This window comes from Ipomoea nil, unplaced genomic scaffold, assembly GCF_001879475.1.
Source record: "Ipomoea nil cultivar Tokyo-kokei standard unplaced genomic scaffold, Asagao_1.1 scaffold1421, whole genome shotgun sequence".
NCBI lineage: Eukaryota > Viridiplantae > Streptophyta > Magnoliopsida > Solanales > Convolvulaceae > Ipomoea > Ipomoea nil.
Window position 1 is genome coordinate 4,270,001 of NW_017617849.1, and position 52,010 is coordinate 4,322,010.

Here is a 52,010-nt window from a genome sequence, read left to right on the forward strand (position 1 = left end):
TTTCAATTGAGTGAGTCAAACAATTAACTTAAAGAATATAAAACATAAAATATAAATTTAATTCCTTATAAAGTTATTTATTGGTATTTTCGATTTGAGTCGATTAATTATGAACAATAAATAATAATGAAATTATTTTAGTTGTATACAAAATTGTATATTTTTCATTCACTAGACTAATATCTTGGGATAAGTTTTTTCTTTATTTGTGTGTTGTTATTGATCATTCTCTACTATTTATATAGACTTTGAGTTATCAATAATATTTTTACTTTAAAAAATGATGAAATATATACTCGTAGTTAATAGTTGAATAGCAATTGATTTTCAAAATACACTTTTAAAGTTGGAAAACATTTGAAAGGTTACGTTGCTTTGTCCTATCCATAAAAATATGAGTGTGTACTAGTATTTAAATGTTTACATTTTTTTTTTTTAATAAATGTGAATTGTACTGTTAAAATGCTGTCTCTTAATGGATGCAAATATTAGAGTGAAACTTACACGATTAAAACTATTTACAGATTGCGGGGAGTGGTTTGACTCCCCTCCTGTTTTTCTTGTTGATGTACTTTCTTCTGATTCAATGAATTAAGCATTTTTCTTTCAAAAAAAAAAAAAATTATTTGCAGATTATGATCATATACAGTTATACACCCTTCAACTTTATATAAGAAGTTAATTAGGATCTCAAATTTTTAAAAGTTACAATTAGATACATTAACACATTAATTTAGTATATTAAGCTCAAAATTCTAATAGTGACCTGCAATAGCATGTCAATAATGCATCGGCAGAGCTCCGATGACATTCTGACGAGGCGTGACTAGCAAGTCGTCGGAAAAGGCGACCAAATTTTTCCGGCGATCTGCTGGTCACGCCTTTACTGCAATGTCGCTGGAGCTCCGCCGGTGTATTATTGACCTGTTATTTTAAGTCATTATTAGAGTTTTGGATCTTGATGCACTAAATTAATATGTTAATGTATCTAATTATAATTTTCAAAAGTGTTAGGGCCTAGTTGCCTTCTCATATAAAGTTGGAGGGTGTATTTAACTTTTTTTAATTTCCCTTTAATATATCGTAAATTATATTATAAACCATGGTCCACTATGCGTCATATTGACTCCGATTCAAATTATGTACACAACCATTCTAACTAGTAGCATATGTATAACTTTATTTTCTTATACTTGCGTAGCAGCAAATGTCATAATAGTATATTTGACTTGATCTTCTAAACTTCTACCCAACAATATATCCGATATTATTACAAATCAGTACAAAAGAATTTTTCATATATTAAATTCATCGTCAAAACTTGATACTCATAGTATTGTTCTTTTCTCTCAAAATAAGGAACACACGTATTTCACAATAATATACATTATTTTTTTTTTATTATACTGCCCAAAGAATATATGAATTTCGAGCATAGACAGGATTTGTGAAAATTAAAAGAGGTAATGATTGATTATATATATGACGACATGGTGTGGGAATATCTCAGATTTATATTGACTGACTAATTTCTTCAACACACATATATATAGGGGCGTGACAATGAATGCCTAAAAAAGAATTGAGAATCGTTTATGGGTCCAGATTTAATTGATCAGATGTAATTATTAAAAAAAAAAAAAAAGACGTAGTGATATTTTTGTAAATAATTTAAATTTTGGTGCAAGTAACATGTGTTAAAAGTGTAAATAAAATCACTTAAAAGTGCAACCATTTTCACTTATTACTGCAAATGATTTACCTTTTTAACATTGGTGCACCTAATGATAACATCTTTCACATTGGTGCACTTAATGATAACGTTTAGTGTAACTAATGATAATGTTATGTGCACTTAATATTGGTGCTCAGTATACCTTATTTGTTACATTTTAATACATTTTACTTACACTTAAGTGCAATATCTGAAACTGTTACTTGCACTTTTAACACAACTTACTTGCACTTCAAAGTTCAATTATTTACGGAAATGTCATCGCGTTTAAAAAAAAACAATGTTTCTGAACTGTTAGATCTAGAAACGTGGACGACTGTAATTGATTCTCAATTCTCTTCGAGACAGTTGATTCTTACCTGATCCGTCTCCTATATATATATACAATTAAAAAAAAAAAAAAAAAAAAAAGTGGCTGAAAGACGACTAAGGTAGAATGTTGTCGGTTAAAGCATGAGACAAAATTTTTGCAATGGAAAATCTTAGATATGTGGGCGTTATAAATTGTGGTGGGAGATATATAAATATGTGTATGTGATTTTGTGTGGATCAAAACATACACTACAGCGTCAGTTTTTCTCATGCATTAGTTAGGGTTTATTATTTGATGTGGACTACATATCTACATATACCTATACATGCATGGACTCCCCAATAATAATGTTGTCACTTTTTACATTAATTGCCCTATGCATTTATATACTGCGGCTGAACCATGACGTGCTGATTTTTGTAGAGAAAAAAAATCCCTTAAATTAATTAAATAGTGCAGCTGAGTTTCAAAAAAAAAAAAAAAAAATCATTAAGATCCCTTAAACTAGTAAAAAATTGTAATTAAGCCTTGATTATTGCATGGTGTACATGGAATATACAATGTGGTGCTGACTGTTGTTCAAGTATACAAAAATAAAGTTGAACCTTCGCTAGTAGTTATAACTTTTAGCGTAATCGTATGTATTTGATTCTGACAATTGGTATCAGAGCAGGTCACGTGTTTAAATCCTATTGAAAGTTGCGCTACACCCGTCAATCTGGGAAGATCTAAGACTTTAAAACAATGAGGGAATTGAAAGAAAAAACACATTAGAATTTTCATAAATAACTTAACATTATTACTAGTTGCACTTTAAAATTTGAGTTATTTAAAAAATATCATTGAATTTTTCAATATATATGCACTCTCTAAGTTTGCATAGTTGCATTCTATAGTGTTAAAATTACATATTATAATTTTACTAATTGCACTTCAAAGTTTGAGGTATTTACAAAATCGTCATTGTGTTTTTTTTTTCCTCTAATTATTGCTTCAGATCCGTTAGATCTTTCTAAATGGATGACTTTAATGGTTCGGGGCTCACAGAAACAATACGTGTAATAACTTTTGTGCATTTGCGAAAGGTCTCACGGGGCTCACAGAAACAAGTGAAAGCAGCACTTGAACATTAGCATATATATATATATATATATATATATATATATATATATATAATTACATTGTAGTATGTGTTCAAACATACTTTTTCAACCTAATGAAGCCCAAACAGTCAACAACACTTCCATTGAGGCTCGATCCCATGTCCTCCCATATGGAAGAGGTCACTACATGTCATCTGAGCACAAGGTGCTTAGCCTTAATTTGTATCTTTAAATATACCCAAGTAATTGTGCATCAAGCCTTTTTCCATATTTCCTTGGGACAAATAGTCATGTAAATGTGAAAATTAAACAAGTACTCCCTCCGTCCCGAATTGGTTGTCTCATTTGCTTTTTGCACGCTTTTTAAGGAATTAAAGTAAATGTTATGTATTTTCCAATTATGCCCTTCACTTTTTCACTTTTGGTAATAAAAGCAAAAGTCATAAGGGTAATTTGAGAAAAAGTAGAATGATGGTGATGTTCAATTTTGGAAAGAGGACAACATTTTGGGACAAACTAAAAAGGAAAGTAAGACATTCAAAATGGGACAGAGGGAGTAATTCCCTTCTTCACACAATCGAAAATGACATGATAATATTAAGAAAAGGACAAAAGAAATAGAAAGGGACGGATGTGGATGCCTTATAAGTTGATCACGACCGTGGAATTTAACATTGGAATCTTAAGCCTCATAAATATATACTCCAAATCATGTTTAGTACTTGAAAAAAACACAGTAGTTTTCTTATAAAATTCAATTGTTCTGTTAATTGAAAAATTGCAAATAAAAATATCAAACAATTTTTTTTAAAAAAAAAATTTCCATCAATACACGAAAATTATTTTTCAAGAATGTTCTAAACATAAAAACGACTTCCACCGTTGCATAATGCATTGTTTTCTAATCATTCGAAAAGCAATTAATTAGACAATTAAATAATTTATAATTTTTAATATATAATGCAATGTGAATTAATCTCGAAATCCTGTTTGCGTCACTAAATAAGGTTTTTGGCAATCTAATTTGTTGAAATTTTGCGCTCAAGACGGAATTATTTTAATACCAATCCGGAATACTATGCTTGTTACCTTGTTATGAATGAATGAATCTTATAACTTTTTTTTTTTTTTTTTTTTTTGTGACGATATTGATGATGTGTATTGAATAAATCTTATTTCTATGTAAGTAGTCCGCAAACTTATATATAAGAGGAAAATCACATTAGGAAGACCTTGTGCAACGGACTTGAATCTGTGACTTGTTTTGACACCAAATGTCAAAACGAATTTTTTTTAACCCAAAAAAAAAAGGTCATAATATGCTTTGATACCAATAGTCAGAATCATGTGTTTACCATTTGACCAACAGTTATAGCCAATAGTAAATGCATAATTTTATTTTCTTATACTGTATTTAATAGCAACCAACATCAAATTTCAATGGAAGAATGTTAAATTTGACTGTCCTAACTTATACCCAACAATTAAGTTTATGTAGCTAATTAATTTTTATGGAAAAAATTGCTCTGAACAACCCTTTTTGAATTTTAGCATTTTGGAGTTACCAAAAGCTAATTAGTCAAACACTTATATTGTTTTTTAACCCAGTCAAACAATTAATAGTGGTCGAATAAGTCAAAACTAACCTATAAACTAACTATTTTACCAGATAGGACATATATATCAATAAACTCATGCAACATCAATTGCAAATAGGAAGCAAACACATTACATTAAACGACCGATTTATCATACACATGCAACTTCAAAAGTGGTGATATATATATAAACAATGTCATCCAAACTGCACCCTTGTTAGCTGCAATTGACACAACATTATTGTTAGCTATAAGAATTAGTTGTACTTGGTTGGTTCTTAATTCTACCTTTTTTTTTAATTTTTATTTTATATGTTACATAAGGAAATAGGGTTTCCAAAATTAGAATTAGTAGGATTAAGATTGCGCATGATGATAACATCCCTTTCCTTTTACTGTACCAAGCTACATATATCAATTCTGTTCCCAGTCGAGACAACGTCAACTTGCACAGTTGCACCTACATATTAAAAAAAAAATTGATTTAAAAAAAATATAATAATAACAATAATAAAGAAAACAGGTCACGAGAAGTGGTAAAAGATTTTTTGAAACTTCAAAAAAAGGGCATCCACAAGCCCCAGTAATATTGTGAAATATTTTATAGAATAAGCCAAACCAAATGGAAAAATACAAATCTGAGAGACGCGTCAATACACAAGTTGTGGTGCTCGTCAATCCCCTCTCTCTCTCTTCTCTCTCTCTTCCCTCTCTCTCTCCACACTCCAGCAGAACCAAACAACGACTGTTTTCAGCACCCTTCTGGCTTCTGTTATATATTGTTCAGTCCTTTTTATTTCATCAAAAAAAGAAAGAAAGAAATAATTGCTGGAAAATTTGTTGCTTAATTGCCTGACACAATTTCTGCATGCAAATAAGGAATAACGATTAGTTATTATAAGCTTGTGTTGTGAAGGAGATAGAGATCGTGGACAGTCATATCTATACTACGTCGAGGCGTTTAAGGATTTTTTTTTTTTTTTTTTTTTTTTGAAGTGTTTTTCGATCTGTTTTTTGGAATGCTAGCTGTGTCGCCTTTGAGGAGCACGACGACGAGCGGAAAAGATGAGATGGAGGGTTTTCCGATGGGATGCCACGACGATTTCCCGGACTTTACCGGCGGGAACTTGCTGGACAGCATCGACTTCGACGACCTGTTCGTGGGGATCCACGACGGCGACGTGCTGCCGGATTTGGAGATGGACCCGGAGGTTCTTGCGGAGTTCTCAATCAGCGGCGGCGAGGAATATTCCGACACCACCACCGCCACCGCTACTTCCGTGTTATTAAGCAGCGAGAAGGTGGCATGCGCAGAAGATAAAGAAGCTGAGAACTTGGGCTCGTCGTCTAATTCGGGTTCGGACCTTGGGTCCGGCCTCACAAGCTTGAATCAAGGGGGGGAAGAAATTTTGAGCAAACGGGACGAAAATACGAATCCGTCACCTAAAGAGAATTATGATAATAATAAAGGGAAGAAATCCTCCGCGCAATCCAAGAATAATCCGCAAGGAAAACGGAAGGTTAAGGTAATAATATAATCTTTAGTTTCAATTCTTTCTTAAAACATTCTTAAATTAGACAAGCTAAGTACAGTGTTGGTTTTAAGTAATTAGGTTTTAGGTTTTGTAATTAAGTTTGAATAATAATCTTGAACTGCGTGAAGGTGGATTGGACTCCAGAGCTTCACAGAAGGTTTGTACAAGCAGTTGAGCAATTGGGTGTGGATAAGGCAGTCCCTTCAAGGATTTTGGAGCTTATGGGAATTGATTGTCTCACTCGTCATAACATTGCCAGTCATCTTCAAGTAATTAAGCATTAATTTCACCTTTTTTAAATTAATAATATTCTTTCATTCATGGAGTTACCATGCTAGCTAGCTTTAATTTAATTTGTTTCTTTCTTTTGTTGTCACTCCCATTTGGTATATTCTTCTTTCTTTAAAGAGAAAAGTGGATCCACTCAATTTTTTTTGCCTAGTACAGCATGGGAATGATTTTGGCCGGGACTTAATTGTATATATGTGATGTGCAGAAATATAGATCCCACCGGAAACATTTACTGGCGAGGGAAGCGGAGGCGGCCAACTGGAGCCAGAGGCGGCAAATGTACGGCGGGGCTGCGGCGGGGGGCGGTGGAGGGGGAGGGAAGAGAGAGATGAGCCCTTGGCTGGCACCCACCATGGGGTTCCCTCCTCCTCCCATGCCACATTTCAGACCTTTACACGTGTGGGGGCATCCATCTGTCGACCAATCCTTGATGCACAACATGTGGCCTAAGCATCATCAGCTAGCTGCTTCAACATCTCCGCCGCCGCCGGCATGGCCGGCGGCGGCCGCTCCTCCTCCGCCGTTAACTGACCCTTCTTTTTGGCATTCCCACCATCAACGTGTAAGTAATAGCACTGCACGACATTATTATGTACTGTACATACTTCAAATTTACGTGACTAATTAAAACATGTTCTTTATTTTTAACGTTGTAGGTTGCAACTCCTTGCTTTCCGGCACCGATAGCACCAGCGGTAACTAAACTAATCCACCATTATTCTATTTAATTAACGTTTTTATCCATCCTTGTATTGCATGTATAGTATTCCTCATTTAATTTGTTAGTGCCACGTTGTTACGTAGTTCCTGTTATAGAATTTTGGCTTATTTGTGTATATCATAATTGATGTTGCAGAGATTTCCAGCTCCTCCGGTACCCGGAATCCCACCTCCGGCCATGTATAAACTTGACCCCGGCATCGGTGTCCCGACCGCCCCGGCCGCCGCTGCCCAACCTCTCCCTAGACCTCCTTTCGATTTCCACCCGGTAAGCAGAAACCCACTACCTAATAGTGTACACGGCACCCTAACAGACACTTAAACATATTCTTTTCACTTATAACTATAAAGTCACGAGTTAGAATTCTAGCCATCTTGATTTAAATTGGTCAGTGGACAACTTAGGCTGGTTTACCTTAACCGTCCAAAAAGAATCTAATTGAGACTTGACTATGTTGAACATATAATCATTAATGTGCAATCCAACTATCAGCTTAGCCTTTTAGTTGAGATGCAGTACATCCTTCAATTTGGTATCAGAGCCAGACCAAGCGGCTACAGTCCACATGTTGCTTAGAACCCACAACACACGTGAGGGAGCGTGTTGAGCATATAACCAATGTGCAATCCAACTATCAACTTAGACTTTTAGTTGAGATGGAGTACATCCTTCAATTTACTATATTAGATTCAGTTACATTTGTTATGACAAGTAATTAACTTTAATTTGTATCAGTCAAAGGAGAGTATAGACGCGGCTATTGGAGATGTTTTATCGAAGCCATGGCTGCCACTTCCGCTAGGGCTGAAACCGCCGTCCACGGACACCGTCATGGTGGAGTTGCAGCGTCAAGGGATATCCAAAGTGCCGCCGAGTTGCGCTTAATTAACCGGCCGGAGCACGGTGCTGGAGGCTGTTTTTTTTAAGGGTTTTCCGGCCAGAGAATCGTAAAAGCCCTTTCAATTTGACGACATTTCGTGCACTTTAATTAGATGAAAACGTAGGATTCGACATCTATATATGTATCGATCCAATTCATCGTATCTGCATGAGCTGCTGCAGTGTTTTTTTTTTCTCCAGATTTTTGCCTTGTTCTTGTTTATGCATGCATGTGCAAGAACATTGTTCATCCATGGGGGTTGTATATGGACTATATAATCTTATTATATATGCATCTCTTCGTCCATGTGAGAATATATAATCTAGCAATGATTACAGCTTTTCCACCCCCTCCTGTTGTCAATTACAAATTATTATACTATAGACACTTATCATAAGTCACGTCAATATATAAATATACACATTTTTTTTTCTTTATTACAATTTCAATGAAATGTTGTATCAAACAGCATATTGTACTGTAAACATTATCGTTACCAGAAAACAACATCTAACATTGGCCTGATAAAGCTGGTGACATCATGATTATGGTTACCAAACTGGAAAGAAATATGATATTGTCGCACGTATGTATTTTATTAGATAGAGAAAATGAATAAAAAAGGCCCACTCTGTCTTAGATTAATCTGAACATGTTCAATAAATGCGAACTAAGAACGGAAAAAGGTTTTTTTTTTTTTTTTTTTTTTTTTTTTGCAATATAAAAACTTGCACCCGTTATCCAATGGTAGGTACCCGTTAAATCAGGTACCCGTTAAATCTCACTTTTATGTAATAGTTTGTAAACAGATTACAATCATTCAATTAATAATAATAGTTATAGTATATTTTCTTCTTCTTTTTTTTTTTTTTTTTTAAAAAAAAAAAAAAAAACTTATTTTTTACCCTGTGTAGTGGCACAACTGCACAAGTTGATTAATTAGCTAAAAAAAAATGAGTTATATTATCTTTTTTCCTGTAATAAAATAAACATGCGATAAAAGTAATCCTCATTGAAATACATAATTTCATATTAAAGGGTCACACGTACTGTGTGTGACCATCTCACGGATCCTTATCCGTGAGACGAGTCAGGTCAATATGCGAATGTAATACTTATACTAGCAAATGTAATACTAAATCAAGAATAAAATATTTGTTACTTATAAGGGAAAACATAATACTTTTGAGAACAAATGTAATACTTTTATATTTTGATGTAAAAGTATTACTTATTTCATAAAAAGTACTCCGTATTATATTTTCCCTTATAAGTAATGTTATACTTATAAAGAAAAATGTAATACTTTTGATGAAAAATGGAATACTTTTACATCAAAATGTAAAAATATTACATTTTTCCATATAAACAATAAACATTTTATTCTTGATTTAGTATTACATTTGATAGTATAAGTATTTGATGGATATATTACAAATTTTCCCTGAGCAAATCAACCCGGTGGAGCAGACCCAACCAAACTTGGGCCCAAGGCCGAGTCCTGAGCTTGGCATCTCAGAGGTCCCATGCCAAATGCACCTCGAAGGTCGTCTCACGCCGATCTCCGAGCTTGGGACCTTGAGGAGGTCCAAGGCCGAGCTCCGAGCTCAGCGCCTTGAGGAGCAATCATTATGCCATGGAACCGTGTTCACCATCCATGGTGAACACGGTCCCAACGGTGTTAGTACACCGTTATCTTTTTTTTTTTCTTTTCCCTTAATTAATCGCGTGATTTTTCTTCTTCATTTTTACATTTTGCGGTTTCACATTAATTTGAGGTGAGCAATGATTTCAGACATTCATAAATTATGAATCCATGCTTGCACATTCACTTTGGAACCATGCCTACACATTCCCGTCCGAAACCATGGCTGTTCCTCTGTAGCGCAAGCTTCTTCAACATTCATAAATTATGAATTTTCTGTTATGAGATTATGAATTTACAGTAAATTCATAATCTCATAACAGAAAATTCATAATTTAATAAATGTTTTTCTTTTATGCGATTATGAATTTTCTGTTATGAGATTATGAATTTACAGTATATTCATAATCTCATAACAGAAAATTCATAATCTGACCAAACGCGCGTTGTTAACACCACATTAGCGATTTTTTTTTTTTTACGTAAAAACGGCGTCGTTTGGACCCGTGTTCACCATTCAGGTTTCTATGGCATAATTTACCCTTGAGGAAGTCTAAGGCCGAGCTCTTGGGCTCGGCCTGTGGCTTCATGGATGGTTGTAGCGCGTATAGTGGAGGCATTAGACCCGGTCAAGGAGGTACAAACTACCCACCATTTTTTCGCGGGAACAATTGGGGCGCGACCTAGTATAAAAACACTCCTCTTTGTCTTATTAGGGCATCATCACTCTATACATTATCCTTTATTTATTGAGTTATTTAAATTGGACTACTCAATCAATATAATCCATCAATATTACATTTTATCTTGACCCGACCACACAAAATTTTGAATTTTTGCCTATATTAAAACTTCTAAATTTTACCAAATGGACAACGTCTTCGTCACCACGAGAGTTTCCAAGTAGAAGAAAATTGTGAGCCGCAGAAGTGGCACTAAATTGTACTTTTGCGGACTAAATTGGGGAATCTTTTTGGAGGTATTTTGAAATATCTCAATCTTTAGATACATACTACTTTTTTTTAATCTATGTTATTATTTTGATATAACAATAAACTTAAATTATTTTATTTACAAAAACTTCACCCGTAGCTTTTAATTTCTCAAATATTGAATTACAACAAAGTATTTTATTTAATTTAACTTCTTAATGGGCATTTAGTTCATAGAAAAGGTAAGATTACAAAAGGTAATAAGATTACTTATTGAGAGATAGTGTGAGATAGGATTACTTTGTATGTTTAGTTGAGATTGTAGAGACGTGACAATAACATGTTTAGTTAATTAGTGTTATATTTTAGGTTATGTTATAATTAGTGTCATATTGTTTGAATTATAAATTTATAATATATATATATGAAATAGGAATTAATATTATCTATTGAATCATTAAGCTAAGTCCGTGCGTGCAATTCAAATATTTACTGAAAGAAGTGTGGGAAGTATGATAAGTCCAGTAGGGATTGCGCCCACTGAAAATGATGGAAGGGGCCTACTGAGAAAACACAAGAACGTGGGGTGAGGACTGTGACCAATTTCATTGCCAAATGCCAACTGATAAATGATAACAAAATCTAATGAAAATCATCAAACAACAAAATCATTTATCACCCTTCTTATCCAATCACATCCATCACTAACTAAAGTACCCTTTATCATTTAGGTGTGTCCTAAGTCATAAGAGCAAAATTATTGGTTGGAGTTTTTGTTAGGTTAAGAGTAAAAATAAAATAAACAAAACAAAAAATTAAAAAAATAATAAAAAAAAGGTAATCGTTAGTAGTCATGCTCACGGTTCGGTTCCAGTTCGAATCGGATTTTTTTTTTTGTTTTTGTTTTTGTTTTAAATTCCATGTTGTATTTTTAATTCAACATTTTTTTTTTGAAATTTTCCATTCTAAAATGATTTTAAAATGTTTATATGAAATATTTAAACTTGAAAGTTAAATTATAAAAAAAAATTGTTATAATTAAACTTTAAAATGTTATTTAAAGTTTAAACGTTAATAAAATAATAGTTAAACTTTAATCTAATAATAAATAATAATTGATTTTTCTTTGAATTTTATGTAGTTTGAAACCGGAACCGGCGGTTCCAATTCTAACAGTGCACGGTTCAGCTCAACAACCACCTAAAACTCCTAATGTAAACTCTGTTGAACTGTACTAATGCATGCAACGCACACCTTGTTCAATTTTTTTAGCAATAGATTCTCCCCTCCCCCTCTCTATCTCCTTCACCTAAGAAATTATTTTTTTAAAAAACAATACTGAAACTCTAAAACAAAACCAAATAAATAATAATAATAATAATAATAATAATAATAATAATAATAATAATAATAACAAACAACAAATTGGAGTTGTTTTAAATAATATTAATCTTGTAGTTTTAAGCTTTACGTTTGGATACAGACTGATGTCTGAACGTGACAATAGCACTCTTAGAAAATGTGTTAAAAGAAAGTTTGAAGTTTTGAAAATGGTGAAGAATTAATGTTGCTCTCATCTAACTATATATAGTTTATAATAATTAAATAATAATTAATTTTTTAAATTATAACATTGACATATAAGGGTCACGCGGAGGGTACCTTGTCAAAATTCAATCACTATTTACTAAGATACTTGACTTTAGCCATTCATGACTAAGGCACGGTGCAGGTATCTATCAAAAACTCAACTGTTGCCTCCTATTGTATAGTTGCATTGAAATTTTAAAGTTCTAACTCTTTTGAGATATTTTTTGGAGATTGTTAATTTAGAAAATCAATTTTGGTTGAAGGAAGCGCAGATTATTTAAAAAAAAAAAAAATGTGAGTCAAAAATTATGTTGATACACTACGATCCAAGATTTTAGACCATTTTTGAAATTTTGAATTGAAAATTCCTTTTGAAGTCATTTGAGACAGTATGTAGGACCAATCATCTATCATTTTTACCCCTTCACTAGCAAAATCTTTACTTTTGAAACCAATAAACCTTGAACCCTCCAAGTTTGAAATACCAAAAAATCATAATTTTTTTGTTATCGGCAAATCCGTCAAAGTTTGACGAATTTGATCAAATTAAAATGTTGAAACAAGTGTTTGGTAATCAACGGTTTGGAATTACATTTTTTGTTCTAAACTGTTGAAATCTTAAATGCTGCTTTTAGCAGCACTTGAATTGGTATTTTAAGAAGAACTTTTCTATTATAATTCACAAGTTACGTTAATCTATGATTATTAATTTTATCAAATTAAGTGTCTAGCCATTCAATTTTTACTCAATATAATCATCAACTTTTCAATTCTGACTCGATAAGGTACTCAAAAGACAAGATTATTGAATAAAAACTAAATATATAATTGATGACTTAATTGATAATTGATGATAATTTATAAATTATGAAATAATTGAAGGACGATTTTGGTTATTAACTCATAAATAAATTTAAATGTCATTATTTCTAGAGTCTAAAGGAGCCGTAATGAGGCTCCACTTCCTTGCCATCGAATGGGCAAATTATGTTGTGCATCCAACGACGTCGTTTTGATTAAAAACGCGCGTCCCACTTTAAAAAAAAAAAATCAATTTTGATTCCCGGCAACAGCATTATATTATGCATAATTTGAAATATATATAATGAATGAACTAAATATCCATAATGCATGAACTAAATATCTAGAATGCATGAACTAAATATCCAGAATGAATGAACTAAAAATTCAAAATGAATGAACTAAAAATTCAAAATGAATGAACTAAATATCCAGCATGAATGAAAAAAAATCAGTTTCGATTTCCGTCTAAATATCCAAAATGAATGAACTAAAAATCTAGAATGAATGAACTAAAAATCCATAATGAATGAACAACATAATGCTGTTCACGAGAATCGAAACTAATTATTTTTTTTAAATGGAATGCGTATTTTTAGTTAAAACGACATCGTTTTTGCAATCGTATACACCATGCATAGTGCACACGATTGCACAGCATAACGATCTCATCGGATGAGAATGATCAATTGAGACTTGAGAGGGAGGCATAAAAAGGAGCTCAAGAGTCAAGACCTTCTTCTTTCTTTTTTTTTTTTTTTTTTTTCATTTTTATTATTATTATTATTACTTTTATTTTTTATTTTTATATAATACTAATTATTATTATTATTATTATTATTATTTTTTAATACTTAGGCGATCCTAGTTTCACTAAACTATACACTTATAAGATCTCACCTTTAGAGCTATTGTAGAAGTAAATCTTGATTCGTGCAATCAACATATCGATCAGATTTTAATTTTTGTGCGCATATAAGGGATCTAATTTATCATTTTCATCAGTCCATCGGTTAAATCATAGTTTTTATGCATGTACGAATAATTTAATTCACACTTTCATCATCTTATACTGGTTTTCTATTCATATTTTTCAGTGGGAGGTTGTTTTTTTTTTTTTTTTTTTTTTTTGCCACAATAGTATAAATGTCTTTATTACATATTTTTTAAAAATATGTAAACTGTGATAAACAATTAACTATACCAAATATTTTTTACAAAATGTTAATATTATTTACTAATTAAATCACTAACATAGTCCTAACTACTAATTAACCCGCTTTCAAAAAAAAAAAAACTACTAATTAACCCAATAATTGCCAAACAATGCCATAACAAAGTAACTTCTCAAAAATCCGAAGTTTCAAACTATTCAATTGTAAGTTTAACTAATCGATGCAAAACAAAAATGTCAAATGTACTTTTATTATATACTCTTAATTTTTATTCTCACATACAAAATTGTAGGTACGTGTATTGAGATTCATATAAAAAAAAAAAATAAAAAATAGTAACTTATCAAATTCTGTCACACGGAGTAAGGTTGGCCACATCAACGGCAAGAAATAAAATTGTGGAATTAAGATTTGGAAGGACTAAACTTGAAAATCCTCCGCAAACCCTAAAACCCTCCACTGTCTACTGACATAGCCTCGCAGTGAGAACAAGTTATCGAATTACTTAAAATGGCAATAGCAGCTGCTGCCAGAGTGGTTTTCCGATCTCCGGCTGTCCGTAACGCTGCCTCCAGAGGAGCATCTGAAGCCAAAGCTGCTTGCTCCCCTTTCCGCATCGCTTCCAGAAGTCCTCTGGCTCCTCGCATTTTCAGGTACGTACCGTATGTATATTTATCCATACTTAGAATCATAGCGTGCCACGTGTGGCTAAGCACTTATTGTGTGTATGTGAACTGTGAAGGTGTCCGGTTGAGTTGATCGCGTGTGTGGAGTCAATGCAACCGTACCACACTGCCACAGCTTCGGCTTTAATGACTTCAATGCTTACGGTCTCTCCCCGCAGCTTCGGTTGGCTTGCCAAAGGTACCCTAACTAATGAATTGTGATTTTGGGTTTTAAATGCCATGTTTTTTGACCAATTCGATGGAATGTGATTGATTATTAGTTTGTGATATCTGCTTATGATTCAATTAAGGTTGCCAGGTTGGGAGTTGATCAGTTGATGTGCTTTTATACTGGGATTATCTTTTGTTTAAACCTTATGGTTATTTCTTAATTTTGCATATGCCAGTAAAATTGGATTCTCATAGTAGAAGTGTGCCCTTCTGATATGTGGATGAACTTTTGTGTATTTATTTATTTTTAATTTATGGCTTGACAAAGGCTTCATTTCATGGTTTGTCTAAGTAACTTCTGACTTGCTAGTGAGTTAATACATTAGCTGATTTTGGTCATTTAGACTTCTAGGAGTTTTAGTTTTCATCCCTAGTTTGTGCAGAGCTCTGCATTTTGCTTGATTAAATGTCCAAAACTCTGCAAAGAGTTAAAGGCCTCTTCAACTTTGGTCATATGCATATGCCTTACTGAGTGTTATAAGTTGTCTTAATATTTATTATCCCATTTGACAGACCTCTATTTGACTCCATACTACGTATAAGCCTTCTGACGCTTCCAGAAGGAACAAGTAAACTTTTGCCCCTTCGTACTTTGCAATATTATAGCCTAATCTAACTTGGAGTACTTTTTCTTTCATCAATCATCCATGATCCATAGCAGCTTCTGCCCCTTTCTCCTTTCACTTATACCTTGAACTTGAATATTTGTCTTCCTATCTTGCTTAGTTGTGCACCTTCCTTGTATCTGTTTATTTCCAAGTAGGTTCTCTAACCAGAGGGCTTTTCATTCTTGATTTAGGTGTCTAGCAAAACATATAGGATCCTCCTTTTCGTCTAATAATATGGTGAGTTCCTGCTGGATTTTTCTTAAATCTAATTTCAAGTACAGGAGTTATTTCCATACAGCATTTTTGGATTTGGATTGCATTCTACTTAGTACTGTTTTGCCTCTACCATCAATTGGGTTAGCCAGGGTATTTATAAGTTATAACGCAACCCAAGTAGGCTTCAGTCACTGGTAGCTGAGCAATTCTTGATTTTGCTTTTTATAGAATTTCCTTCTTGTATCATCAAACCATATCATGATATAAATCTCTTTATTTCAAATTTAGAGCAATGATGATTGTACAATCTTCGAATTCTAGCAATTCCCTTTCCATTACTTCATAAAGACTGAATATGAGCAATGCCATTGTCTACTTGAAGTACAGTACCGGGATGGAGATAGGCATTGCATTAAAGATTTTGACTTTCTTCATTCTTCTTGTTGTAGACGTTGAAAAGACTAAATGAAGGACAAGCAAAGTGGATTAAAATGAATTTCTTACCATATAGTAGAAAGTCTGCTTATTGATAAGACTCGATTAAGAATTTCAAATTTACTTGAAAAGATTATTTGCGCAAGGGTTAAAGTTGAGGAGAACTTTAAAACTTTTGCAGATTCCATTAGAAGCATTTTTAGAAGTTATTTCTATTCATTTGTCTCCTGTATTCCTGTCCTGCCTTAGGGCTTGTGGTATTTGTGTGGGGGTCTCATTTGACATATATGTTGAATATAAGGACTAGCATTTGTGGGGGTCTCATTTGACGTATTTGTGGGGGTCTCATTTGACATATATGTCGAATATAAGGACTAGCATTTGTGGGGGTCTCATTTGACGAATAAAAAGGACTAGCATTGTCTGTTATCTAATTATAGGTTCTCTCTACCCTCAGTAAGTCAGAGGTTTTAATATTTAGGAATAACTGACATGCAATATATATTTCTTAAAACTTAAACCAATGAGCTAGCACTTATATTTGTTTTATTTTTGTTACTTATCAGCAATCAATGATGATGCGTGATTGTATTATGGAGGTTGTGAATGAACTGCCGAAGGATTGTTCTGGGTATGCTTAGCTTGCAAAAACATAGGGAAATTTCATCATTTGTATTATCATATCTTTTCAGATCAATTTTGCTACTAATATCAAGTAGTTCAGTATCTTACTGATTTCTTGTATATATTAAACCAGCCTGCAGTGACGGTGTTTGATCAACCATGGTTCAGTTAAGTTTCCAGCCAGCTGTCATTGCAAATCCAGATAACTCCAACAAGATGAAGGGGGTGTTTGGTAAATAGTTGTTAGCTGATTGGGGATTAGTGGGTTTGACTAGTTGATAACATTAGCTGATTGTAGAAAGATGTTTGGTAAATTGGCTGTTAGCTATAGCTGATTACATGCAAAATGACTTTCTCAAAAACTTAATTAAAAAAGCTACTTTGATAAGCTTTTTGAATTTTAGCGTTTTGGAGCAATAAGTTGTTACAAAAAGCTAATTAATCAAACACTTATATTGGTTGTTTAACAATCAAATAGCTAATGCCTAATAGTGGTCAAATAAGTTAAAATTGATTGATAAGCTAACTATGTTATCAAACATGGCCGAAATCTTTCAGAGGTTCAGGTCCTTCCAGTGTGAAGTTTCTTCCTTGGAACTTCAATTTCATATACTGGGTAGAAGGGAAAAATTGATGTTTGGTCTATGTTGGAGATAAATTCTTATAGGCACGAGTGTCAAATAGATCCATCTACTACTGCAAAGTGCTCAATTCTCACCACGAAATAGGCCCATCTACCAGCTAAATTTGTTTAATTGGCATTTTTTACAGGTTGCTAGCAAGTTGACTATGAAATTATTAAAAATAAATAAATAAATAGAATAAAAAATTAAAAAAATTAATAATAATTAAAAAAGAATATCAGCCACCGGCTGTCCTCGCTGGACAGGCGGTGGCTGATATTCTTTTTAAATTTTTTTAAAATTTTTTATTCTATTTATTTATTTTTAATAATTAAATAGGCAACCTGTTAAAAATGCCAATTGAACAAATATAGTTGGTTGATGGGCCTATTTGACACATAATTTAGTTCGTAGTGAGAATTGAACATTTCGCAGTAATGAGTCTATTTGACACTTGTGCCATTCTTATATGGATGCTAGGATTTCACCATCTTGGGTTCTTTGAAAATATTAGGTCTATGTTGGAGATAAATTCTTATATGGATTTCACCATCTTAGGTTCTTTGAAAATATTATCAGTAACCTGGAAGTGATGCATACCAACTTATTTATGCAATTGGGATCACGCAAATGATTTTTATTTATTTTTTATTACTACAACAACATACATACAAGAAGGGAATTCACTCAAACACAATCAATGCCTTCCCATCTTCAGGTTCATCTTTATCTTCTGGTAGCTTTATCTCTTCTTCCATATTTGCTTCTGAACGTTGTCTACAGTATCTAATTACTACAAAGCAAATGAATGCTGCAGAAAAATCAGCAAAAAGTCTGGGTTACCACCTTTTCCAGATCTTGATGTCAGAAGAAATTTAACTGAGGCAAACATGAATGTACCTGCAAAAATGCGAGTTCTGGCAGTGGTAAGATTCCAGAAGGCTGTCAAAGCTGATGCTGCTATGGTCTTCTTGTGAGAGCAAGCTCCCCAGCTCTCCATCACCCTACATTTCAAGTATTCACCTGGTATTTATCGGAGACTGACATTAGATCGATAGGAATCCATCCGATAACCTTAACTAACAGGGCAAACATTTAGATACCTTTTCTACATATCTGACTGGAGTAAGATGAATATAGTTTTGGGGCAGTGAAGCTCATAAAGAACCCTGGGAAAGAAAATCGACAAGTGAGTTATGTCACAAGTTCATTAAACTATAAGCTTTTATGTCACATGGATGATCCTTACCAAATGCACATAGCCTCCATAGAGAAAGCAGATGCCCATACTCAGCTCCAACAAGCAGGAATGGTACTACCTAAACCATGATATTCATTGTTCAAATTCCATCCTATTCTATCAACAAAATCCAGATGCAAATAAGTATGGAATATTTACTTTAAGGGTCATGCCTGGCTCTCCTGAGAACAACTCTCTTGTTTTCAAGATTGCAAGATTTGCTGTTGGAAGTATCATTCTTCCCATTCTCAAAATGTCATCTTCTTTCAGCTGGATATCACACTTAACCTCAACATTACCTCTGGAAGTTCAAAAATTAGGTAAGCAATGATTGCAGAAGCATTCTGAAAGATAACAAGACAGATGGAATGGCAAAGGGTCTACCTTGGCCGGATCGAATTCGACAAGAATGATACAACCAAAAACAATAGCCCCAACTGAGATACTAAGGAGACAATACTGCAACAGTGCAACCATGATGTTAGAATGTTACCACATTGTACTAAATTGAAAGATATGAATATAAACTTCATGGTGGGCAATAATTGGGGCATACCTAATGCTAACTCCACTAGCAAAACAAGAAGATAAGAAGCAGAGAGACCCAAAACCAAACCAAAGGCTTGATCTTGCTACATCCCTCCACATCACCAGATCATTTACCATCTCCCCAATTCTATCCAGATTAACCCCTTCGCCTTCGCATTCACTTGATTCTGCATACCCAGAATCAAAATTTCATCACCCACAAAAAACAAAATGAAAATGAGAAAGATTGATATAAAATCGAGTGCGGTCTCCTGTGAAACGAGTCAGATCAAGTCATATACCATAAGACTCAATTCTCCTGACTCAACTCTGTCTTATGGATTAAGACACGTGAGACGGTCTCACTGGAGAATTTGCCTAAAATCAATGCATATTGAAGGAAAAGGGAACATACTTGGAGATGGAATTGGAACTAAGCCAAGTTTATCTTTCTTAGATCTACCACTGTTCCTCTTCTTTCTCTTAACCATTTCTTCTCCCACACCCAAATCTTTATCTTCTCTCATAATTTCCAGCTCCAATCGCCGTCTCGATCTCCTCCGATGATTTCTCGGAGAAGCACACCCCAATACAGCTCCTCCGCCTGCGTTCCCATTCCTGGATCTCCTGCGGCCCCCACTCAGCTCCACCCCATCGTCGCCCATTTCAAGCTTCTCCGCCAAACGGGTCCTCGACTTTCGAAGAAGAGAAGGCGATAGAAGCAGGAGATCGCGGACTGGGAGGCTATAAGGGTGCTTTGGAGATGAAGCTGAAGGTGGAGGTGAAGGGGCCATATCGAGGTGCGGTATCTCATGATCGTCAGAGCAGCGGAGTTTGGAAAGTCTTGAAGCCGATTTTACTCTGCTTCGGGGCTCGGAACGATGAGACAGAGGTGTGGTTTCCATGGTTTGCTTGTTTTCAGTGCTGGGATTTGCAGAAAGGTTGATGATGGAAGAAAGAACCGTTGGAGGGAGGGAACAGAGTTTGAATTGTTTTGGGTCGATAATTGCCCATTGGGCTTCTTATATAGTTATATATACATATTTGTATATTCTCTCTAACGGTAGAAAATGGGAGACAATTCCGTTTTGGACCTTTGGTGCCTTTTGACTTTTGTGGGCTTCTGCCACAATTTTGTATGCTATTTGCTTTAATCTAAATAATATAATTAGAAAATGATCAAATAATCTGTTACAATATAGTATCTGTACGACTGTACATACCCTGTTGAAGCACACAGAATCAATGCCCCATAGAATTTGAGCCTGTGACCTTCTGTTTAGAAGAGTCACAGATATGCCGCTTGACCAAAGTCTTTGGCTCTTCTAAATGTTCTTGAATCAGTAAAAAAGTACAATTAAGTTCTCATAGTCTCATATTACCTATTTAGCAGGTTACTACGGATTTAGAACTTTTGATATTTTTTGTCACATCAATAAATTTTAAATGTGTTTGGTTAACTAGAGAAGTTTTCAAGAATTTTATGTAAACTGCAAAAAAAATGTGTATAGCAGATCCCAACGAAAGTGGGAATAGAAGTTGTGAGTTCAAAAAAATAATGGCTAAATCTTGTGCTTTGCTAATGAAAAAACACTCACTACTTATTTCAAAGGCTCATCAACATAATATTTGGAAGCTTTAAGCTCAAAAACTTAAACTAAAGAAATTATGGTTTTCATGAGTGACAGGCAGTTCAGTCTCCACTATCACTATGCACCATCAGCTGTTGTACATGACTGCTTCTTGCCATGCCTTATCCAGAAAGCTTTTAACCTTCTAAGTCCATCTTCAAGGCTAGCCAGCTCAACGGCGAAAGTTATGCGAATCCAGTTCTTCATCCCCAAGGCAATCCCTACAAATCGCACCCTCATTTTTTAGCACTGTAGTAGCAGTAGTATAGCAATGCAGATATGTTTTTAATCGTTTCCCTCAAGAACTTTTAACCTGGCAAGACGAGGACCAATTCTTCTTTTGCCAGTTTGACACAGAAGTCCATATCATCATCTATGTCTTCCAGCAACGACACATTTAGTTTAACCTATGAGCAAATATAGAGTTAATCCAAGTACTTTGGACAGACGAAAAAGATTGGCTCATATTCCATGTTTTGTTAATTACCATCATTGACATAGCTCCTTCTGGCTTGTATGGACAAGAAAGACAAGCGATGTCTTCAAGTTTGGCATAACAAGTATCTGCAGCTTCTCTCAGCATATTGTTAATATTTAAGAAGAAATCTTTTGGCGTTTTCTCAAGAATTTGAGGAACCGCTCCCTGAAAGTTCAAAGAGTTACACGGTCAGTCTTTCTATCATCATCCCGACTTAAATTTAGCGATGAAACATGTATGATTAATTTAATCTCAGATGGAAATCTCATAAAAATGCACCTGAATTACAGTTGCAGGGTTGGCACCAATGTCGAGATATCCACGAAGGCATTCAACAATCTGAAATGAAAGCAAAATTCTCACACTCATGAAGATTTCAAGCTTATTTCCAGACATGCAAGGTTATAGCTACATAAAGGTATTAGCTTGTTTGATTAGAAACTGTGAGAAAACATGATTGAAAAGTTAGAAGTAGTGTGAGCTATATATACAAACCCCAGATTTCTTAAGGACTTCATTTGGATCAATAGTTGCTATCCATCCCAATCGCCATCCAGGAAGGATCCACCGTTTTGATATTGATCCCAAAGAAATGACAGGAGTGATTGATCCAAACTGTCCCATTGCCACAAACGGTTTGCATCCGAAAGACAGATGCCCATAAACTTCATCAGCAATCAGTAGAACTCCGAGTTTTTGTGCTGTCTCTGCAATCTCCAGTATGAAACAGGGAAAAGAGAAAACAGTCAGTACCCAACAAAGCAGAATCTAAATTCTAAACTGAACTGTAATGATTAACAGTGCTTCGACTTCTGAACACTCACCTTCTGTAAATGAGCATGACTATAAACACTTCCACAGGGATTCCCGGGGTTTATTACAACCATAGCAATGGTGTTACCATCTGCAAGAGCTTCTACGCCATTAAGATCAACCTCCCAACCTTTCTCTGGAAGCAGGTTATAATTACGGACCTCAACATTGTTAAATGCAGCCCGGACTTCATAAAACGGATACCCTGGTCTGGGCAGCAAAATGTTCACACCCGGGCGACCAAGCACTGCCAATATGACTTCAATTGCGTGATTTGTACCAACAGTGAGATAAACATCATCAGGTGATAGTTTGTGTGGAAGATCACAGGACAAATACTCTGCAACAGACCTAATGGAGAGAAGAAATTTATAAAAACTTCAGTACATGAAGTCATTTAAATAATTCTGAGGTCTTAACATCAAATCTCCCACAGACCCCCAAATGTCTGGAATCTTGCCTAAACATTATGTAGACAACTAAGTTGGTCAGACTATTTACTTGATAATCACAAAGTTATAAGTTAGACTTTTAGCGGTAACGACTATTGATCATCTTGATTTAAGCCAGTCAGTTATGTGTAACTTAGACTGGTTTTGAACCAACTGGTTGGTCAGACTATTTACTTGATAATCACAAGGCGGAAACGACTATTGGTCATCTTTGATTTGAGCCAGTTAGTTATGCGTAACTTAGACTGATTTCGAACCAACTGGTTTACCTTCAAGTGGTCCTATGCCTGCAAGGCGGGGTTTACCCAGTGACCACTATAACTTGATTTATTATATGTATACGCACAGAAACTGAGAATACAGAACCAGAAAGGAAGATAAAACAAACCCATCGATTCCAATGCAGAGAAATATGCAAAAAGAGGAAGCTTTTGTATCCATGCAATACAATTTATCGGAAGAGACTAGAGAGAACGTACAATAATAAATCAGAAAAGAAAAGAAAGTAGGAATTTTTAGTGACCTCCTTGCCGGAAAAATCCCAGTGGCCGGAGAATAGCCATTGAACTTGGCGGATCGCGCGGATGCAGAAATGGAGTCTTCGGCCACCGCAGAGGTCCGAAAGCAGGGGAACAAAGAAGGGTCTCCTCGGCCGAGGTGAATGAGGGGCCTTCCATTGTCAGCATCCTTTTCATTTACTTTCTCCAGTATCGTTTCAAGAACCGACCTGATGGAAACTGGAGATTTATTAGTGTTCTTGTTGTTGAAGCCCCATTTCGCCAATTTGTTCTCCATTTCTTTCGCTTCTCTTTGGCGAAATGCACACCGCAAAATATTCACGTGGAGGCCCAATTACAGGGGAAGATGGAAATCTGGTAATATAAAAAGGAAAACACAGAGACAGAACACACAAAGCCAAAAGATCAGAGTATTATAATGTGATCATAACTTGATAGCTATATGATTTATACATAATGTGTCAGACATAATAAATTCATAAAATGTGTGAGATATGTCCCCTATAAAATAATTTTGTTTGTGTGTTTGGGTATTTATGAGTGTATTGGAAATATATGAGTTAAAAGAGGTATGTATTTGACCTTATTGTTAGTATTATTCTTCCAAAAAGGCTTAACCCCAATTCTAAGGGCTTCCCACACCCGACCCGACAGAGCATTTGGGAGGATTATTGTTAGTATTATTGCACAGTTATTTTGGAAGTTCTATATGGGGTTTATATATTTATACACGTGTGTGTTGGAGGTATTTATAATGGCAAAGGGAGTATTAAAAATAGATAAGATATTGAGTGTGATGTGAAATAAGCACGACTATCTAGTGATTATCGTGACATTGTCGTTATCATATTAATCATCATGCATTGGATGTGATGTGGAATAAGCACGACTATTTAGTGATTGTCGTGACATTGTTGTTATCCTATTAATCATGTATATTACTATCTAGTGATTATCGTGATATTGAGTGTGACGTGGACCTTGAGAATAATTGTGGACCTCAAGAAGAGAATAATTATGAGTAAATAGTGATTATTGTGGACCTCGAGAATACTTATGACAATGATTACAAATTGAAATTAAATAGTGATTATCGTGATATGTGAGGTTCAAACTTTAGTATCTTCTCCCAAATATTATGCTTACTAAATTAGTAAATTACCAAGACTATGTGGTCTAATGGTATCCGGGTTGGACTTCTATTTGGAAGATTATGAGTTCAAGTCTCAGTGGAGGCGTTATTGGTTCTTTGTGTTTCAGTAGGTTGAGAAAGTATATGAACACATACTACAATGTAATAGGGCCAGTAACATTCAAAAAAAAAAAAAAAAAAAAGTCCGTGCAAGCAACTTACACTTTTACTATAGTCTATAAATGGTCATGGTCATAGACCGAGAAAAGACATAGGGATTATTCTTGAACTTTATCCAAAAATATATCCACACTCTCCTAAAAATTACCTAAAATATTCATACTAGAGCATTCTAGCTACAAAATGTATATTTACAATTTTTAATTTTTTTTTTGAAATTTAGAGAATTTGCCTTGATATTGGTATTAAAAAAAAAACTTGTGATTTTCATGTAAAAGTTATTGTGTCCATTTATTTTCTACCAATTTATTTATATTTTAATATTGTTGAGTTCATGTTTGACTGATCTTACCAAAAAACAACACTTACAAATACACAATGTATGTGGATGCCATTACATTGGGCACTAGAATAAAATCTTCTTATTTTGAATGTTTATGGTAAGAGATCAAAATGTTGTTTAAGGGTAATATTTTGATCCATGTATTATTATAAATAACATGATGAGACTAATGTATTTAAAAATTTCCAAATCAAGTAATTAAATCGACAAATAAGTTAATACGTTTAGATTTTTGTTAAACTGAAAATGAAACTAAGCCAATATTTGAAAAATATACATATACATTCAATTACTTGCCATCGGCAATTTATATTGTGCACCACGACGCACATAACAATGTGCGTTCAGGTACAAAACGCGCGCGTTTCAATTGCTAACGTTACTCTGTCCGTCCAAACAGTCAAAACCCCATTATGTGTATTCAGTTAAAAATTTCTGTGTATTGTGTTATGAGTTTCTGTATTTGTGTATTGTGTTATGAGTTTCTGTATTTCTGTGTATTTAGTTAAGAGTTGATGTGTATTCAGTTAAGAGTTTCTGTGTATTCAGTTACGAGTTTCTGTGTATTCAGTTAAGACTTTCTGTGTATTATGTATCATGTTAGATTATGTGTATTCAGTTATGAGTTTCTTGTATTCTGTTATAAGTTTGTGTCGAAACACTAAAATTTTTTTGGACAATGCACCAAAATGACGTCGTTTTGGGAGACGCAGGGCGCACATTGCTATGTGCGCCCTGGTGCATGGTATAACGATTGCTTGCCATCCTGAGTGATACTGGACCACTAACAAGTTGAAAAATTGTATAATCGACAATGTAGTACATATGTAATCATTCGCAAAATCATGTGTGATAGACTCAATAAAAAAAGTGTTAACAAAAATTAAAATTTTTAACCTTTAAATATAAGAGTCATATTCTACCAACTTGATCGCTGGAGCCAACCGGTTTCCTTTTTAACTCTATTATGGAGTACAATTTTTTTTTTTAAATGCTAAATTGATTTTACTTAAAACCCCAACACTAGGCATCACACCATTGTCATATAGTTTACGAGAGAAAATCATGGCTATGATTTTCATATATTTTATTTTTTATTTTTTAGACAAAAATAATATTTTAAATAAAGTGATTAATTCAATTTCAATTAATTTTGTTCAAAATTAATTAACATTGACCATCAATCCGAAATGGAAACTGAACCACTCCTTTTTCTTCTTTCAAAAGGTTAAATTCTCAACTCTTAGACCCTCACATTCCGATCTGACAAAACATTTAGGATGATATAAATTACGATAACTCAATGACTTAGTAAATAAGATCATCTGTCACTTCAAATATAATCCTTAGGGGGCGTTTGGTTCAGGTCATATTAGATTACCTAGGTAATCTGAGTTTGGTAATGTTATATTACCTTGTTTGGTTCAAGTTATAAGATTACCTGGTAATGTTATATTACCTGAAAGCTGATGTGGCGGTAATGTTTCAAGGTAATGTGATTACCCCCAATTTTTTAGGTAATCTTAGATTACCTTGAATTATTCCAACTTTGCCCTTGTTAACTAATCCTTATATAATAATAATAATAATAATAATAACAATAATAATAATAATGAAATTAATATATGTTTATATAATCAAATATATATGTGTATATTTATATATTTAATTTTTTTAATATTTAAGCATCGATATACATTCATACATATAAATAAATACACATTATATATATATATATATATATATATATATATATATATATATATATATATATATATATATATATATTATTGAGGACATTATTGTAAATTGATCCATATAACCTATAACCTTGAACCAAACAAGGTAATATTATATTACACTATCCAAACCAAACACACAAGGTAATCTTACATTCCCAACATTTCACATTACCTTTCTGGAGGTAATCCTATTACCTGGGGTAATCCAAGATTCCGTGAACCAAACGCCTTACAGTATTACAGTCAAAGTTTGAATATTAATTTCTTTTCCAAATACTGCTAATTAAACAATTGAGTTGTATGCAACACCAAAACCACAACTTTCGAGAGTCAAGACTCAAGACTATGGTGCAGTGGAGGAGGGTGGGACCTGTACACAATAGACTTAACCAAAGAAGATAGAATTTAGATTTCGCCCCCTTATCTTTTTATCTCTTTCTTCTTCTTCTTCTTCAAACCAAATCCCCTTTCTTGTCAAAGGTTCCTGAATTTTTTTTAATGTCTTGAGATGCTAAGAAATTTCATGCCCAGACAAAACTCCCTTGCAGTTTGCTAAAGAATTTCATGCCACAAAAAAATGTCTTGCATTCACATCTCAGCTCCATCTTTCTCGGCAATCTCTGTTTCCGCTAAGGCCACCCTCAATTCTTCTCCTTCTCGCTCTAACTTCAAACCAAGAATCTATTGCTCCGTTGGAGGTAATGTGTTTCCTCACAATTTGTAATTCTCTCGGCTTATAATTTGTATGCAGTTTGACTTTGTCTTGTAATTTGATTTTTCATGTGATTATTACTTCCTACAGTTGTTCCTGTAAATGATTATGTGAGTGCAGAAATTAGAGAAATTGTGTTTCGGGTTGTTGTTTGAATACTGGGTTTCACTGAATTGGGGCTGAAAAAAAAAACTAAACTTTTATGAATCTGTTTCCGTAGTTTGCTAAAGATTCTAACTTTATTAATCAATGACTTGATAAGAGATTAATTTTTCTTAGATCTGATGCTGTGAAATCACTTAAAAAAAGGAAATCTTGCTAGTTCTATGGTTGTTGGATTTTCAAACTAAAGTTTAGAAATGAGCTAGGATATAGGAACTGAATACTGTCCTACCCTAACCCTTTGTTCAACTGATTAGTGCATTCTTGTTGATCTTCTTGCTTATTCATGAGTGAGTCCAAATCAAATTAGAAGCTTTTTTCGCTAAATTGCAGGGACTGTTGCGGAACCAAAAGCTATTAATGCTACTGAACCTCTTTTGCTCGATGCTGTTCGTGGGAAAGAAGTGGAAAGGCCTCCCGTTTGGCTTATGAGACAAGCAGGGAGGTACATGAAGGCAGGTTTATTCATCATCTTTATTACTTATTATTTCGAGTGCTTATATATGGAACTCTGAAACATATGTTCATCATCTGAAACCTGGAATTGTGAAGGAAATGGTGCATAAAGGAAAGGAAAATACAGTCTTCTAGCTGGATATTTGTAAATATTGTTTTGCAATCTGCTGTATATATGTGATTTTGTAAATTCAGTTTTTTTTCCCCTTTGTGTATCTCATTTTTCTGCATTTCATTGACAGAGTTATCAAATTATTTGTGAGAAGTATCCTTCTTTTCGTGAGAGATCAGAAAATGTGGACCTTGTGGTGGAAATTTCTCTACAGCCATGGAAAGTATTTCGTCCAGACGGGGTAAGATGTTGCTAGTTCCTGATTTCACCAGGCTATTGACAGAACCGACATCTTTTAGCTAGCTTGCAATTCTGTTGCTGTTATTTGATTAGCTCTTAACGCCTTCTCTGCCTTGTACAATTGTGGCAGGTTATTTTATTTTCAGACATTCTTACCCCTCTCTCCGGAATGAACATACCCTTTGACATCATTAAGGGGAAAGGTCCCGTCATATTTGATCCTATGCAAACTGCTGCAGATGTTGAGAAAGTTAGAGAATTCAACCCTGAAGAGTCAGTTCCATATGTTGGGGAAGCATTAAATATCTTGCGGAAAGAGGTCAGGCAGCACATTATATTGATTTGTATCTTTACCTACTACATACTAGGCTTATAGTGAAAAGAAAAATGAAAAATAGCGAGAAGATTTGTTAAAAAAAAAAAACAAAAACAAAATCATAAATAAATAGAGTTGCATGATTATATTGATTTGTATCTTTACGCTTTTAGGTGCATGGTGAGGCTGCAGTTCTAGGATTTGTCGGGGCACCTTTTACCCTGGCATCTTATGTTGTTGAAGGTGGTTCCTCAAAGAACTTCACAAAAATAAAAAAGCTAGCTTTCTCACAGCCCAAGGTAATCGAAGTGACCTCTCTACCATGAAAGAATGATTTCTAACCTGTCTACCAATTGATGTTACATTTATCATTGTTCTTACAGGTCCTTCACGCACTTCTTCAAAAATTTGCAACCTCTATGGCTAAATATATACGATACCAAGCTGACAACGGAGCTCAGGTGGTTCAGATATTTGATTCGTGGGCCACTGAACTTAGCCCCGTGGATTTTGAAGAGTTCAGTCTCCCTTACTTGAAGCAGATTGTAGATTCGGTTAAACAAACTCATCCAGATTTACCGCTGATCCTATATGCCAGCGGATCAGGGGGTTTGCTCGAGAGACTACCGGCGACAGGAGTTGATGTCGTGAGCTTGGATTGGACCGTGGATATGGCTGATGGTAGGAGAAGATTGGGTCCTGATGTGGCGGTGCAGGGCAACGTGGATCCTGGCGTTCTTTTTGGCTCCAAGGAATTCATCACCAATCGCATAAACGACACGGTTAGAAAAGCTGGTCGAGGAAAACATATTTTGAACCTTGGACATGGCATCAAGGTAGGTACACCCGAGGAAAATGTTGCCCACTTTTTTGAGGTTGCCAAAGGACTTAGGTATTAGAATGCAATCAGATGTTAAACTTATGTGATAGATTGTTGAGAAGTAGGTGCAACTGTGCAAGAGAGTATTGTCACTGCCTTCAAAGGTTAGTACTCAGTAGATTAGCTTTTGAAGTTTTTGTTAAACTATGAGCTTAATCCTCAGCATTGAACTATGGCCATGATTTTCATATTATATTTTAAAATGTATTTATATATTTGGAGAAGAAAGGGTGTAAAATGTTATATATTACACAGATTTCTGCAAATCTAAAGATGAATAGAAGTGTTTCAAGCCAATACATTAGATGTCTTTCTTCAACAGTATATTGTTGAACAAGCAAGCATCTTATTATCCTTCCAGCGCGATCGAGCGTGAGATCCAACAAGAAGTTGGAGACCATCATTTGGTTAAATCCCGAGTTTGAAGAGCAGCCTCATAATTCCTTGGCATGCCTTTGATAAAAAGCTTTGAGCCTTGCAAGCCCATCCTCAAGAGATGGTGGCTCAATCGCAAACGTTATTCGGAGCCAATTCTTGAGTCCCACCCCAAAACCTGCAGAGTTATTGTTCCCAGATGTACAAAGGATAAGTAATTTGAAAACATGTTTATGGGTCCCAGGTGAGTTCAAATTATAATCTTTATCAAGTGCTTTCTTTTTTCTTTTTCCCTTGGAGTGACGAGAGAAATCAGTCACTATTCGAGGATGTGCATTGGGTAAACCCCACCTTTTGATCCTAGCCAGCAAAAGACTACAAGGAAGTAAACCAGCATAGATTGCCCATAACTGACCTGAAGGTCAATAGGCCGCTCTTATTAGCAGTCAAACTTATAACCTTGTGGTTATCAAGTGCTTTCTTGAATGCATGCATGGGGTGTCTTTGATGTAAATCTGTTTTGTACAAAGTTATCATTATAGTGAGTAAGTTTTACCATCTGATTGGGATTGGTTTGTTTACCTGGCATAATTATCACAGATTCCTCCTTAGCCAGCTTGAGACAGAAGTCAAAATCATCTACAATGTCTTCCAAGAGATTCAGGTTAAGTTTAACCTGAGAAATGGAAGCTCCTTTTAGAACATTGACCATATATTAGTTATCAACAAAATGATGAGACACAATACCAATCTTACCATTACAAACATAGATCCTTCAGGTTTGCTCGGGCACGTGAGGCACGGGATCTCCTTGATTCTGCCATAGCAGATGTCTGCAGCTTCTCTAAGTATATTAATGATTTTAGGGAAAAAATCTGGTTTGGTCTTTTGAAGAATATCAGGAATTGCTCCCTGTAAAATGTAAATACAAGAAATAAAAATAAAATGACAGTGGAAAGGGATAGTGTCAGTTCATATGGATAAAATGTGAGTAAATGAAGCAGTCATATCTAATAAACAATAAGCTCCAGATGTTTAAAAGGATTCTCCAAACTCTTGGAATTTGGGTAGACAATCTGGATTCCACTATAATGTTTCTTTAAGTTGTTTTAAGGATTGGAATTAACATAATATAAGAGATTTTTGTGCCAAATAATGACATTTCACATTTGTGCCAATTTCTACCTGCAACAGAAGCTCTAAATGAGTGAAGTACTCCATAGCAAACAAAGAATAAGATCAAGCAAATGGTAAAATAATGGAAAAAATCTGACTAAAGGAAACACTTTGACTTACGAACCTGAATAAAAGTTGCAGGGTCAGACGAAATATTCTGAAGCCGGGTGATGCAATCTGTAACCTGCAGATACAAAGACATCTCAACTTTTTCACTTAACATTAGGTGGTCAATTGGTCGTTGAATTATCATGTTCTTGAAGTAGTTTAGGCATAGAAGAAGCATAATTCTCTATACTTAGACTATACTCCAAACTTAAAAGTTGACATTAATAACCATGATGTCAAAGTAGGCCTTTTAGGATACTATCAAGAACAAAAATATGTTATGGAGGGAAGGAAAATAAAGAATTAAGAATACCCCTTGTTCCTTGAGGATCCCATTGGTATCATTTGTAACAAGCCACCCAAGTCGCCAACCTGGAACAATCCACCTCTTTGATATTGATCCAACAGTAATAACTGGAGATATTGATCCAAAAACTCCCATGGGCACAAAGGGGTTATCTCCAAAAGTAAGATGGTCATAAACTTCATCAGCGATTACAAGAATCCCAAGCTTTCTTGCAGTCTCTGCAATCTAAGAGGAATAAAACACTACTAATGAGTAAAACACCAACTCCATAAGTTTCAAAATCATAGGCATTTTAGATTACATTCAAACAAATGCAGGCACCTTCTTAAGATGCTGGTACTTGAAGACATTTCCACATGGATTACCCGGGTTGATAATCACCATTGCAGCGGTATTTTCATCTGCCAGAGCTTCAACAGCATTAAGGTCCACTTCCCAATCACTTTCTGGAAGAAGATCAAAGTGGCGGATTTCAATATTGCTATGAGCTGCCCTAGCTTCATAGTATGGAAAGCCTGGCCTTGGAAGTAAAATATTAGCATTTGGGCGAGCAAGAACAGCTAAAGTGATTTCAATCGCTTGCGTGCATCCAATTGTCAGGTTAACATCATCAGGTGATAGCTTATATGGGAGATCCTGAGAAAGGTACTCAGCTATTGCCCTGCTCATTATTCAAAGACAAATGTATAATTATGAATTTGAAAACTTGAACCACTTTTGCCAAGCAATAAGCACTTCTTTGTAAAGTAAAGGAAAAGAAAAATTAAAAAGATAGAATTTTTACTGTCTAGCGGGAAGAAGGCCGACGGTAGGGGCATAACCGTTGAACTTAGCGGAATGAACGGCGTCGGAGATGGCGGTTTGGGCTTCGGAGGGGGTACGAAAGCAGGGAAAAGCAGAAGGGTCGCCATGGCCGAGAGGGATAACTGGTCGAGTGTCATCCGGGTTGAGATTTTGGATTACAGACCCGAGAATTCCTCGGATGCTGAATGCGGAGGCTCTCAGAATTTCCTTGTTCCGTCCAAATCCCCACCTCTTCGACCCGCCGCCGTTTTCCATCGCCGACTCTCTCTCTCTCTCTCCCCAACTAAAGAATAAAGAATGAAAGACGAAACGTGACTAATATAATGGATGATAATGCATGGAAGAGCTGTGCACTTTGGTTCAACGCTTTCTGTCTGATTCAATGGGGCTGGGAGTGGGGACGCCTGTTTTGTTGTTACGTTCTGTAGATTCTATGCCCGGGAGGGAGATCCTTCTCGTCTACATATTTCACTATAAAAAGAAAATGTTACTAAATAGTTGAAGCATAGAAAAATGTTTCCTTTTTTTTCTTCTTTTATTTTTTTTGCAATTTTATATAGGTGGAAAATGACATTTTCCCACCTAATTATAGAATTATAGCATTTTTTCTCTTAAGCTATTCATATTTCATACATCTATATTTGTCCCTTTAATTATTTTAAAACAGTGGCGACTTTTTCCATTAAATATACATTTTTACCTTTAAAATAATTATATCATTTATTTTTCTTTTCTAACAAATTATTACTTATATGTAGGGATGACTACGGTTCGATTTGAACTAAACTAGATGTTATTTTAGGACTTTTGAGTCCAAGGAGATCCAACACAACCGTGGTTGGTAGATTCACCGGTAAATGAAATAAAGAACTAAATAGAAAATAATAGCCAAAAGATCTCACTATATTTGCTTGTAATTTGTACATCTTTGTGTTTGTTGTCGTGTGTCTATTTTGTACATAGAAATTTTGTGTAGGGAGATGAAGCAACATGGAGTCTTCTTGTGGGTGAAGGAATAATGCTATCTTCTAGTAAGAGGAAGAGTGATGTGGTCTTCTTGTTTAGATGAGTGAAGAGTGGTTGTGGAAGAGTGATATGTCTTCTTATGGGAGAAAGAATAGTGTCCTCTTCCTTCTTGTTCTTTGAACCATTTTATAGCTAGCATAGGCTCAAGATTATAGCCGTTAGGTAGAATTTTAATAGGATTTTATGAGTAATAATGGTGGCTTAATTGGGGGTTAGGGATGTTTAGTGGGTGTTTATGCTAGATAATAAGGGGAATTAATGGGTGATTAATAGGGTAATAATGAGGTAATTTGACCGGGTTTGGGTGATCTAATCGGGGTTAGGCGGTTTAATTGGGCTCAAATATCAAATATCCATCACTAGACACTATAACAACCGAACTGAAACAGTTTGGACAATTGTTGTTACGATTCAGAACTGAAAAAAATAAAATAATTGTTAAATTTAAACTATTTTAAAATAGACAATAGAATTTACAAAAATAAATAAATAAATATATTTTGAACCAGTGGTTCAAATCGAAACTGAAATCAGCATAAATGCGAATTGGAAACGAACTGACTTATTATTTACAAACGGTGTTTACAAATCTGTTTGGTTCCGATTCGCATTTATTATGATTCTAGTTTCGGTTTGTATCGTCAGTTCAAAGTTTATTTATTTATTTATTTTTAAATTCTATTTTTTATTTTTGAAATAGTCTAAATTCAACAGCTATTTTATTTTATTTTACTTTTTTCGATTATGAATCGTAACAAGAACCATCCGTATTATTTCAATGCTATAGTGTTCGATTCGGTTCAAATTGAACTATAGTCATCTCTACATATAAACAATAATTTGTTGAAAAAAAATAAATGAAATAATTATTTTAAAGGTAAAAATGTCCATTTAACATTAAATGAAAAAAAAAAAAAAAAACAACTACCTTTTTAAAAATAATTGAGAGCACAAATGTAAATACACAAATAACTCAGAGATAAAAAGTGATAAAAAAAAAAGGAAAAAGTGTCACTTTTCCTTTTATATATTCTAAAATTTAACCACCTTTTTTTTTTTTTTTTGACATTTTAAACATGATTCCTGATGTTTAGTACTACATGTTTACATGTGATTTTAGAGCATCCACTATAGAGAAGATTTGGGAGTTAATGTCAGAATTAATTATCTCAAGTGAAGATCAAAGCTGATGTGGGAATGGATTAATTAAAAAAGAATCCTCCTGTAAGGGGTTGAGATATTTCTCTTCCCAAGGTTTTTAACATTTAATTTGTTTATTTTTATTAAATGGTGGGTCCATAAAAATTGAGAAATAACTCAAAAGTGATGTGGAGAAGAGTTTTTTTGTGATTGAGTGAGATAGTGGAAGATGAGGTGGATGTTGGGACCCACAAATAATTGAGAAATAACTCCAACTGGAGCATCCTTATCAGTTTGGGATATTAGGGGGAGAATGTAAGAGTGAGTAGGAAAGAGAATAATGTGGGAGGAAAGGGGAAAAAAAATCAAAACTGATTTTATAAATATATATATATATATATATAAAATAAGCATGTCATTTCTCTATTGGTTCTTTCTCCTCCATCATTAATTCTTGTTCTTGGGCAAAGTAATATCCCAACCTTTGCAGATGCTCCCCACCCCTTCTCTCTTTTGATTATCTCTCTGCCATCATGACATTTTGACCTCAAAAGTAGTGAATTCTTCCACATTTCTCCTCTGATGTAGATGCTCTTAGATTTATAAGGATGCTCTTCGTCATTATATGCAGATCGTTGGTTATTGCATGCGGTGATAAAGGTGACAAAAGTGTTTGTTTAGAAAAACATGGGCGGGGTGATTGAAATGATAAATTAAAATATACAATAATTTGATATATTAATAAATTTCTTTTTATTTAAAACTGTAACAAATAAACAAAATTAAATTTAAGTTCATTTGTCAACTACTATGTAGTGTATTATTATTTTCATAAATAATAATTTATTATATTAATATATCTATTTATTAGAATATAATATATTAATTAATATATAACATAAAAAAAGGCTGTTTCGTTTGAGCCACAATGCTGAATAGTAGAAATAAGTAGATAGTTTGGGCCACTCAAGCCCATCACTTTAAGTGATCTTTGGGCGCAATCTGTGCATCCGGCATGGTGCATACGGATGCCAAAACGATGTCGTTTTATTAAAAAACGCGCGTCTTTCATTTAAAAAAATTCAGGTTCGATTCTCAGCAACAACATTATATTGTTCATTCATTATGGAATTTTAGTTCATAGATTATGGAATTATAGTTTATTGATTATGGAATTATAGTTCATCGATTATGAAATTGTAATTCATCGATTATGAAATTTTAGTTTATAGATTATGGAATTTTAGTTCATTCATTCTGGAATTTTTAGTTCATAGATTAGATTATGGAATTATAGTTCATCGATTATGAAATTATAGTTCATCGATTATGGAATTATAGTTCATCGATTATGAAATTTTAGTTCATATGTTGTTGCTGGGAATCGAACCTGATTTTTCTTTTTTTAAGGGGAGACGCGCGTTTTATTAAAACGACGTCGTTTTTGCATCCGTATGCACCATGGTGCATACGGATGCACAGCATAATTTGCCCAATATAGCACCAAACGGGCTATTTCGTTTGCAAAAATGGCCCAATGGGCCCATACAGATTTAGATAGAAGCCTTTCATGAACTGAGCTAACTCAGCTGAGAAAATAATCAGTATGTTGTGGACCATAATTCACAATGTAAAGTTGCAAACTACATATATACATATGACAAATTATGTTGTGGACTCATGTCTACGTTGCAAGATGGACCCAGATCCAAAACGCGTGTCTAGAATAACAGTGTCGTTAGTGGGACCGTTTCCTCGGTCAATGTTTTTTTTTTTTTTTTTTTTTTTTTTTTTTTTTTTTTTTTGTGTGAATATAGAGTTCAAAAATTGTGAATATAGATTCAAAAATTGTGTTATACTGTTGAATATAGAGTTCTGTAATTATGAATATAGAGTTCTTTAATTGTAAATATAGAGTTATAAAATGTGAATATAGAATTATAAAATTGTAAATATAGAGTTCTGTAATTGTAAATATAGAGTTCTGTGATTGTGAATATAGAGTTCAAAAATTGTGAATATAGAGTTCTGCAATTGTGAATATTGAGTTCTGTAATTTTGTATATTGAGATCTAAAATTGTGAATATTCAGTTCTAAAATTGTGAATATAGAGTTCAAAAATAATGAATATAGAGGAGCGAATTATGAAGACAAACAGCAAAGAAAGAAGCAATTTTTTAAAAAAATAATTTATACGACGTTGTTTTGAAGTAAAACGATGTCGTTTTGGACTCGAGTCCATCTTACAAGGTGGACCTGGGTCAATTGTATACATATTTATTTTTAGTTTATTACTGATTCATTTTTGTTGTATAACATGTTTCTTTTAAGTGTTATACTTAAAAATAAATTCATAATATTACTAAAAATAAATTACAATATATTGAAAAATAAATATAATCTACATTTTAATATAGACCATGACCTACGATATAATTTGTCCTGACAAAAACCAAAATGATGAAAGGAAGAGAAAATGAACCAAAATCTACGCATTTTCAAAAAAAAAAAAAGAACCAAAATCTACGCCTACAAAGTCAATAAGGAGAATACTACTACTCACAATTTTTACTCCCTCTTAAACAATTTTAATGTTGACATTTTCCTTATAATCCACATGATGAAGATAACTAATTATACATTGACACAGAATAGGAAGAACATGCAGTAGGACTCACAAAATAATGTGCAGAGACGAGACGAAAAGAACAATATATAGGTTGGAAGCGGGGATAATGATGGGCGATGGACGCGTAGAGCATGGAAAAGTGTTGCATGTTTATGGAATACGATCGTAGATACTAGGGATGACAATGAGTCGGAGTGGGTCGAGGAGGTGTAATACTAATCAGAAATAAAATGTTTGTTATTTGTAAGAGAAAATGTAATACTTTTGAGGAAAAATGTAATACTTTTACATTTTGATGTAAAAATATTATATTTTCTATCAGAAGTATTACATTTTTCCTAATAAGTAATGTTGGCAAGTGTTTGTTACTTATAAGAAAAAATATATTACTTTTGAGGAAAAATGTAATACTTTTAAATCAAAATGTAAAAGTATTACATTTTTCTATATAAGTAATACACACTCTATTCCTAATTACTATTACATTTGTGCGTATAAGTATTACATTTTCATATTGATCCCGACTCATCTCACCGCCGGTGAGACGGTCTCACATAAGATTTTGCCATCTTTTATGAGTAGTGACAATCCTTTTTTTTTTTTTTTGAAGGTTTGAGTAGTGACAATCCTAATTACTCAAATTTGTCGAATTGTTAACTTCTTTTTTTTTTTTTTTAATCTTTTGGTGGTATTTTATCAACTAGAATTACAAGACAAAATTTATTCAATATATTTTTTTAATAGTAATTATGATTTTCTCTCCTTATCTAAAAAAAATAGGCACAAGTGTCAAATAGGCTCATCTACTACTGCAAAGTGTTCAATTCCCACCATGAACTAAATTAAGTGTCAAATAAGTCTATCTACCAGCTAAATTCATTCAATTGGCCTTTTTTACAGGTTACCAACAGGTTGCCAATTTAATTATTAAAATAAATAATTAAAATTTTTCAAAAAATAAATAATTAATTAAAAAAATTAAAATTAAAAAAATAAAAGGGAGAGAGAACAGCCACCGGCTGTCCTCGCCGGACAGCCGTGGCTGTTCTCTCTCTTTATTTATTTATTTTTTTTAATTTTAATTTTTTTAATTATTTATTTATTTTTTGAAAATTTTAATTATTTATTTTAATAATTAAATAGGCAACCTGTTGGTAACCTGTAAAAAAGGCCAATTGAATGAATTTAGCTGGTAGATAGACTTATTTGACACTTAATTTAATTCATGGTGGGAATTGAGCACTTCGCATTAGTTGATGGGCCTATTTGACACTTGTGCCAAAAAAATATTCTATGACAACTATTAGGATTTTTTTTATCTCTAATACAATATAATATAATAATACAATATTAAAAATTACAATTAAATGCATTATAAAAGAAATTGGTTAAGATGTTGAACATATTTTCAGTCTTTCAGATGATGCTCCAAGCTGGGCAGTTTGTAATTGGCGAGACTAATGGCATGTTTAGTAGAGAAAAATTATAATTTCGATCCTTTCCTATTTTTGAAAGCTGTTGACTATATTATATTGTAGTTTTCATATGCTCTCAATCTATTGAAGTACAAAGAGTTAATATAGTATTTGTTCAATTATAGTTTCTCAACTTGTTGAAACACAACGAGTCAACATCACCTTCAATAACTCTCGATTTCATGACCTCTCATATGAGAGAGTCACTACATGCCATCTTTTCTATTTAATTTTATTAAAAAGTGAAAAATTAAAGAGTTTAGTTGGGAATTACAATTATTCAAATTTGAAGAATTATTCTTAAGAATTGCAATTTCATAAGAAATTTTGAAGTGTAAAGACGAAATTGTCCTTTAAAGACGAAATTGTCCTTTCTAATAGCTACACGCGTGGACATTTTGGTCTTTGTACTACTTATTTCATTTCAATTCTCATATATACTGAACACTATATATAATTGAAATTTTCAATAATTTTACTCATGTATACCAAACAATAAAATTTTAATTCCTATTTTATTATCACCTTATTCTTTTTCACAAAATTTTAATTTCTTTTTCCTTTAATTCCCTCATTGCAATTAAGCGGTCTATAAAGGTGAAGTGGATTTTCAAAACTTGGTTCAGAAGACATCTTAGCAGCGGTAGCACTGTGCATTTTATTGGACGGTGAAGAACTTAGTTTGAGATTACTATTTACTATTTAGTGGATCTGAAAATGGAGAAATGATTATGTTTTTAATCACATTGGCAAGGATTTGGAGTATAAATTTGGGTGGATCAAGAAATAGGCACTGGAAATAGCTAGAGCCTTCAAGAAGGCCCAAGTTCCGGGAGCTAGGCAAGTTCATACGACAATGAGAAATTTATCTTAGTAAAGGCCTCTGGTTGGTGGGTTAATGTTAATACATATAGATGTTCAGAACATAACACCAATAAAGACAAGTGTGGAGGCTTGATGTGTGACTTTTTGGCCCATTGGCTTTGGGAATTCACATATATAATATGTGTAAATGTAGCGCTATTGAGTGGAGATGTGGCGTATTATTATTATCAAGGACTTTAGTTTCAACTTATGAAGAATACAATTATAGGTAAATTTATCGTGAGACAAATTTTGCTTTGAAAGTTATATTTGTTAACCAGAGAAACGATAATAATGGCCTAGTCTAAAATATTCTTAAAATTTACAAATGCACAATTGACCGAGAATGAGAGGTCCGCGTGGTTCGCATTCATAGAGAGCAGAATTGAACAACTAAACTTTTAATTGAGAAATCTCTTTTGCATGATCAAAGATAAGGTGTGTTTCATCGAATCTCCTGCCTCAATTAAGGATACCCTAAGGAAGGAAGAAATGCTTAAGATTTGGCCTTGTATTAGTATTAATTAAATAGAGTTTTTCTCTTTTTTATTTGTATTTTTATCTTTTATCCCCTCATTTGTTTTCTAAAAATTAAAGAAATTGAACCTACGAGGTTTATGGTGTCAAAAATTTTGTAAACATTACAAAATTTTCGATACTTGCAATATATTTAGATTTTTATTTTTGACATTTATAGAAGGTGACAAGATACAGCATGGGAAATGGAAATCCACAAAAACCCTAATCGTTGTGCTACGTACTGTCAAATGCTGCCTAAAAACAAAGATTCCTTTTATCTAATTCCTTTGTCATAGCTCACAATACCATTATTGCTCTCTCCTGCCCAAGAAAATGGAATTTCCCCTGTCACAACCCTATGACGACGAAAAATCAAAAAGTGTAAGTTAAAAGATACGATATTTATTAATTAGCTTTTGTATGAAAGAATTTTAAATTATTGTATCCTGCGATAATAATAATTATATTTATAATTTAAAATTTTAATAATTTCTAGCTTGAAATATTTATATTTTCTTTCATATAAAGAAAGAAAACAAAACAAACACATAAATATATCTAAACTATTATGGGGGCATCAAAAAGCATAAATGAATATAGTTGTTCTAAAATATAAAAGAGCATAATATGATTAAATACTAGTAATTTTTAAATTAATATTTAACAAAAAATGTTACAATATTGTGTGTATAAATTTCACATATTACAGATTTACTTTGATACTCGGTATTTATTATTTTTAGTATTTAGTAAAAGAAATTTTAACATGTAATTTTTTTTTTTAAAGTTTATTTAGTGCAAAAGATAAAGTAGATTCGTTTCCTGGTACTGTGCAAGTACGAACTACGAAGTCAGGTTTAGACTATTTGTTTGAATCGGTCGAAACCTACGCTTAGCTTAGCTTTTTCTAATTTCCTATTTAATAATAATTAAATTTGCCGCGGAGCCGCTGTTCGACGGCTTGAATTAAGGCTACGACCATTTGTTTGCCGTTCCACTCACGCTCCGACAGTTGGACTTGTTTCCTTAGCTGCCACCACAAAATTTATTTAATTGCCATCAACTGAATAATGCATAATTTTTATATCAAAAGAAAATGAATTTGATTTTCATTTTAGGATTTTCTTTAGTATGAATTACCTCTCATGTCTGATATGTAACTCACCAATTTGAATCCGTCAAATATGATCTTTTTAGTATGAATTGCATTTCTTGTGTAATTTACAGACTATTACATAAGAATAAGATTTATTCAATATACACCCTCAAATAGTTGCTATAATTTTTTTTCGTTATCAAAAAAAAATCCGTAGTAATAATTTCTATCCGAAATATTACAAATCTTATTTGTGGTAAAATCAGCCAATGATATACCTTCAACCAAAGTTATCAAACCAAAAGATTCAATGCAACTATAATGCCATGCATAAAAATTGAGTAATTAATGCTTTTAACCTATTTCTGGTATATTTAGTTTTAACTCAATTGTAAAAAGTTTTTAAGTTGTTTTCTTAGCCTTTTGAAGTTAGAGTTTTAATTACAATTTTTAAAATGTTGAATTACTTATTTGTATCTTATTTATTAAAATTTTATAATTTTAATTATTTAAAAAAAAAAAAAAACTATAAATGATAATGTATAAGCCTAAAATAAAATATTAAAATTTATTTTTTATAAATTAAATAAATTAGTCTAAGTCGGCATGACTCATATTCCAATATAAATTAGGCTTAGTTTGTATAAATCATATTTTTAGTATAGTAGATTAAACAGACACAACCCATTATAATATTCAGCTCATGTAAACCTGAATCAGGTGGATCATTTTAGACATCACTAAATCAAATCTGCGCTAAAGGATTTTTTTTCTTTAAAAAAAAAAAACAAATTATAACGGTTAATTGGTGCCAAATAAAGTTTGAAAATGGGTTAGCCGGGTTGGGGCGTACTTATACCAGAACCAGGTTCGGAGTGTATTGTGGACTTATACTTACATATATATTTTATATTGTGAGTTTGTGTGTCTTGTGTTATTAAATTTTGTACTTTATAAGTATAAATTTTGTACCTGAAATAAATTAGTAATTTTGTCTTATGTTATGATTTTTTGTGTTTTTTGTTATGAAAAATAAGTTATTATATAACATGCATATATGTCTTGTGTTGTGGTTTTTTTATGTCTTGTTATAAAAACCCTCTAACTTACAAGTATGAGTTTTGCATCTCGTCCTTTCATTTTGATTCAGGGTTCAAAATGTTATGTGATATAAATTGGCGTGAACATACGTGTCAATAGCGAGCGTGAGGCGGAGCAAAAACGGCCGTGTACAAAGCCGGCAGGCCCAGCAATCGAAGTATAGTGAAACGCCCGCGTGCCACGTTATCCTCCAACAATAATTACATCCTCTCTCCCGCTCTCTCATGAATTGGGCGGCGCCTCCTCGCTCCAGTCAATCTTCTCGTTGACCACGTCCTGGCCCCACCCCCTTTCTCCCCTCACTTCCCCCATTATATAACCCCCACCACTTTCTTCTTCTTCTTCATCCACCATCACCACATTTTATCTGTATCACTATCAGTGATTGCGTTAATGGCTGTGAAAGGTGTCGGAGTTAAGGATGGAAGCAGCAGCAGGCACGTGACCGGTGTTAAGGAGGTGCACTTTAGGGGAGTGAGGAAGCGGCCGTGGGGTCGTTACGCCGCCGAAATCCGCGACCCGGGGAAGAAGAGCCGGGTGTGGTTGGGCACATTTGACACTGCGGAGGAGGCGGCGAGGGCTTATGATGCCGCGGCCAGGCAGTTCCGGGGGCCTAAAGCCAAGACTAACTTCCCCTTGCCGTCGGAGAATCACAGCCCCAGTCACAGCAGCACCGTGGAGAGCTCCGGAAGTGAGGCCGGAGCTCACGCGCCCCAAGCTCCCCGCGAGCTTGATCTCACGCGCCGCCTCGGTGTCGGTGGGAAGGTCGAGGTTGGATCTGTCAATAACGGGCTTCCGTTTGCCCATAAGCAGCCGGCGGTGGCGATTCTGCCAAACGGCCAACCGGTCTTGCTGTTTGACACCGTGTGGCGGCCTGGCATGGTGAACCAGCAACAGGCGTACCGGTTTGAACCGGTGGCGGTTCTGCCCAAATGCGCCGCAGGCGGCGGCGGCGGCGCCCACAGCGACTCCGACTCATCCTCCGTGGTGGACGAGAGCCATTTCGACGGCGGGCTTGCCAAGAAAGGCCTGAATCTCGATCTTAACCTGGCTCCACCCATGGAATCTTAACGAAGAAAAATTGATTTTTGTGAAACTAATTACTTATTTTCCTGTATATAAATCTAGATTCGGATGACTGTTCTTTTTCATGGCTCAGTTATGAGAAATGTCGCAGCTTTCTCTCGCTGTTTCGCGTTGTAACTCTTAGGATTTTCTTGATTCAATGAAACTGAAAATCTTTTCTCCATCCTCGCAATAATCTCGTATTCCGACACTCCCACGTCTAACGGTTTTTTCTTAGATTAGATTCCGAATACTTTAATCAGCTGTTCGCTATTTTGTTTAAGATTTCGAATTGGCTGTCTTCTTGGCCTTCTAGATGCCGACTATAATTTCCATAATTATTTAATTAATATATAAAAATATTATGATATAAACCCACTCCCACTATGAAATAATGCATAAAATCTGGACTAAGAAATTGGGGAGATATATATTTTTTGCCTAACTGAACACGGAAGTCAACAAACTAATTTAATAACTAAAAAAAAAAAGATAAACCGCTGGGTGACAGCACACAAAAGTAATGCCACCGACGGCGAGTCGGGCAGCTCACGCCACAGCAGACACGGAAATGGGACCCGCAAGCTAGGATTCCGTGTCGACGCGATACATGTCGTGTCTAATGTGGACGGCACGTGTATGTACACCGCCTGCCGCCGCTGCATTATCTTCCTAATTGCCACATTTTCGTCGTTCTGTTATTAAAAAAATTCTTTCCAAAATTGACATAATTTTTATCCACAACACTTGTATTGTTAATTTACGAAAATTGCCCGCATTAGTTTATCATGAAAATATGGACATGATAAATTTTTATCCCAACATCATAAATAACCGATATGTATCGATGGAACATGTTGAGTTGAGTTGGACCAAATTGATATACAAATATAATATTTGTACTAAAAATTTAATACTAAATTAGAAATAAAATCTATTACTTATAAGGGAAAACATAATAAAAAAATATATATTTTTTTTGGAATGATGTTCTCAACCTAATAAAGCTCTCAGAGTCAACAACGCGTCCACTGAGCCTCGATCTCATGACCTCCTACATAAAGGAGAGGTCACTACATGTCATCTGAGCATAAAGTGCTTGACTTATCAAAAAGTATTATACTTTCCTTAATGTTGCACTTATAAAGGCAAATGTAATACTTTTGATGAATAATGTAATACTATTACATAAAAAAATGCAAAAATATTACAGTTTTTCATATAAGTAATAAACATTTTATTCATAATTTAGTACTGTATTACATTAACTAATATTAATATAAGTATTACATTTCTTCTTAATCTGAGCCGTCTCACACAAGTTTTTGCCTTCAACTGAGAGACTGTTTGAGCGCCTCGCAATTTACCCCTGATGGGATATAAAACCAAAGAGCCGGAAGAGTAACGATGCCAGGAAAAATAATGAGGGAAACGGGACGAGACGTTGGGCCAGTAGGAGGAATGGGGGAACTAATCGATCCGAGAAGGTAGAAAAACGGCTAAGGGCTAGGTGAGACCAATCGAGAAGTCAGATCAGTCAAGGAGTCGGATCAGGAAAAGAGTCAGCCAGACCTCGTTTATCACCATGTCGAAAGCTTAGAGAAGCCGAGCGAATTGAGGAACCACGCAGCAGATACCGAGCGAATGAAGAAGCCAGACGAATGAAACCGAACGAGTTAAGGACCCATGCAGAAGGCACCGAGCGAATGGAGGAGTCACACAGAGTTACCGAATGAATGAAGGAACCGGACAGATGAAACCGGGTAAGTGAGGTAGCCAACCAGTGCCGGGCCGAGTAGATGAAGGAGTCGGAATATGAAGACTGAGAGAGGGAGGGTGTCGGTTGAGCGTGCATGAGAGCATAATGGTTCCGGCGACTCGGTAAGATGGATAATTAATGAGCAGTTAAAGAGAAGTTAATGGCAATGACAATTCAAATGATGAACCAACCATGATTACTCGCATTTATTATCTTTAATTTGTTCATTTAGTACATTAATGACTCGTTGGGTGCAACGGTCACCCTGCCTTGTATAAAAGGTATGCGAAGGCACTGTAGAAGGGATTAAGTATTTTGAATATACACGAGAGATTTTGAGGGTATACTGTTATTTTCTAACAAACCATTACTTTTTTCAGTTGTGTTGGATCACTGTCTTCACTGGTAGACTGCTTGGAAGTTTAGAAACTAACACTGGTGCCGTCTGTGGGGATCTGACAAGAAGTCACGTGACCTCTAAGCAAAGATTCGGTGGAGAAGGAAGCTAAGACGACCGGAGGACGATCGTAAAGCCGCGTCAGCGGAGGTAACAACCCGCAAACCGACGGTCACGACTTGCGTGATTGGTTAAGTCGCCCTAACTCCCAAGTGCATAGGGAAAATCTACCTTGCCCATAGGAGAATACGCTGAGTCATTGGACGGCTGAGACACAACTGCCGCCACCGACTCAAGTTGCTCCAACCCTTGTGGAGGTGCTCGCCCAACCAGTGGAAGCCTATACACGAGGGCAGATGGAACGAATGGCTCCCTTGACGCCGGCACCTGAGAGAACGGCGCACGTTAGACCCTCTCGACAAGAGGGTCGCAGGAGGGAAAATCGGCGACCGTGTCCTACACGTTCAAGATTGGGGCCGGAGGCTTCTCATCGTTCGACCTTTGACAGGCTAGGCGAGGGAGGAGCTAACCAAGCGCCTAGTCGGCAAGAGGATAGGGTTGAGGATGAGTCGCGGTCCGCTCACGAGCCTAGAAATAGGCGTGAGCGCAGAAGGGAGGCGGAATGTGTGATTGAGAGTAGCGCAGAGGAAAGCCGGCTTACATGTCACCGACAACGTGTCGGATAGCTCATGTCACAACAGACACGTTGGGTCCCGCAAGTTAGGATTCCGTGTCGACGCGATACACGTGGTGTCTAATGTGGACGCCACGTGTATGTACACTGCCTGCCGCCGCTGCATTATATCTTCCTAATTGCCACATTTTCGTCCTTTTGTTATTAAAAATATTAACATATTTTTTATCCACAACACTTGTATTGTTAATTTAGAAAATAGCCAGCATTAGTTGTTCTCAATTGGGACAACCATGTAAGTTTTAACTTTATCATTAAAATTTTGAAAAAAATGTCAAATAGACCACTAAGTTCTTATTTTGTGGAATTAGATCACTGAATTTATAAAATATGCAACTGAATCATCAAACAATCAAAATATGTGTAATTGGTACAATTTTATTTTTTTTTAAAAAAAAATTTGATAAAATCCGATTATATTACTTACATGTATGTATTAAGAGTAGCATTTTCCTCTACCATACTAGTTGGGAGTCAATATTGAATTGTTTTTACCTCATATTGAATTAAAAGAAATTAGAAAATGTTGTAATTCCACAAATTTTATTTTTTTATGGTTGAATTGCACATTTTTTTAATTCAATTATCCGATCACATCAAATCGATAAGTTCAGTGACTTATTTAACACTTTTTTCTTAAAATTTTTATCCCAACATCATAAATAACCGATATGTATTTAGAAATTATTAGTCAACTAAGAGAGTGTTTGAATGCCTCACAATTTACCCCTTTCAATAATTATTGAGTTAATACCCAAAATCGTCATCGACTATAGTGGTTTTTCTCAATTTCGTCCTAAACGACTTTGGTGACCTAATATCGTCCCAGACTTTTGTGTTTCGCTCAACTTAGTCCTCCATTTGTTATTTCGTCAAATTGGTGTTAAATAAAGGGACAATTCAGTAATGTCAATATTGATCTCTCTTTACTTTCAACTTGTGAAGCGCGAAATTCCTCTTTCTTGTACGAATTACACCCAGAATTACTCCCGTACCTGCAAATCAAATTTTATATTCGCAGTTTTAGGAGTAATTCGTAAAAAAAAAAAGAATTTCGCAGTTCACATGTCTATGAGTAAAGAGATGCCAATATTAAAATTACTGAATTGTGTATTTATTTAACACCAAATGGACAGAATAACAAATGAGGGACTAAATTGAGCAAAAACACAAAAGTCTGGGATTAAATTGAGCGAGTCACAAAAGTCTGGGACGATATTAGGTCACCAAAGTTGTTTAGGACGAAATTGAGAAAAACCAGTATAGTCGAGGACGATTTTGGGTATTAACTCAATAATTATTAGCAAAGATTATAAAAATTTAGTATTAATCTTGCCTAAGTTAGAAAATTAATATATATAAAAAAACGGTCGAATTTAAGAATTTTGGTTTTTGGTAAGAGGCGATTTCCGAGTTGTTACTGATAATTTCGAGGCAATAAGGCGGAAATTGGGTGGATGGTAGGGCCCACAGTTTGGACTTGTGCGCGTCGTAACGTCGCGGGCGCCGCTTCTGGTGGGGCTCACTTTTTTTTTTTTTTTTTTTTTTTTTTTAACGGGTGGGCGGAAATGCGGAATATGTGGAGTAGATTAGGATGTCGTACGATGTACTCCAAAGCATCCCCGTTTTTGCACTTTGGGCTTTAAGGCTACTTGATGCCGGGCAACCCATTCTGAGGCGCGTTTGGGTGGGGCGGTGTGGGGCCCCCCTTTGAGACGTGTCGGGAAGAGACGAGGGAAACGCCGCCTTGATTTCTGGCTGCGGGACCCCCGTAAGTTTGATGGTTTTGACGGAATTAAATATTGGGTATGCACGTGGGGCCTACCCACCGTTGTTGGGGGACAATCGCGCCTTTGTTCCGTTTATCGCCACGTCTCACGTGAGACGCCATAAAAAGACTGTCTATAAAACAGTTGCTCCGGGCGGTTACCGCCGTCCACTCTTTTCCTTTCGCTTTTAGTTCTCACACTTCCATTCTACGTTTTAAATTTTTATAACTTCAAAGCAGTTTCTAAGTTAAGATGCACGCAATTTTTTATGCCTCACATCTAAAAATTGTTTTTTTTCTCACTTTCCTATGTTTTCTCCTCCTAGTTTCCTATATGATTTACTTCATATTGATTCGTATTAATGTGTTTACTTTCAAAAAAAAAATAAATTTAAAAAAAATCAAAAAATATTTTGAAATGTTTTCTAATTCTAAAAGCTTTAAAAATTCTTAACATTAATTAGTAAATAATTAATATTTATACATTTTTTAAAAATATTTTCAAAATTCAAACACACGTGTACGTTCCCTAGCATTTTTAATCCTGTGTTGTGGTTTTTCATTTCCTTCTTTCATATTATCTTGTTTTTCAGTGTTGCTTAAACAAAATGGTAATAATTTATAAGAGCGAGTAACCAAAATAGTGGTATTTTATGAGTATTTTTTATAAGGTCTTAGTGTGTATAGTAGGGAGAAAAAAAAAAAAAAAAGGAAAGAGAAATAGAAGAGTATTTCTTGCAAATGAGAGTTTTAATTTTTTGTTATGGGACTAAAATCAAGTAGGTATTTTAATTTTTTTTGAGAACCATGTAGGTATTTTATATATCACGTAATGGGGCTAAGAGGGAACCACTAATATAATAAAAATGGATATATACAAAATTAACAAAAAAAAAAAAAGAATGTCATAATTATCTACATTTTAAAATCCTAGAAGAGATAAAACAAAACTGACCCAAGGAGGTGAGCAAAATGTAACTCAAAACAAAGCAACACTCTAATGAAGTGGTGGTTGAATACAAACTTTCAAACTCTCTCTCTCTCCCTCCCTCCCTCTCTCTCAGAGATATAACAAACTAACAAAGTAGCATACAACTTTATTCAAACGATCAAGACCCCCACACTTAAACAATCTAGTAGAATGTTGCTTTCAAAATACAAGGTCCATAAAAATCTCTTCTACAAGAGTACCAAAGATAAATGCTACATTCTCTCAAGGGTGGAATGAAAAATATATGGTCAATCACTAAGGGTTTGATGATGAGGGTTAAATAAGAAAATTTTACAAAGAGCGGATTAAGTGCTTATTAGCACTTATTAAACAAAGAAAAAAGGCTCAAAGGGGACACAAAGGATAAAAACATATGAAGTGGATAGGTTTGAAAGGCTAGGGGTAAACAAAGATAGCCTAAATGAATGCAAGGATTACAAAAGAGTGTAAAGACACTTGGAATCAGTATCCTTTAGATTTATTCCTAGATTAGTGAACAAGATAGCTCACGTGTTAGCTAAAGCAACCCGTTCTCAACCTGGTCCTCGTTGTTGGCTTTCTTCAATTACTTCTTGTATTGAGACTATAGTTTTCTTGCTAGGAAGAGAGAAAGTTAGACAAGAATTTTCATAGATAAGAGAGATTCGTTATGCTTTAATTTCAATGAGAAGTTTGGTTTTCAAAAAAGATAGCCTAAATCATTTCTAAGCATGCAAAAATTAGACTACATTTAGAGAGTATTGAGGCAAGTTCTAGCTAAGAATTAGTTCAATTATTATGTGGTTAACAACAATATTGGAAAGGGATTGAAATGTAGCAAGTTCCACCAAAACAATCCACAAACCCACATAAGAGAGTAATTGTAACTAAGTGTCATGACAAGTAACATTTTCACAAAAAGGACATGAATCATCCAAGCAAAAACTCTGAAATCACCCCAATTTTTTGTCCCCCCCCCCCCCCCCCCACACCCCCCACACACACACTTCAAAGTTTACATCTTCCTCGATGTAAAAGAAAATAGGGCACAATAGATAAAACACAATAAGCACAAAAGGGAGTGGGTAGGGTGGAATCGATTGCACAAGATAATACAATAAGACACAAGATAGCACGAGAAGTAAGAAAGAGATAATGAGACTCCCCTAATGTAATCTTCTGTGCGCAACAAGAGTCATCACGAAGCCTCCTCGAGTTAAGACCCACTCCTAGACATCGATCCTATGAGCCAAGATACACATTAAAAGCACAAATGTAAGCATGGCATAACAAAACATGGAGAATTAAATTATAAACCAAAATAAACTAAAGTGCGGTAAATAAAAGCATAAAGAAAAATAAGGAAGAAAACATGGGTTGCCTCCCATGAGGACATGAAAATTAGCTAATATGGGTCTCCACTTTCAAGAACATTGACACCTCCCAATTCTCAAATTCTTCTAAAATTCACATCCAAGGAGCAGTGGCGGAGGGATCATGGGGGCAGTGGGAGCAGCTGCCCCCACTGCCCAAAATTATATAACTCCAATTGTTAGTTTCGGTTAATTATTAATTACCAACTGTTAGTTATAATTGCTAATGGCTAATTGTTAAGTTTACTATTTTAATGTTAAAATTACTATTAAATTTATTAATTGTTAACTGTTAATTAATTACTAGTGTTATAGTTTTTGCTATTAATTAATCACTATTAGTTTTTGCTAACTGTTAATTAGTGTGGATTATATCCCTAGTTAATTACTAATTACTTAATTTATTAACTTGAATAGTAATTAGTTCAGTGATGATTTATTAAATGATTTTTTAGTGCCGTATGTTGAAAAATATATTTTTGATCAAGTTTCAAATGAATTAGTTCTACAACGATTTTAACATTGTTTAGTGACGTATTATCTCGTAGTTTATCATAAACCTTATATTGTAATTTATAATGTATTTGTATTTGAACATTGTATTTGAACATTTTTTAATTTATTTTCCCTTTGCTTCTTCGCCCCCGCTGAAGAAAAATCCTTGCTCCGCCACTGCCAAGGAGTGTCATCAATTGGAGGAGATTCCTTATTTTTGTTACAAATTTCATCAACTTCCCATTCTTTAAGCACTTCTTTCATTGAGCCTTCAAGTAGCTAATTATCATCATTCCCTTGCATTTTCACTTCTTCTTCTTCTACACTTAAAGTCTCCATCACAATGCATTCATGAAATTTTCACAGAATAGGATTCTCAACGTATCGAGAATAAATCAGCAGCCAAGCCTTGCATTTTAAAATCTTTCGACGTGTCGAGCTCCACTTTTGTTGAAACGAAAATTCAGAATCAACAAGGATCCATCCTTAGCTTGTTGGCCCCTATTATGCTCTAAAGGTTCCCTTGCTTGGCACTTCCTCTCCAATGGTTTCAATGCACTAATAAACATAATAAATGCATTCAAATCAAGCATTAGACCATGTTTACATAAGAAAGCAAGGGAATAAGCATGGGAGAAGACAATTTAATGCACTTAAACCCAAAAGTGTATCTAAAAACAAGAAGAAAAATATGTTACAAATGAGAAGATATCATCCATCAGGATGCAAAAGTCTAGAATATTAGACTATCTATATCTATGCAATTCTTTATCACATTCAAAAGTATGTCGTATTGCAATCTTACTAAATTTGTAATTAATCATTATTCACTGTGCATCCATGCAAAAATCCTCTCCAGTCTAATCAATGATTTCACTTTCACATCACTTTAAAAAATTATTTCCTTTTATCAAAAAAAAAAAAAATCCTTTTCTACAATTTCTATGTTTATCAATATATAATTTAATATAAGATATTTAAAAAATGTGTATCATGCAAATATTCAAAAAAAAAAATGTATTCTGAAAATTTTTGAAATAAATAATATATTAAATTTTAAATTATAAAAATAACATGAATTCAAATTTATCAAATATAAAAATAAACAAATAATATATTGAATTAATTATTTAAATTAAATATAAAAATATAAAATATAAAATTGAAGTAAAATAACTTTTTTTTGTAATTATATAATATTTTATTTTTAAT

At 34.3% G+C, this 52,010-nt stretch overlaps 7 protein-coding genes and 1 long non-coding RNA gene across 10 annotated transcripts; 5 read left to right on the forward strand and 3 right to left on the reverse strand.

The window, feature by feature from the left end:
- The first annotated feature begins 5,402 nt into the window (after window positions 1-5,402).
- LOC109188258 (transcription activator GLK1-like) lies at window positions 5,403-8,522 on the forward strand. The gene is made up of 6 exons (XM_019338850.1): window positions 5,403-6,275; window positions 6,413-6,553; window positions 6,781-7,137; window positions 7,232-7,270; window positions 7,432-7,563; window positions 8,032-8,522. The coding sequence occupies exons 1-6, from the start codon at window positions 5,769-5,771 to the stop codon at window positions 8,179-8,181; spliced, it is 1,326 nt and encodes a 441-aa protein (XP_019194395.1). The 5' UTR covers window positions 5,403-5,768; the 3' UTR covers window positions 8,182-8,522.
- Window positions 8,523-14,763: 6,241 nt separating this feature from the next.
- On the forward strand, window positions 14,764-17,321 carry LOC109188261 (protein NUCLEAR FUSION DEFECTIVE 6, chloroplastic/mitochondrial-like). Of its 3 annotated transcripts, none has more exons than XM_019338854.1 (4): window positions 14,764-14,972; window positions 15,062-15,183; window positions 17,041-17,105; window positions 17,232-17,321. In XM_019338854.1, exons 1-3 carry the CDS (start codon window positions 14,830-14,832, stop codon window positions 17,058-17,060), a joined length of 285 nt encoding a protein of 94 aa, XP_019194399.1. In that variant the 5' UTR covers window positions 14,764-14,829; the 3' UTR covers window positions 17,061-17,105; window positions 17,232-17,321. The 3 variants fall into 3 exon arrangements, with proteins under 3 accessions (XP_019194399.1, XP_019194401.1, XP_019194400.1); XM_019338856.1 differs by lacking the exon at window positions 17,232-17,321 and adding an exon at window positions 16,015-16,060 and having other exon boundaries at window positions 17,041-17,207; XM_019338855.1 differs by lacking the exon at window positions 17,232-17,321 and having other exon boundaries at window positions 17,041-17,207.
- A 323-nt stretch (window positions 17,322-17,644) lies between these two features.
- Window positions 17,645-18,440, forward strand: LOC109188262. The gene is made up of 2 exons (XR_002055374.1): window positions 17,645-17,738; window positions 18,236-18,440. It is a non-coding gene; the product is annotated as an uncharacterized LOC109188262 (long non-coding RNA).
- Window positions 18,344-20,506, reverse strand: LOC109188260 (reticulon-like protein B18). Its single transcript, XM_019338853.1, has 8 exons — window positions 19,905-20,506; window positions 19,518-19,677; window positions 19,346-19,420; window positions 19,121-19,262; window positions 18,971-19,040; window positions 18,825-18,890; window positions 18,622-18,744; window positions 18,344-18,532 (listed from the first exon to the last, which is right to left on the reverse strand). Exons 1-8 carry the CDS (start codon window positions 20,392-20,394, stop codon window positions 18,405-18,407), a joined length of 1,254 nt encoding a protein of 417 aa, XP_019194398.1. The 5' UTR covers window positions 20,395-20,506; the 3' UTR covers window positions 18,344-18,404.
- Window positions 20,507-21,007: 501 nt separating this feature from the next.
- LOC109188259 (probable aminotransferase TAT2) lies at window positions 21,008-23,728 on the reverse strand. Its single transcript, XM_019338851.1, has 7 exons — window positions 23,387-23,728; window positions 22,423-22,762; window positions 22,094-22,312; window positions 21,878-21,937; window positions 21,608-21,763; window positions 21,434-21,527; window positions 21,008-21,341 (listed from the first exon to the last, which is right to left on the reverse strand). Exons 1-7 carry the CDS (start codon window positions 23,656-23,658, stop codon window positions 21,199-21,201), a joined length of 1,284 nt encoding a protein of 427 aa, XP_019194396.1. The 5' UTR covers window positions 23,659-23,728; the 3' UTR covers window positions 21,008-21,198.
- Window positions 23,729-27,174: 3,446 nt separating this feature from the next.
- Window positions 27,175-29,884, forward strand: LOC109188067 (uroporphyrinogen decarboxylase, chloroplastic). The gene is made up of 6 exons (XM_019338564.1): window positions 27,175-27,476; window positions 27,986-28,107; window positions 28,351-28,461; window positions 28,591-28,779; window positions 28,950-29,075; window positions 29,160-29,884. Exons 1-6 carry the CDS (start codon window positions 27,356-27,358, stop codon window positions 29,673-29,675), a joined length of 1,185 nt encoding a protein of 394 aa, XP_019194109.1. The 5' UTR covers window positions 27,175-27,355; the 3' UTR covers window positions 29,676-29,884.
- A 28-nt stretch (window positions 29,885-29,912) lies between these two features.
- LOC109188066 (tyrosine aminotransferase-like) lies at window positions 29,913-32,791 on the reverse strand. Its single transcript, XM_019338563.1, has 7 exons — window positions 32,407-32,791; window positions 31,944-32,283; window positions 31,629-31,847; window positions 31,332-31,391; window positions 30,788-30,943; window positions 30,614-30,707; window positions 29,913-30,209 (listed from the first exon to the last, which is right to left on the reverse strand). Exons 1-7 carry the CDS (start codon window positions 32,679-32,681, stop codon window positions 30,091-30,093), a joined length of 1,263 nt encoding a protein of 420 aa, XP_019194108.1. The 5' UTR covers window positions 32,682-32,791; the 3' UTR covers window positions 29,913-30,090.
- A 9,836-nt stretch (window positions 32,792-42,627) lies between these two features.
- Window positions 42,628-43,525, forward strand: LOC109188068 (ethylene-responsive transcription factor 4-like). The gene has a single exon (XM_019338565.1). It carries the CDS (start codon window positions 42,671-42,673, stop codon window positions 43,346-43,348), a length of 678 nt encoding a protein of 225 aa, XP_019194110.1. The 5' UTR covers window positions 42,628-42,670; the 3' UTR covers window positions 43,349-43,525.
- Window positions 43,526-52,010: the final 8,485 nt, after the last annotated feature.

Coding starts and splice junctions, on each gene's coding strand:
- LOC109188067 (XM_019338564.1), top strand. CDS start 27,356: ATGTCTTGCATTCACATCTCAGCTCCATCTTTCTCGGCAATCTCTGTT. Junction 28,462..28,590: donor AAGTATTTCGTCCAGACGGG/GTAAGATGTTGC, acceptor CAATTGTGGCAG/GTTATTTTATTTTCAGACAT. Junction 28,780..28,949: donor TAAATATCTTGCGGAAAGAG/GTCAGGCAGCAC, acceptor TTACGCTTTTAG/GTGCATGGTGAGGCTGCAGT.
- LOC109188068 (XM_019338565.1), top strand. CDS start 42,671: ATGGCTGTGAAAGGTGTCGGAGTTAAGGATGGAAGCAGCAGCAGGCAC.
- LOC109188261 (XM_019338854.1), top strand. CDS start 14,830: ATGGCAATAGCAGCTGCTGCCAGAGTGGTTTTCCGATCTCCGGCTGTC. Junction 14,973..15,061: donor CTGGCTCCTCGCATTTTCAG/GTACGTACCGTA, acceptor TGAACTGTGAAG/GTGTCCGGTTGAGTTGATCG. Junction 15,184..17,040: donor CTTCGGTTGGCTTGCCAAAG/GTACCCTAACTA, acceptor GTTACTTATCAG/CAATCAATGATGATGCGTGA.
- LOC109188066 (XM_019338563.1), bottom strand. CDS start 32,681: ATGGAAAACGGCGGCGGGTCGAAGAGGTGGGGATTTGGACGGAACAAG. Junction 31,392..31,628: donor GGATCCTCAAGGAACAAGGG/GTATTCTTAATT, acceptor TTGTATCTGCAG/GTTACAGATTGCATCACCCG. Junction 30,944..31,331: donor ACCCTGCAACTTTTATTCAG/GTTCGTAAGTCA, acceptor TACATTTTACAG/GGAGCAATTCCTGATATTCT.
- LOC109188260 (XM_019338853.1), bottom strand. CDS start 20,394: ATGGAAACCACACCTCTGTCTCATCGTTCCGAGCCCCGAAGCAGAGTA. Junction 19,678..19,904: donor AGTTCCAATTCCATCTCCAA/GTATGTTCCCTT, acceptor CTGGGTATGCAG/AATCAAGTGAATGCGAAGGC. Junction 18,533..18,621: donor CAGAACTCGCATTTTTGCAG/GTACATTCATGT, acceptor ATTTTTCTGCAG/CATTCATTTGCTTTGTAGTA.
- LOC109188259 (XM_019338851.1), bottom strand. CDS start 23,658: ATGGAGAACAAATTGGCGAAATGGGGCTTCAACAACAAGAACACTAAT. Junction 21,764..21,877: donor ACCCTGCAACTGTAATTCAG/GTGCATTTTTAT, acceptor TTGAACTTTCAG/GGAGCGGTTCCTCAAATTCT. Junction 21,528..21,607: donor AAGGAGCTATGTCAATGATG/GTAATTAACAAA, acceptor ATTTGCTCATAG/GTTAAACTAAATGTGTCGTT.
- LOC109188258 (XM_019338850.1), top strand. CDS start 5,769: ATGCTAGCTGTGTCGCCTTTGAGGAGCACGACGACGAGCGGAAAAGAT. Junction 6,276..6,412: donor AAGGAAAACGGAAGGTTAAG/GTAATAATATAA, acceptor AACTGCGTGAAG/GTGGATTGGACTCCAGAGCT. Junction 6,554..6,780: donor ACATTGCCAGTCATCTTCAA/GTAATTAAGCAT, acceptor TGTGATGTGCAG/AAATATAGATCCCACCGGAA.